General features: G+C 40.8%; 3 protein-coding genes across 4 annotated transcripts; 1 reads left to right on the top strand and 2 right to left on the bottom strand.

Moving 5' to 3' along the window:
- Positions 1–13,162: 13,162 nt before the first annotated feature.
- Positions 13,163–26,469, bottom strand: dedd1 (death effector domain-containing 1). Of its 2 annotated transcripts, none has more exons than XM_062421846.1 (5): positions 26,436–26,469; positions 24,927–25,457; positions 24,633–24,761; positions 24,053–24,190; positions 13,163–15,080 (listed from the first exon to the last, which is right to left on the bottom strand). In XM_062421846.1, exons 2-5 carry the CDS (start codon positions 25,399–25,401, stop codon positions 14,707–14,709), a joined length of 1,116 nt encoding a protein of 371 aa, XP_062277830.1. In that variant the 5' UTR covers positions 25,402–25,457; positions 26,436–26,469; the 3' UTR covers positions 13,163–14,706. The 2 variants fall into 2 exon arrangements, with proteins under 2 accessions (XP_062277830.1, XP_062277832.1); XM_062421848.1 differs by lacking the exon at positions 26,436–26,469 and adding an exon at positions 25,891–25,996 and having other exon boundaries at positions 24,927–25,450.
- A 1,121-nt stretch (positions 26,470–27,590) lies between these two features.
- Positions 27,591–31,554, top strand: rabac1 (Rab acceptor 1 (prenylated)). Its single transcript, XM_062421885.1, has 6 exons — positions 27,591–27,675; positions 28,840–28,975; positions 29,265–29,477; positions 29,771–29,868; positions 30,292–30,393; positions 30,499–31,554. Exons 2-6 carry the CDS (start codon positions 28,854–28,856, stop codon positions 30,585–30,587), a joined length of 624 nt encoding a protein of 207 aa, XP_062277869.1. The 5' UTR covers positions 27,591–27,675; positions 28,840–28,853; the 3' UTR covers positions 30,588–31,554.
- A 3,277-nt stretch (positions 31,555–34,831) lies between these two features.
- On the bottom strand, positions 34,832–53,821 carry atp1a3b (ATPase Na+/K+ transporting subunit alpha 3b). The gene is made up of 22 exons (XM_062421755.1): positions 53,766–53,821; positions 43,075–43,152; positions 42,616–42,675; positions 42,277–42,480; positions 41,907–42,020; positions 41,102–41,236; positions 40,892–41,009; positions 40,402–40,670; positions 39,433–39,631; positions 39,036–39,280; positions 38,754–38,946; positions 38,211–38,386; positions 37,971–38,107; positions 37,704–37,854; positions 36,887–37,055; positions 36,500–36,654; positions 36,239–36,362; positions 35,849–35,994; positions 35,598–35,728; positions 35,346–35,447; positions 35,103–35,194; positions 34,832–34,952 (listed from the first exon to the last, which is right to left on the bottom strand). The coding sequence occupies exons 1-22, from the start codon at positions 53,769–53,771 to the stop codon at positions 34,924–34,926; spliced, it is 3,033 nt and encodes a 1,010-aa protein (XP_062277739.1). The 5' UTR covers positions 53,772–53,821; the 3' UTR covers positions 34,832–34,923.
- Positions 53,822–72,089: the final 18,268 nt, after the last annotated feature.

Raw genomic sequence — 72,089 nt, 5'->3', positions numbered from 1 at the left:
TTGATGTTTTTGAGCCTTTCATTGCTCAGCCAAAATGAAGTCTTTCAGGGCCGGAGCCATTGACAGATTAAGAAAACATATCCTATTTTGTAGGACACGACAGAGGCTCTCTTGTTATCTGAATAATATGACCGGTGCTTAGGTGGCATGGAAAGAGTATTCGTTAAACATTGTGTGGTTAAACTCAAGGATGAAATTATAGCCGAGCCGTGGAAGTAAAAGTTGTTTGTCACTGCGGTTGTGACATCAATTAAGTTTTGTTTTTTTGTTTTTCATTTATCTTCTTGCAAGGAAAAAGGTAATTGTGTTACAGTATATAATCAATCCATGATTATGCTCCAATATCAACAGGCAGAACTTCATATTTCTCGTTCAGCCCTTAGGAAAGGTTGAAAATGTTGAGCTACACAGCAACAGCGCTGAAACTGCACGCAAGAGAGAAACTGACCGGCTGGAAATCACTGAGGCCAAATCACAGAAAATTGATCACATCCAACAAAATGGCCGCAGTGACTAAAATTGGTGTGAGCTCGAGCTGGCTCGGGACAGAAAAAAAAATCACTGGCAAGTGCATTGTGACAGCTGATTGGTAATTGCTTCTACACCTAAAAGGGGAAAAAAAGGTTTGGGAATTTTAATGAATTTATTAAACTGTTAATTCTTATTGTGATATCTGAATGAGTGGACAACTTCATAATAAAATGAGATGCTGGTCAGGTGTTTAGTGGCAAAAAAAAAGGATGTTTGGATGATAACAAAGAAAACAACAGGGGGAAAAACAGAAAAAAAGGTTCAAGGGATGAAGGAGAGAAAATAAGGTGTACTGCAGTCATCTGGAGTGTGTAAAAGGGTTATGCTGAGAGGTGGCATGTTCAGATGCGATAGACAGAAAGGAGAAGAGGGAGGAGGTGGGTAACAGAGAGGTACAGGGAGAACAATTGAAAAGGGCTAGTAGAGAGGGAAGAAGAGATTTAGGATTAAGGAACGAGTGTGGGGTAAAAGGAGGAGGATTAGGGGTTTGGGTGAGAGAAGGACAAAATGAGAGGCGGGTGGGATAGAGGAGGAGAAAACAGCAGAGCTAAAGACACAGAAAGGGGAACTGTACAGGGCTTTTGACGGAGAGAGCAGGGATAAAAAGATGTATTTTTCCTGCTTCCTCTGTTGTCCTCCCTCTCCTCTGGGTAACTTCCCGCTGCTCTCCCCCTCTCTGCTGCCTTCCTCCTCTGTCTGACACAGTGGGAAGATAGGTAGGAAACCTAATCGAGCCAGACACAGCGCCTGCTCTCTGCTGACACTCACAGGTGGAGGGTGGGCACTACAAATTCTGCTGACCAGCTCAGTCCAGATCCCCCTCACCTATCTGACCAGAGCGGCTATCAGTCCGGCACAATAATCTGGAGGAAGCTAGGGGAGATAGGATGAGAGGGAAGGGGATGTGGTCCTGCGACACTCACAGCTTACGCATGCTACTAACACTGTCGAGAATTAGGACTTAGTTTCCTGCTAGTCATGAGAGGAAAATGAATGTGTGCCTGACATCGGAAACATACCAAATATATTCAAAGAATCACCTGGAATCTCGTAATATTAGTTGAAAAGGTCTTAAATGATAAATACACATATGAGTGGTCATGTATTTCCCATTGTCGATTCACTCTGATAACCTTCACCTGCACAATAGGGCTGAAACACGTTGTGGATCATAAAGAAAATTGGTTTGACGAAATAAAAAATTATAAAATCATCTGCGGTAATTTAAATTATTTAACAATAAAAACAACAAATAGTTGCTGGTTTCAGCTTAAAACATTATTTAAGTTTCAGATTTAGTAAAATCTTCATTATCAGAATAAGTAACCAATTGTAATGTCACATTACAGTCTGGCAACTTGTGATGGACATAATTGTTATGTTTGATATTTTGTACACAATATAAAATAATTGATTATGTTTAATTATTACTAAATAAAGAAAATAAACATTACCTGCCAATTTGCAATGATGAAATTTCTGATAAATTAATTGGTGTTGGTACACTTCCAGTGGCAGATTTGAAAAGAAGACTTATGCTGTTGCTGTGAAACTAGTCCTGACTTGTGTAAAGCGGTATATTGGTGTCCTAAATATCAGATACTTACACATGTTATTACTTTGACACAAATGCATTTTTTACGGCCTAATATTTGTGAATTAGTTTCAGTGAATGTACCAGTACATTTCTATTTTTGTTGTTTTAAATTCCTATGATATGATTATGAAAGGAAAGCTCCCACCATCGCCCCCAGCAGCAATGCGACCGTCAACCAGGATTTCTACAATCTGTTACATGTTTGCTTCTCTTGTAAAATTAGAAATACTATCCAGACTCTCGGCCACCTCTGAAACTTCAAATCAAACCTGAAAGGAGAACTCATTCTTTAATTGCCCCCACTGCTCACCGCTCTGCATGTAAGCACACAGGTACATTTAATTTTAACAGTGACAAACCAAAACAGGTTGAGCTGTATAGTTAAAAGCTAGATCATAAGTTGTGTATAGCTGTGAGAGCGAGTCCCGGGTCCAAAGCTGTGGCAGTGGGGCCGACGCTGGGCTACATCCTGCAGGTAAAATGGATGAGGGTCAGTGTGTGGGGGAGAGTCTGCCTCCCTGGTCATTGTGTGGGGGGAGGTAGTCATTACAGACTGACCGTTACGGTGACAAGCAGTGACACATTGAGGCTTCACTCAGGGGAATTAGATGGTGGACAGACGATGGGATGTGCAAAGGTTGTGTGTACATTGTACACGCGCTGCATTGTTCGTTTTTTACTCTTTATACATTAAGTAGCTACGTGTGTATATGTGCGATTGTGATTCTGTGTTGAGGTATATGTGTGTGTGTGTGTGTGTGTGTGTGTGTGTGTGTGTGTGTGTGTGTGTGTGTGTGTGTGTGTGTGTGTGTGTGTGTGTGTGTGTGTGTGTGTGTGTCCAGGCTAGATAGCACATATTTGCTAATCTGGAGGGGGTAGCTGGATGAAGGGGGTAGGGTCAGAAGCCGGGGTCAGGTGTTAATTCACTGCTTCAAACCAGAGCCAAGCACCAAAACCAGGGGAGACCACAGCAGAACAGATTGTTCAAAAACCACTAGGATATATTCAAGGTCCTGCGTGGTAAACACTTCTGTCTCTCCCCCTGCCGATTTCCTCTTTAGATTCCCCTTTAGCTCTTTCTTTCCAACCTTCTGTCCTAAATTTCACTTCCTTTAATTCCATCTTCTCCCCTTTCCCCAACCTCTCCCTGGTCGGTCCAGTATACACAGCATCCTCCCCCAGCTGTTAGACCTCCCTAAAGGTCGGCCAGTCTGTGGGGTCATCAGTCTGGGATGAAGCTGAACTTTGAACCCTGAGCACTTGATGTATTCCAACCACAAACCCGCAGACACACTCACATAATGGACATGTGTGACCTCACAAGAGGCCCGTTTCATTGTGGTCATTTTTGATCAATTTATCACTTCTCTCTTGTCACTTATTGAAGTCCTGTCTGTGTTGGTGAAGCCGCCGATTGTGCTTCTGCTGCACTGGCTGAGTGGTCAGGTTAAGAAAGACAACGCCATCGACAACAGGATCTTTGCGGATGATTAATCCAACCACCATTTATCAGTTAATCGATGCAGCGATGATCGTGAATTGCCCATTGATTATATTCAATAACCACAACTGATACATGACTATGTTGGGGGGGAAAAAACACCTCTTTCATGGGACAGACAGACAAGAAATCCTGCACACACACAAAAACTACAAATTAACACTACATAAAAGTAATGATTTTTGACAATTTCTTTTCATCTTCTTCTACTGCAAACTGGTTCAAATGGGAAAGTGTATTTATTACAAACACCACAGTGATCATATATTTGACTTTATGTTTTCTTTGTAGCAATATGTCTTAAGTGATGTGTTTTTTGTTAAATATATCCATTAAAATAAATTAAAACAATTCATGACATCTGCACTAACCTACATAAAGAAACATGATATATCTAAAATACAATTTAACACACTTTCAGAAATGAATTAAATCCATGTGGAGTACACTTTGCTGGACATTGTGTGATAAAAGTTTTCCATTCAGGCAAATCCCATATTAATATATTCCATATATACAGGCCTACCGGTCACTGCTGACCCCTTCTTGTCACAAAAAAGATGTATCGTGGAACTGCAATTTTTCCACCTTAATTGAGGAACTGACCAAGAGACCTTTGACCTGCAGGTCATTACCGCATTGTGCACCGGGCCGCGGAGAGCTGCCGCACCATTTGGGAAGGGAGTCGTGCGCAGAAAATGGATTAATTTTGGATGGCCTGCAGTGCTTGATACTGTCTGGAAGTAGCCAGTTGCAAAAATGTATAGAAAAACCTACATCAAAGCCTACAGGACCGACCTCGTTTTATAACTGCCAAAACTGAGCCAGTAAACCGTTTATGAAGTGAGCTTTCGGACAGGGTGCATAGATTTTAACATAAACCATAAAATTGAATGTATCGGTTGTGTGGTCTGTTTCAAGTTGATAAGGTGCAGGACAGGGTGTCTGGGTGCCAGTTCTGCAAAAAAAAAAGACAAAGTCCCAGCTCATATGTTGGCTTTCACTGTAAACATCCACCTCAATCCTGTTTGGATAATCTATAAAATATTAATAATCATTTCCCCGGAAAACACTAGCTTTAAAATCCATTCAGAATTATGAGAAGACAATTTTATAAGGACATCGGAATACCAGCTTATAAAACTTTCTTAAATGTGCAGGTTATTAATAACTTATCAACATCCTATGTATTTTATGTGGCTGCATCGTTATTATAAAAGCTTCACGAAGCTGTATTACAGGTGTAATTCTCGTCATTCGAATCAATTTATAAGCAATTCAATTTGCAATTGACATTTTTTCACATCTTCACTTTCCACAATTTTTCTTTCGAAATATAAAATAAAACGTTTTCCACACACCTAAATATTTTTCAAATAGCGTAATCTATATTGTAAAGATTGCCCAACGCTTCACATTTTTATAATGTGCACGTTGGTTAATTTTCAAAGTCTTTTTAGGAAATAAACTGTAACTCTGTCTGCTTTTCCAGTTTAGTGTTTTACAGATTTTTCATGCAGACAAAATTAACTAAATCAAATAGAGGCATTTTAATTTGTAGTAGAACCAGACGCGAATTATGCAATACAGGGCAGTTGAAAAACGGGCCTGCTGTTTAAAATTTGGGAATTGGAGTTTTAATATTCCTGAACTTTCTTGCAAATAATTTCCAACCAAATCTAAATTTATCTCGAAATTTTAAACAATCCTTAAATATAGGCTGTGGATTATTTACCTTCACACTACACTGGAAACTCTGGAAAAATAACAGATCGTCGATGGGTTCTTATTTAAATAATATGCATATTCGTAAATAGGCGTTTAAGCATAAAAGGCCTGCAGAATAAGCAATAAACAGTGAAACACATGCGGAAACGTGTTCTTGAAATGTTTAGCCTATGCAAAAATATGCATTATTATTTACATATTCTCTAACAACATGTAGCCTAACATTACTACCTGTCGATTTAAAAAACTAAATTAAAAGTTAGATGTGATCAATAATCTTGCGTCCAGCTGTGGATGCTCCTATCAAACATTTAATAAGAGTGCGATTTGGGAATATCTTTAATATCTTTTTTCCTTAATATCACAGCACAGCTATGCAGTTTAAATTCAATACGCGTTTAATTCGGTGTGTTTATCTAATTTTCAGACTAATGTTAAACCAGATGCACATATTAGATTAAGGATATTTTCCATAAAATTCAGACACACACACACACACACACACACACACACACACACACACACACACACACACACACACACACACACACACACACACACACACACACACACACACACTTTGACTTTCCTATATGTGAATATGTGATGTGAACGATTGTAAAATGAAGAGTAAAGAATATGAAGAAGTGAAGAAGCTACAATAGCTCATCAATTATTGACAGTATCAAGTTTATTCATATTATTGTCAAACAGTGGCAGCCACTGAAATGTAATCAAATCTTTTCATCGTGTCCACATTAAGAAAATATTTGATCTCATAAAAATGTGTTTAGATTGTATTATTGTTTATTTCATGATGGTAACTTCGGGACACTGCCGCCAACTTGATAAATGTGTTTCTCAGAGCAGCCGCTGTGAATATGCAACCAAGTTCGTACTTTAAATAAAAGTCTAAAAATCTAGTCAACCTAGTTCAAAGTACAAAGTATGGCGAAAAGAATTATTAACCTAAATAAAAGAGCGAACATTTCCATTAAAAACTAAAGTCATCTTGTTTCTTTCTTGACTTCGTGCTGACCAAACGTGTTTCAGTCTCGCGGGGGTTTAAAGTCGTGTGTACTGGTTCATACTTCACATGTTTGAAAGCTGTAGGCTACCAGATATGACGACTTTCAACTTTTGACGCTTATGACTCCATGTATTTATTGCCTAAACATATTCATACAAGGCAGTCATTAATTCATCAAGATAATATAACAACAACCAACATTTACTGTTTCTATACAAACTTTGACGAGCTCAGAACAATCCTGCATATAATCTTTTTTTCTTTTCTTCCAGATTTAATTGAGTGAGTGGAAACATGACTTTGCAGTGTGTCAAGCTTTAATGAAGAGACAATGTAAAGCAGACGTGGACAGAAATAATTTTGGATACCAAATTTGAACCAAACCACGGTAAACACCTGATGTGTGTTTCTGTGTGTGTGTGTGTGTGTGTGTGTGTGTGTGTGTGTGTGTGTGTGTGTGTGTGTGTGTGTGTGTGTGTATACGTGAGTAGGCTATCAGTGCAAGTGTGCAAATCAAACCATCAGATTGATATCTCAGACATCTAGCGACAGACGTGTTTAAGCAGCCTTTTGGTGGCAAATGTTTAGGATGCCACAAGGTTTAGTGGATGTAGCTGCTGCTCATGAGCTGTTAATGATGATCCGGCCGTGTGCAGGCAGCGGACTGTGGGAGCGCAGCGGCCGGCCAGAGAGGTAGGCTAAGCACCGACAGGGAGGTGTCTACTGCCCGCTCTCCTCCTCTCCTCTCCTCTGCCGAATTGAGCTCCCTGCTCGGCCTTATAAAGCCCGCAGATCCCCTCCTTTTAATTGATTTTCTCATAATTAACTCAGTCTGTCCATCGATTTCCCTTCGGCGGCGTATCAGCTCTCACCGTGCTGAGGTGCTATCTGCGGGCATCAGGAAACCGACGAGAAAATATCGACCGCATTGATTAAAAACCTCACAGGGCGAATGAATTTGGCCGTAAAGTGCCAGGTTACAGGTTACATTATGCACACATTAAGACGTAGGTTGCCTATTAAGACACCGGCCTGCCCGCCCACCTGTGCGTAAAGAGCTCTCAAATCGTCCGTGGCCTTTCACAATTACGAATCAAACAACAAAGAAGATAGCGACTGAAGAGGACTCATCGCAACAATACACCCTAAATACTGTAAATCGCTACAGCTGTCTCAATTCAACACCATATCTCCCTTCCATCTTAACCTCAATGCCGCCAGATGTGCATGAATTCAAATTTGAGCGGCATTACGCGCACAATAAAAACACTCCATCCAGCAAGGACCACAACAACCAGACATTCACTCACGTCGTTTAGCTATATGAGGCAAGTAATGTGCATGGTATTCACAGATGATGAAAGAAAGCATTACAGGTGCAGAGCTGCAGCGTGACTCCCGTATATGCATAACACAGAGCATATTCCGAATCAAATATTCCCGCGATAATACAACATGCAGAGCAGGCAAGGAGACACAACGCTATTCGTCCACGGAGCAAAGGAGCAAGGGAGGATAGGAGAGAGAGAGAGAGTGGCCGAGAGAGAGAGAGAGAGAGTGGCCGAGAGAGAGAGAGAGACAGAGAGAGAGAGAGAGTCGGAACACGAGGGTTGCCCCCGTGAATTAATTTCTTTCTAATCAATAAAAAAGAAAAAGCCCAGCCCCGCACAAAAAAAAATCATTAGGGCCAATATTTCTCAACCCCTATCTCCTCTCTCCGCTGCCTTTCCCCTGGACTCTGCCACGGGGAAAGTCGGGCTCCCTTGCGAGTGGACTACAATCGTTCGCCTTTTGAACGATTGTGATTTGAAAAGGGAAGGGAGTGTAGGTATAGCACAGCTGAGGAAAGGAAAGGTGGAAAGACACACATGGAGTAAAAGAAGTTAAGACTGCATGATGCATATCTGAGCCATCACCCCTCACCCCCTCCCCTAGAATCATTTTCTTGTTTTGTTGTTTTGTTTGTGGATGTGAAAATTTACCAGTGCTTCCATCGGTGAACGTCTCCATCCCCGCCATGCGAGCAGCCTGTCTGGACAAGAGAGGGATGGAGAGCAAAAGATGGGGGGAGAGGGTACGGGGGAGGCAGAGGTGCGTGTAAGGGGGGCCAGTGTGTGTGTGTGTGTTGGGGGGTTCAGCATTAAACTGAGGGGTGGGGGGGGGGTTAGAGGTGAGGAGGGGTGGGGAGGGGTGGGGAGGGAGCATATGGTAACACCCTAACCTTTCATGTCCCCCTTCTCTCTCTCTCTCTCTCTCTGTCCATCGTTGTCCCTCCTTCTCTCTCCATCGCTCACCCTCATGTGTCTCTCAGCGGTTTCCATGGCGACCCGGTGGCTGTGGTGCTGCTGCTGAGGACAAGAAAAAAAGCGCGTGCATGAGAGAAGGAAGGAGGGAGTGAAGGGTGAGGCGAGACAGAGGGGATGATGACAGACCTGAAGTAATTAGCAATCAAAAGCATTTAGAGGATTAAATACGCGCTGTACAAACCTCGTGTTATGTCCTCTTAAAGATGCCAGTGTGAAGTTCACGGTGCTGATTTACTTTGCAGGTGCGAGGTGTTTACAGGGCCCAGTGTGCACAAGCAGCTGAGTGGCTTACTTAATAATAACATTAAGTATGTATAAACAACCAGTAAAGCATTTTAAAGTTTAGATTTAAGATCAGTACGTGTTCTGTGGAGGTTTTGCTTCAAGCTCTTTAACCTGACCTGACACGATGTGGAGTGGATATTCAGTAGGGGGTCCACTGTTTTGAATATGAGGCCTCCTCAAATTGGTGATTCATCTAGATGCTGCCATCTGCAGGCCACAGGAAACACAGTCCTCCCTGCTTTACATGAGAGGAGAAAGCAGCTCCTGATCACACACTCGTTGACACATTGACTCCTTTGTAAACTAACTTTGTATAAAATAGGTCTGACTTTATTTCATTAAGCAAGTCGTATCACAACGTGTGCAACAGAAAATAGAATAAAAATACGTAGCCTATATGTATATTCCCATTAAAAAAAACTATTACATTGAACAAACAGGCCTTTATAATTCCACCTCAAATCAAATGATGTGGAAAAATGTTGCCAGTAAAAAAAAGAAAAAAGGCTGTTACCATTGCAGTAACACATTGCACAGGTGCACCAAGAAACACACACCCCCCCCCCCCCCCCCCCCCCCCCCCCCCCCCCTCCCTTTTGGAAGATCGCCTAATTTAATTTTCTCATCTCAATAACAGCTGTTGAATTTCCTCCATCGGGGGGATCTACCATATGCTGCAGGTGATATACTGTAGGCTACATACAATAATGGCAGCCCCAGAGGGCCGGCTGACGGTTATAGTGTCTATCAGCTTTAGATGACACGTTTCGATAGGACACTGATTTAGGCCTGAGATACAACGAGATGACTTGAGTCTCCATCCAATCAACGAGGTGCGAAGAACACCTGCGGACAGTGGAATAAAGTCTACAGGAGGATGATGACCAGTGTTCTGCCACACAACCCAACATTTCATTAGCTTCTGCACCCCAATACAATTTGCACCGCGAAACACAAAACCATGTCTCTATGAACATTCACTCCACCAAATGTTCACAGTGTGCTACGGTGTTAAAAAATAAATAAGGCTTTATATATTTTACTCCAAGTTATTCCCCGCGGCAGATAATGGAAAGTGAAAACACATGTTGAAACTGATCGATTCATTAAAAACAAACAAAAAAACAATACGTTTTTTTTACATGAAATACTGGCTCCATCGTCGGTTCTCTTGTTTGGTCCCCAGCCCACTGCTGTACCACGAGTGCAGCTCATGACTACCACTGTCCTGCCCCAGCCCCGTTGCATCACCATAGCAACGGGATCTTTGACCCCGTCTGTGGAATCTTTGACCTGGATGTAGATCAGTGAGGCATCAGGGGAGCCTATTGGCTGAATGCTGCTGCTGTGCTGAGGCTGCAGAGGAGGGGATGGGGATGTGGGGGGTGATTGGGTATGGGCTCTGAGGGTCAGTAGCAGCTCAGGCCAGGGAGAAAATATTGGCTCCTGGGGTCCGCAGTGACTGAGTGACTCAAAACGACCCTTCAGCTGTGGTTTGTAGACCTTGATCAGTGTAGGCCTGGGCGGTGGGGGTGTTCTTTTAGCATCGAGACTGATGGAGAGATTGTGGAAAAGGGACACTTGATGCATTTTGTAAAAACCATTTCTGGAAGTTGAGAAGAGGTTTAGTGAGAGCCAGACCATTTGGTTTAGTAGCCCTGAAATTATTTTGTTATATTTTACAGCATGATGTAGTTAGAGGGTTGAAGAAACTAACTAGGTCCAGTTGTTGGAGAGGTTTTGTTGCCTGATGGAGACACCTCCATGAACAAGACCTTCAGAGATGTGATTCCTCAGGGAAAGTGTAGCCTGTCTTCAGGAGGGGCTGGACTTTTTGCTGGAACTCTACCTGTTTCTCGTCCTTGGATATTTGTGAATATAATGTTCCTGAGTGCTCTAGATATTCGCCCCACTTTTCTTGACAAACAAATCTCTCACAGTGGCAAGGTCATCCAGGAGGGAGGCATTGTTCGGAGTATGGGAACATGGCAGCATCCTTTGAGTTGGACCTCTGTAGTTTTGCAGACTTTTCAGACAGAGTGCCTGGGTCTCCCTGTGGGCATCACATCACTGGTCTTGCTTTAAGGCTGGGTGTGGTGAAAACGGGGTTTAAAAAAAATCTCAGTTTCCCCCAGGGCAGGCCTGGGGCAGTTTAGCTGGCCATCAAACAATGCATAGTCAGGGCAGGGCAGAAAAAGCCCTATCAGGTTTTTCCCTGAGGGTTGGTCCCCTTTACTGTTCTCCATGACGGCAAGTCAATAATAAAACTTATTTGTACACTCCGCATCACTTTAAAGGGGTGGGGATGAGAGACAAGAACAAGAAAAGGCCCTTAAATAAAAAATTATAATCAAATTAACTTTGTGGCACATCAACAGCTGAAATGGACTGAATAAATTGGTGCATTATGAGATAAATTATGAATGTTTACATTTGTATAACAATAAGCTCAATGTAAATTATGACTCATCTCAGCAGATGACATAATAAGGTAAAGGTGTTCAATATCTGAAAAGCGGTGAGCATCTCTTAATGGATTTTTTTTGGGGACATAATTGTAACATTAGTAAATTACGCATCACTCTAACCCTGAATCACAGCCTGCCGGTCACAGTGCCAGTACAGAGGGTTTGCTTGGATTTATGGGTGATATAAGATGGTTCTTCAAAGTACTCTTTAGCCAACATTTACATTATTTATTAATGTGTGAGAGGACTGTACTGGTCTACATCGGAGGACTTACTTATGTCCAAGGACGCCAAGTGATAAGTGATAACATTTAAATTATTTATTAATGTGTGTGAGACTGTACTGGTCTACATAGGAGGACTTAATTATGTTATGTTATTAAGGTGATAAGTCAAAGACCCAACCCACTATCATTATGGTAAACAAGTGTGATCCTAAGTATATAACCTGAATAAAATGCTTCCTATTTATTTTTTCCCGTCAATTTACAGACTCTGGGAGGTTTGCTATTATCTTTGGACTACAGAGCTACATGAATGAAAGATGTAATGTCATGGATAGAAACAAGATGGAAAAGATATGTTTTTAAATTTCCTTCAGAAGCTAAAAGAGAAATGCAAGAGCACTGTAATGATGTCAATGTAAATTGGAGCAAGGCCATGAAAACAATGAGAGGCACATTTTTAGTAAAGGCATTACACATATAGTCTTTTGTTTCTGGTCCCTACCAGTATTAGTTTTAGGGACCACAATGTGGTGGAGTTTGGGACATTTCATTCAGTTTTTTGTTGATTAAGAATGTCTTTATGTCTAAAATGTTTGTCAAATGTTCAGTTTATGAGATTTTTTAAATTTCATTGTGGATACCATCCAAAAGAAATTAGCTTGCAGAGAGCAAATAACTTTGATAAATGTATAAATTATTTTAATTAAAAATATTTTAGACATCGGTTGTAATAACTATAAAAGCATCTGAAAAGCATCAAAAAGGTAAAACCACTTGACTTGCAAACCAGCGATGCTGTGTCACCATTATGACTGTAATTATTGGGTCTTTAAGCAAGTGACAAAAGACACAAGGAACAAAGACTAGCATGAGAGTGGAGGGTTTGATACAATGTTCAAGACACACATCATTCTTGGCTTTCATCATGTTGACAGCTTAGAGAAAGGAGAAATAATTAAGGATCTGATCCACGGTGACCTGCATTCGATGGACCTCTTCAGACCATTTGTGGGTAGGTAGAGGGTACACTCCCGGTAATACAGGTATGGAGGGTGGAGGAACGGGAAAAAGGACAATTCAGAAAATGGCTCTAAATAACCGAGACAAGCCCCGATAAAGTGTGAGACAAAGAGATGGATTTCCGAATACAAGTGATCCGTTTTAGAGGTTTTGGTTGGATTTATAAAAAAGACTGTTTTCAAAACCTCCAATAACCAAGACAGGTGGAAAATTCACTTACATGCACATTGAACTCCACATCATATTTACATATAATGTTTTAATATTTTCACATTCCTAATAAATATTGAATACCATTTAATTTATGTTTTAAGCTGTTTGGGTATGTTGTAAATTTTAAAGACTAACCTTCACAAGCCTCTTAAATTCTCATGCTAAGTTGTTCTGTAGATTAAAAAAAAAAAAAAAAGATTAAACAATGTGCAAAAACAGCTTTAGGTCATCAAATCTTTAATATTCACCAGAAATCATTTCTAATTTATAAAGATATCCACAAAAAAATTGCCATACCAAAAGCAACATTTCCTTAACAAAAAGAAATCCCCTGAATGAGTTTTTTTTAAACATCTATGAACAATACAAATACATATTAATAAATTTATTTACCAAAAACACACACAAGGAAAGATGGAATATGTCTATAGTCCCTCCTCCTGTCTGGCCCTGCAGAGACCAGCACTTCAGACAGTAGCAAGCCTGCCTGCTTAAGTCGTGCCTGTATGAAGGGACTTAGAGTGAGGGCCCTTATTGATCGTCTTCTATGAGTGAAGTCCAGGCATTAGTTCCAGCAGGGTGGGTAGACAGCTGTCCGTGAGCCACTCTACTGGACCTACATAGCAGGGCTGAGTGGAGCTGGGATGTGCACTTTTGATTTTGATCTCCCCAACATCACTTCTATTGACCGACGCACTGTCCTGTGCTTTACTTGCTGAGAGAAGCACTTGCTGGGGCCTAGCTGGAAGCCCGGACACGAGCCGCCATTGCATTATCCTGGCTGCTGTTGACAAGCTTGTGATGATGAATCTTCCATGGTCTGCTGAGGCCTAGCCCTAATCACTGCTGTCATCTACTGGCAACTGGTGTATCCACTGACCATGGCAATCACAAGTTGGGTTATCGTGGTACACAGGGCTGAGAATCCGAGTGTTTGTTATCTAGGTGTGTGTGTGGACTAGGCTCTCCAAAGTTGGACACAAAGGTCAATCTACACTGAAGGAAGCCCACTTTACAATCTGTGCTCAGTTCTCTCCCAAATTTTGAAAAGGTGAACAACTTTTCTTGGCTGCCCCTTTAATTAGCTTTAATATGAATAAATGGCACTTAACATTAGTCTTCCAAGTACATTTCGATGAAAACAAAGCAATTGTCTCACAAAGAAACTTGATTTGTTCGGTATAATAGTCTGCTTGTATTTGAGAATTTCAAGAGCCCTGGCATCAAATGTTTGTTAGTTTGGTATAATTGTGGCCCATGAAATCTGTTTGTGTATAGTCTAAACCTTTGCCACAAGGATGTGCATCATTTGTGGAAGCCCAGTTGTCTTAACCTTATTGTTTTAAGATTGATGTCATGAGGGGCTTATCACTTGATCTTGTGTCACAGGCTTGGTGCTGCTCTCACTGAGACTAAGAAGAATTATCTTGGTATATCCTGTTTCATCCTGGTGTCCTATAAAGTAGCACCTGTGCATGAATCCAAAGGGACAGCACATTTATTCATTATTATTCATTTTTCATTCACAAATAATGTGAATGTTTCAACTAAAGATGGATCGTTTTGAACGTATTAAGGCCTGTTATGAACACAAACAACCAATGGTAGGTGCTGCTATCTAGTGGTTATTACATGAATTGCAATTACAAGAACAGGCCTTAAAATGCTTCCAAAGTCAACTGTGACCATAACTTTCAATGGCATATCCTTCTATTTCATTCTTCAAAGTAATGATAATATACACCAAGAGTCTTATCAGCCTATATAGCTCAGTAAGTTTCTATGTGCCCACCATTACTGTCAACAGGATATCAGCATTCTCCGAGCTCTCAGAATCTTTCGGCCCTCCTCGTAGTCATCCTGGTCCACACTGATCAGCAGGCGGATACCCTCCGTGCCTGCTGCCATTCTCAGGGAGTCAGTGATGAAGACTCCCTTCAGGGCCTCGAGCAGAGCTCCACTCAGGTAGTCCCCCCAGAAGGCCTCGAGGTTGTCCAGCTCTGTGAACTTGATGTCGCAAACGATGGAGCCTAGATCTCTGGCACGCAGCAGTGAGTTGGCTTGGCTGAATAACTCAAACTGCCGCTCCAGGGGCTGCTGCTTGTCCGAGGAGACACCGTTGCGAAGTGCTGACTCATGCTCCAGGTATTCGGCCCGGACGCGCAGGCGGATATCTGATAATGGAAGAGGGAGGTGGTGATGGAAAATGGGGCAAGGGTGTGGTGGGAGGGGGAGTGAGGAGTGAAATAATGGTAGGGAGAGTAAAGGGGAGAAAGTGAATAATGAGGGCAAAGACACAGCAAGGAAAGGGAAGAGAGAAAAAGTAATAGTAAAGGGTGAGGACAGGGGAGGAAAGGTTTCAGAAAAAGTGAATAGATTGGATAGGTCCACATAACCAACGGAAAAGGGAGGGTCATGAAGTCAAAACAAAGGGAAGAGAAATGGGGACAAGACAAAACTGTTAAAAAACAGCTCATCTACAGTAATGTATCACATTAAGCAGAAATTATTAAGGGGCTTCAAGAGCACAGAGTTCCCTATAGGAAGCGTGACCCAATAAGCTGACCACTGACTGGACTGGAAAGGTACACTTAAATACTTCTGGATACTTCTTTTGATAGAGGCCTGACAGAAGAGAAATACAATGGTGCAGCGGGGCAGAGCAAACTGTTAATTGCGTAGGGCACTGGCGCTTTACCAACCCGACTGTGTGCATTTTGGTACTAAATAATTCATTAAAAATGTGTTTGGGTGAAAATAATTTGACATTTTAAAGTTTACCCCAATAGTGCAGTTCCTTGTTTTTCTCAAGCAATGCCACAATTTGTACGCATTAATTTCAGCTGTTAACTAGATGCCTGCGAATAGAAGAAACTGATGCATGAGAATTTTCATTGACACCTTCCATGGTCTATATACATCGTGGCTATGATACATGTTACCGGTGGGGATAGTTAAGACAATTTAGCAGCTTTAAAACCTGGAGTGTTTGTTTTTTTTGTTCCACCTTCTTTTCTTTCTTTTTTTAAAACACCAGATTCATTGTGATCAACATGTTTAATGCTGAGAACAGATAGCTCCAGGAGTTCCACAGTAACTGGATTGGCGGTCATGCAACAGCACAGTGAGAAAGATCAGAGGATACATACTGTACTGAGCAAGAGCACCGCAGAGATCGTCCCCCATGTCATTATTCCAGAGCTTGGAGTGGAAACCCGCTGCTGATGACTTTTGCTGCAACAGAAACCCATCTCTCCAACTCAAACCCCTTTAGTAGAGGTTAACAGTATCTGCTACCAATTACATCCATTTCACTAGAAACATTCTCCTTAATGTTCCATCCAAAGCTCCACAGAAAGCCATATTATTACCTTTAGATATGCAAACCCCTCCCCAATTAAACCTTTTTTGCTGCTCTCCATGAAACCAATTATTAATTATAATAATAGCACATTTTATTTATACAGTGCTTTTAAAAAGGCACTCAAAGATACTAATTAGGTGACAAGTTATGACATTAGGTGAGGAAACAAAAATCTTGAAGAGTGTGCTCAAAGGAGACAGTCAAATAGAAGATTAAAACAGCTTTAAATGTTAAGAACAGCTGTTTTGGGGAAGTGAGAAGCATGTTTTCACATTATATGACTTCACGTCACTCAGACTCAGAGTTGTGTGTGTGAAGCTCATACTTATGACTCTTATGGGGAGACAATGCCAGGGGTCTTAATTAAGGCACAGAAAGACTTTATCATTACAAGAGAGCACCAAGGACCCAACTTGAATACTAATCAAGGTCTGTGCCTGGTTAACTATACAGTAGCTATCATTCCACTAATACATGGTACATCCTTCAGCTCAAGAGTCACGTTTACCCTTTCTCCATTCATATTTGTTTGGGGCTGTGGGGAATGGCGCAAGACTCGAGAGGGATAAAGTTTGGAAAATGCCAACATTAGAAATGCAAATGTTGAATTAAGGCATTGATTTTGCATCTCTTAACATTTGTAGGAGAGCGATAACCAAACACTGGCTTTTGCATTCATTCTTCATAAGGCTTTAATTAGATTACTACAAAACAGAGGTTTGGATCAAATGGGAAGCTTAATCAATGAAGTTTAACATTTTTAAAATATGCAGGGTCGAAAATAAGATCCAACTAGCAGAAGGACATTGTTCAATTTAATCTAGTTTGCTCATACAAAAAAAATGAAGGCAGAATGTTTTTCTTCATAAAAAGGCATTATGGCACAAGAGTATGAAACACTGACATTTGGCAGGAGTTTATAAAGGAAACATTTAGATAGGCTTTAATAATTTCACTATCACTATCTCATGACAATGTCTTAAATAACTAATGTTAGATTGCAATAACCCTGCTTCAGGTAAATCCATTACAATACAAACAGATAGAAATTTGATACATATTGAAACTTTGTCATACCACAGATCATGATCTTAAATGACTTCAAGTATGTATACAATGTATTCAACCCCCTTAGATCTTTTCATGTTTAATTGTTTTGCAACACTGACTGATGGACTGCTAACATAACCGCTGGTAAGTCTATGTCATGGCAAAAATTGTATTATGAGGACAAAGATACAACATAAACAAAACGGCAAATGTTGCCGATTGGTCATTGGCAAAATGGTCAAGACAACGTTACAAAAACAGTTACAGTACCCATAAGAGAAATGCTGTTATTAATGACAAAAATCTGCTAACTCTGAAAGAGCTGCAGGGTCCCAGGGCTGAAATTGCATTGCTTACATGCTAACGACTCTGTGAGGATGTAGCTTAGCTAAATGCTCACACTTGCATGCTAACGTCATATAATCCAATGATAAAAACAAGCATGCTGATGGTTAGCTAGGTAGTTTATTAAGTTCACCATGTTGGTTTAGCATGTTAGCATGATAACATTTGCTATTTAGCCTTTATATGACCAGTGTGTAAGATTTAGTGGCAGCTAGTGGTGAGACTGCAGAGAGTAACCAACTGAGCACACCTCCCCTCACCTTCCCTTTCCAAGCATGTATGAGAACTTAAAGTGGTCGTGAAACTCAGGAAAAAACTCAAAACTTCCTATCTAGAGCCAGTGTTTTGTTTGTCCTTTCTGTACTACTGTAGACACATGGTCAGTGCAACATGGCGGCCTCCATGGAAGGGGACCCCTTCTCTATGTAGATATAAAGCACTCATTCTAAATAGTAAGAAAAACAAAAATCTTATTTTGATGGGATTATACTCTAGTTAAAACATACTTATGAATATTATATTCCATTTCTGCAAAGTCTGTTCAGCTACATGTCACTAAATTTTACACACTAGTCCTTTAACACACAGTGCATTAGAGGCTGATGGAAATGTCATGGTGTTAGTTTGTTCCCTAACCACATTCACTGAAGACCCGCCCCCTACTCTGCCTCTGATTAGCTCTAATCTTGATATTTTTACCCTAACCATCTCCCATCTCACTCTTCATGCCTCAACCTAACCAAGAAAGGCAACAAGTACTGGCAAAATCAGGGGCGGGGTAGGGCGGGTCTTTGTAGAATGCGGGTGGGGGAACAATGATAAGGTAATGCCATGGGTTCTGCAGGTATTTGGTCATGAGTTATTACAATTCATCCTCAGTGAACTATGAATGCATGTACCAAATTTCACCAATTTCAACAATACATTTCATAGTTGGTTATAGTATCTAAAAAGTCAAACTCATAGTGACACTAGAGGAAAAGCCAAAAGGTAGACATTGAGCTAAATCACAGCGTAAGTGCAGTATTTTAAAATCCTACTAGAGGAAAAGTCAGATGATCACCAAAGTCATTAGAATTTATCCTCTTGAGAACTTGAATATGTCTTGTAAACTTCTTTTGTTTTTTTTCAATTTCAACAGGAAAGGTCAGGGATTCATCAATGTATCCTCTGGTGACTGTGAAAGTTTGTATAAAATAGCTGTTATAATGTAGTTTTTATTGATATTTCATCTTGGACCAAGGTGACGGATGGACGGACAAACACATCTGCCAATCGTTATGACTCTGGGGACAGCAATTACAAGAAATCTCAAAGTGGAAAGAGGTTCTACGGTCTGAAGAGACCAAAATAAGAATTGTCTATCATACTAAATTATTTTTTGGCATAAGCCAGTCACTTCTCACCATTAGAAACAGACTCTCTGTACAATAAAGTGTAGTGGTAGCAGTGTCGTGCTGTGGATTGCTCCCCTGCAGCAGCCCGTGTATTGCTGGTGAATGTAGAGGGTAAATTGAATACCGCAAAATAGAGAGAAATCCTAAAAGGACAAAAAACCTGCAGTCTGCATCAGAACAGTGACACGTTTATTTTTTTCAACACAATAAACTACAAATTTGTGCAGAACTGTTTCCACTTTGACATCTGTTAATCGGTGTCAAAACATTAACCATTGACATCTTTTAATCAGTGTCAAAACATTAACCATCGTGATCAAATATTGCAAAACAATCAAACATAAAAATGTCCAGGTTGGGGGGGTTGAAAACATTTTAAATGATTTGGTTCTTGCAAGCATTTTGACAAATCAGCAGTAAAAGCATTTCAATATTTTGAGGGGAAAATTGTCACAGTATGTCAAGTAGGATGTCTATCTTAAAAAGGGACACAATACTTAGATCAACTTTATAAAATCTTATACAATATTCAATATTGACTTAGTGAAATATTAAGTTTAAGCGATGTTAACAGTTCGACCTTTTGGATCATTACACTGTGTGAGGGCTGTGGCTACGATAAACACCTGCCCTTCATGCAATTACTGTATTTATAGATGGCCTCCATTTGTGCCTTCCAATTTCATACTGAGCAGGATGGAGGTAGAGATAGTGGCACTGAGGAGAAGGCCATTTAAAACCACAGGAACACAGTGATAGTCATTTTGTTAGGGTTACAGAGCACTTCACGCTTCATCAGACACAGAGACATCCACTTAGACAGGACATTAGGAAGCACAGCTTTCATTTTCTCACTTTAAACACCAAGCCCGTTTGGCTTCCTCCATCTCAACCCGCCAAAAAAAAAGAAAAAAAAAAAGTTTAAGTACCCATTTACGAGGAGTCACTTGGCACGGAGAGCTTCAACTCTTTATCGATCCGTTTTTCTGCTGAACGACTGACCAAGAGAGTGGAGAGTTAGGGGAGTACTGAGAGAGAGGCAGACAGAACTCTCTCTTTTCCCCATAGACAAAAATCACTCTGTACCATTTTGCGTAGTTTGAGCATTTAGTGTTCGTTCTCTCCCTCTCATTGTGTGTAAGGATACTGTTTTCCTGACACACACAGGTTGGTCTGTTTAGAACTGCAAACACAAAGGAGAGAAAGAGAGAAAAAGAGACAAGCACAAGTGTGTTGGATATCTGTCAACTGAGTTTTTTTGTTTTTGTTTTTTTTAAACAACAAGCAGGCATGGCACAGAACTCACTTCTATTAGTTGTAAAGAGGATTGATTCAGGCTAATAGCTGGTATTAAAAAGTGAATCAGCTCAGGACTGCTTTTACTGTAGCTCTATAATACAACATGGTAGTGTCTAAGTGGGGTGCTTGGGACTACTCTTACCTTGACCAATTCTCTTACCCTAGCCTTCACCGACCCATTATTTAAGCCTCAACCATAACATTAGTCAGCAAAGTCCATTCTAACATGTAAGGGCATTCACAAGCACCCCATTTAGATAGCACAAACCACTACTGAGTTGAAGGTACAAAAACCTTATAGGCATTTGAACCAGCACTTGTCATTGTCAGAATGTAATTGAGACAATTCAGTGAAAATGATCTGAGAGATGAATCATGACAAGAGAGTATTTGAGGTCTCATTAAATGCTAGGGGCCAGCATTGGACTGAACCACCCTATCTATCTCTGCTCCCTCTTGACAAATGCACACCCAGGGCTCACACGGGGCACAGAGATAAGATACAGCAGGAGCTTCCTTCAGCAGAGCACTGTTGGGTTATTTTCCTCAGAACTGCTTGAGTAAAGGTTACACGGGTGTTAACAGCTGTCTGTTGGCAGCCATTTTAGATTCACTGAAATTAAATACAAGGCCAGTCCTTACAAACGGACAGGTACGCTCACCCAATTGGCATTTGTATAACTTGAGACTCCAGAGGTGACTCATGTGAAGTTTAAGCCAGTATGAGTTGAGTTGTTTGGATCTCAAAGTCGATGTTTATAACTGCTTGTAATGAAGATGTTGTGAGAGGAGAGAATGGCTCCAAATGGTTTCCCACATCAGGAGATGACTGGCACGTTCACAAACATGTCCAACATATTTCTGATTTGTCTTTACAGGTTATAGACCAGGCTTTATTACCCTGAGTAAAGTTTCTAAGATTGTGCATGAACATATTCATGACCACCTATTTTGTGTTTCAATATAGTATACAAAATACAGGTGATGGCATTATTTTTTTTTATTTTTTAAGTGTTTTGATAAAGGGTCCCAAAATGCAAAATGAGTAACTGGGTATTGTTGGGCTATCATAATTTTGTGACCTTCCATCAAATCACTTTTTGTATCAGTCCAACATAAGAAACAGAAACATATGTTAATGGCAGCACCTGTATTGTGTTGTACATTTCTAGCAAAACACAAGTAATCACAACCAGCCCTGCTGAGACAAAGACGCAGTTTGTTGGCCACATTTGTGAAATGTGAGAAGTTAACCTGAATAACAAATAGTTTCCATAAAAATCCTCAGGGAATATTAGTGAATTGAAATCAGGCTTTCATAGCTTAACGTATTCCCATTAGAATGGTCGAATTAACGTTGGATTTTTAGAGAACTTTGTTTTTTGGCATGTTTGCCTTTAAACACCAGCTGAAGACTTTTTGGATATATTTGAGGCTTACTGCAAAGGACTCTGTCAGTTCTGTGAAACACTTGACACCAACAACCCTCATCAGAAATGGATCAATTAAGGAGTCTCAAAAACAGGATATTTTTGTCATCCACAGTGCACAACACTAAAGAACATTACAGGACGGTTTTTGAGAGCAAATTGTGTTTCCTAAGGGGGGTAGGGTAGGGGGTAGCTATATTATGATACACAAGCATCGAATATAGAGCACAGTGGCAGCATCACCCCCTGTGGTAACAAGGGGGGAGAGCCTCTTTTACCTTAGGCATCGGCCCAGACTTGTGAGAGAGCGCATGACTGAGTCGATCACACACACTGCAGTATGTACAGACAGAGTGTAGTGACAGACTTTTTTGTTTTGTTCCTCAGTCTCCCCCTCTGTCTCCATGATCCTTTGTGTCTTAGGTTACTCGTTCTGAGTCACAATCCTGAGTCAACCTGGTGGAATCAAATGTGGAGTCAAGACAGCAACATGTTTACAGTCACATCACTCATCCTGAATATCTAAAAAGGGCTGTCTCCATTGTTAGATGATTTTTATTGAGTCAAAGTCATTGGGCCTTTGTTGTATTAAGGATTTCTGACAACAGGCAATGATGGACGTTCAAAAGGAATGCTTAGAAACGTCTGCATGAATGACTAAGCAAACGTCACAAAAACGGGCAACAGAAGTTAGTGTTATCACAATCTTATATAGGTGAGAGAAACTAGCACTGGTCTTAATTGAAAAGGCAGGCAAGAATGTAGATGGGAATCAGGACATGGGTAATGGATTACAAGTGCAGCTTTCAAGTGGCGTTATTGTTTCGAACAACTGCTCAAAATAATTTTTCACTAGATACTGTATGTGGGTTTGATGGTGAGCTCTTGTGAACGCTTTGTATCTAGCTTGAAGATAAAGCAGAACAAGGGCTGCAGCAGGTGGTGACTGGACAATTTGTATCAAAAGTGTAGACAAAAGGACAGGAGACAACCTACCAGTCTGGGCTCTTATCAACAGCAGCAGCTGAACATAATCAGGTAATAAAGAAGTTAGAGAAAAGGTGAAATGAAGGGGGAAAGAATGCAAGGAAGTACCAAAAGAGAGACATAGATGCTGCATGTTAAATCAGACAGTTAAGGAGATACTGCAAGTTTAAACATATTCATAATGTGAGAATGAAAGTAAAACACGGAACAGCTGAGTTATAAGATAGATGTCATTCAACTGAAGAGGAAGGGCAAGCAATTTTAAATTTCATGATTCATTTCTATGCCCTACAGTTGAATTAATGGTTGTGAACCACTCTGCTAAAGTTGTAAATCAGACAGAGCCCTTGAATTTTTCATGTTTAAGATGTTAAGTCAGCATCTGCTGCACAGACAAGGAATAAGTTGTTTAAAAATTGTGCTGCCAGACAAAAAAAAAAAAAGGTTCTAGCATTGTTAACAAGTAAGTCTGTTGTAAGTTAATGCTCAAATAAATATCTTACTGTATTCAACATGTAAGTGCCACTGTTGTTCCCTATACAGCAGACAAAGATTTTCTTCCCAGGTAATATGTGATATTAACTGGGTAAGTGCGGCACTAATTTTAAGTAGTTTAGGCAATTTTAAGCAAATGCTTCAGTGAATGTGACACTAAGAGCTCAGAGGCTAAATTAAGCATTGGATAAAGGTGTTTTCCATTATAATACTGTGCAGTTCAAGGGCCTTTTGGCATAGATAGTATGCTGACACTTTGCAGCCAAAATCCCTCCATTATATGCTTGTCAGGCACTGAGAGTGCTTGTGTGGCTGGTGTATTACCAGCTGTTAAACAGGATCAACTGGAACATGAGATTCTTTTGAAGTATTTTACTAATGTGTCAAACTTTCTCCCTGCTCTTGACACTTTCCTTTCTCCACCGAGGGGAGAAATCAACACTGCTGAATCACAGCTTTGTAACACAATGAGTTGAAAAATAAATAAATAAAAGTGTATGACTCAGTGTGCAAGGTTTCTGTGCCTTGTGACTTTTTTTTTGAATGACAGTTAAAAAAAATAAAAATAAAAATTCAGCATAGAAGAACATCAACATCAGAACAGAAAATGTTGTAATGCTGGACAAGATGTTGAAATAAATAAAACTGGAGCTGATAGTTAGTACAAAAAAAAAAAGAAGGGGAAATTATCTCTAAAAGAAAATGATAGGAAGATGAAGACAGGAAGGAAAGGGATGACGAAAAAAGAGACAGATTAGAAATGCAGGGGCAGCTCTTACCGCAGGATGCTTTGTGTGGTGGCAGTGGTGGTGGCAGTGGCTGGACCTGCCTGCTTATTTTCCTAGGTTTGCGGCTCCAGCCATGTCCCCTCTTCTTCCTCCTCCTGGGGGGTGGCCCAGGCATTGGAGGGTAAATACCTGACAAAGCAAGCATGGAAGTAGTTTTAGAAATGAGCACTTCTTTGTGTAGAATTGCTGTTGCACTGCTTTAATTCTGTTTTTCATCTCATCACTTTCTGACAAAACTAGCTAAATGTTACCAGTTGTTTTTTTATAAACCAGCCATGTTGTGTATATTTGACCAAAACATCATATATTTTCATTGAAGGTTCACCATGCCATCACCGCGACATTAAAACTACATTTAATTCTATACTGTAGTGCTGACCCTTCAGAGATGTATAGTAGTGTGGTACATGTTTGTAGCACAGAATGGAAGGGATAAAATGTTTGTGTCAAAGAGGGTGCAGTGGCTTTTACTGAAATGTTACATGCTGTAAGGAATGATAAACACTGGTTCTGGACAGTCTCCTTCCTTGACGGACAAAAAGAGCCACATTCTATACTACAGTGCACTTGCCTGTTCTCAATTGCTGTGTGAAAGAAGGAAGAGGTATTTCTGCTTGTCTGGAGCTGTGTCGCATTCCAGAGGTGCACACCGATTCTCTGTCCTCTATGCCATACCTCTGTCCATTTCTTTCTGGAGATACTGAATAACATAAAAACATGGATTTAAACTCATCATTAGGCTATCAAAACTAGGACAGGATTGTGGGTCACACATCCTAGAAGGCCGACATAGACAGAGACAACACCCAAGCACTCAACATAGTCTCACAGTCTGATAATTAACATCCATGTGATTCAACCTCACCTGTTCTCCTTTTCTTGTGGGACACTAAAGGCAGCAGGTCATGACGGGTGAGTACTCTCAGTAGTTCCAGTAGGGGCTCCAGGTTACCATCACTGAGGTATTCTCGCCTCTCCAGCTCCAGCAACAGCTCAAGGCCACTCTTGGGCATATATGAGGCCACCAAGGGATGCTGGGAGCCCTGGGGCTGAAACCGCCTCCAGGCTTTTAGCAGCTCGGGACTCGGAGACACCCCTGAGTCAACTGCTTCGCCTTCACTGGGTTTAACTGTCCAGCCTGCTGGATCAAGTGGGTGTGCTGCAGAGCAGGCTTCATTTAGAAGAAAAGAGAGTACCTCAATGTCAGGCTCTGTGAGCTGAGAACCAACTATTTCAAAGACCTCATGGAGAGACAGCATCCCATAGTAGTTGAGGCACTCTGTTTCATCCCAGTAGAGTGAGTCCCTGATTGGGTACCCTGGGTGAAGCATTACGGCCATGGTCAAAGTTAGCCTACAGCACCTCTCCACCGTCCAACCCGTTTTGACACTGTTCACTGTTCAGGGGAAAAAAAGAAACATGACACACTTTACATTTAAACAGAAATTTAAACAGACATGTAGAGCTAAACTCTCCAGCTGTGAAATTAGGAAATGGCAGTATATGAGTCAACTAACCATCAACATAAATTAAACTGAGCTGTGCTCTTACTGCTATCTAATTAAATTGAGCTTGCTTTTTTTGGTTTGATTAGTAAGGACTATTTCCTGCCATGTTGTACAATTAAAAGTTACTCTTACGAAAATGAATGAATTCGGTAAGCCTGGAAATGTGAGTAAAGTCTACTTTGTCTGTAGGTAGGTTCCTTGACCAGTTGTCTCGACAACAGGCAGACAAAACTAGCAGGTAGGTTAGCAAAAATGAAGAGCAAGCTAACTATGTAACAGCCAATGTTTCTAGGCCCGTATCAGCAAGCTCAGCAGTCCTACCTATTTTTCGCAGTCAGCTCGGCGCTGTCTGCAATGCAAAGTGTCGGCTGTGAATGTGTTATGTTGTCGTCGTTTTTCAAAATATATCTACTAAAGCAGCTGGGCAGCCAGAAGAGACAAGTCGCTCTTCACACGCCAAGCAGAGGCCGGTGGAGTGAGTAAATTACCCCCTTGGCACGTTACGTAACCAGTCACGTTTCTCTGAGAAAAAAAACATAACAAAAACATAATAAGCATCTTAAAAAAAAAACCTCACTTAACCATCTGTTTTGCTACATAACCCAACTCAAATGACCAACTGGGGATACATATTATCTATTATGTCCATATTGGACAAGAATTAGTCTTGCATGTCCGATAACTGATGTTAAGGGATATTACTTGCTAGCAAATAGTTAACGTCGACAGCTGACGTTAGCTACACACAGGCTGGATAAAGACGGGCCCTGCGTGATATCAAGGACACTGTTAAAATAAACGGATATAAACGTGTCCAATGCATTTAAAAAGCGCTATTTGAACATATATTGTACTTTACGACTCACCTTCCTGGTGATTACTGTTTGATGGTGAGGCTACTCCCACAGCGCCGTGCAGCACACAGTTGACAGCAGCACAATAACACAGAGAAACCGACCAATCACAGGCCGCCGCCAGCTCAGCGACGTCAGGTTGAGAGCAACTGTTTACTGATCTGGAGTCAGATCTTCTCCACCATCTTGTTATATAGATGCAGCGTTTTAAACTCTATTGTCTCAACTGTAATGTTGGAAAAATAAAAAGTGTGAAGTTTGTTTCACTACCACTGGAAAATATGAATAGCTAAAAGTGTACATCTGTCAACAATATATAGAATATGCTTTAAACAGTGTTTTAATTACAAAATAAATGTAACTGTTACAGTTACAGAGAAACAATGTGTAATGAAATTACAGTTAGGCTACTTATGAAAATGTTTATGATTACAAAGGGGGATACATCTGAAGTCGTCAGACCTGTACGATTTTGCTCAGGAGGAGGGATTTTTTCCCATTTTATAAATATTTTAATATCATTTAAAATATATATTTTGTAAATAAATCTTGATGTGGATTTATTTGGAGCACAAATGGTCTTAAATGGTGTCACAGTACCAAATAAACCCATGCCAGACTTTTGACTTTTATTCATAACATACATTTATTTGATATCCCAACATCTACATGAACTAATGAATACATTTTCAAATGAGAGATACATCTTGCTTTATAAGAAATGATCTCCCTTATAAATTATGTCAGTATCCATCCAAAACACCTTAATTTAGATTTTGGTGGCTTAATCTAAAATTCGTTAGAAAATCAGAAAAGTAATTAAAAAAATAATCAAATGTATTATGCTACATTACTTTGATTAAGTAATTGAAATAGTTACATTACTAATTACATTCTAAATAAGGTAACTAGTAATCTGTAACCTATAACATTTCCATAGTAACCTTCCCAACCTGGCTTTAAAAACATACAATCTGAAGCTGACAGTGAGACAAAATATCAGGGGAAAGCCATTATAAATAAATACATTAACACATATACAAAAAGTATTATTAAAAACAATTTTAAGACAGTGTGAGGAATTTAAGTGATAGTTTACCGACCAAATGAAAACCTAAACACAGCTGATGGGCCGTCAGTAGGTGGCGCTGTTCTGCACCTAGACAGCAGGAAGTGAAATAACCCTCCACATCACATCCGTCAACCACAACAAAAATATATCTACAGTAAGACAGCCCGAGCAACTTTTGCCGTGAGTATATTTGTTTAATCGGTGACATGTTGTACAGTTCAGGCCGGTCTGGTCTTCTTTCTGTTCGTCTTAATAACATTTATGTGGCGATGTTAAACGTCATCTATCTATCTACCTGAACCACACTGGACATGGACGTTAGCAAGGAAGCTAGCTATAGACGTCTCTGTTTTTGAACAACCAGTAAAAGTTGTATTTGCTTCACATTATTTTATATAACTCAATTGAGCACACATGAAAAAACATAGTAACGTAATCTGTGTTACTACTACTACTTCCAATACTTAATGCTCATATGCTGACCATCGTTTCATGAAGATCCTGTGTGTTCAGTGATGTGGCATTGACCAAGCCCTTTGACTAACAATTTCCACTACTGAAATATTTCCCTGCAGCTAAACTAGCGCCATGTCTCTCTGTCTCTCATAGCCAGAGAAATGACTAAAGACAAGGCATCTAACCGTGGGTTGTTTTTTTTAGCTTAAAATGTTAGTTTTTTTCCTTTAAAACTGTTGTGGTACTTGTGGTATTTTCCATGACATTTTAAATTACAGCTCAAACTAACAACCATTTATTATTGAGTTCAATACCATTACGAAAAGGTTGGTTTAAAAAAAAAAGAAGAATATATCAAATAGCCACAGGTCACAACAGCCCAAATGATGTCTTCATATTGCTTACCTATAGTTATAGGTGAACATGAAAAACAATAAGTTTCTCAGTGTTATAGAATTCATAAAGTTAATTAAGATAACATGTATCTTTATTGATCCCCCTTGGGAGAAATTCAAATTGACCATATGGCCAGTGGACCAAAAAGTTAGTTTTCCACCTAGGAGAGAGATTTGACCTATCAATAAATTCTGTCAGTAGTAGCGCTGGATGTTGTTTGAAATTTATTTGATAACAGTGACAGTATGATGCCTAAGTTTTGATACAATGCAATATTTTGCTGAGAATAAACAGAGTTTAAAAAAAAAAAAAAAAACCTTTGTTGATATGCACCACTAGTCGGCACAGTAATTATCTGGTTATTTTATTGGTGCCTGGTATAAGAATATGCTACATGCCTGCCTGACCTTGTTGACAGAAAATTAATTAACTGTAATATATTGAGAGTGAAAATAGAATTCATTTTATGTTTGTGCACTCACTGTCTTGCAGCTAACAGTCTATAGATGCTGTCTGGTGCTCCAAAGGGGGAGAACTGTCTCGTAGACATGGACAGCAAGGCCGGGGATCTGTTCAGTGCTGACGATGCTCATCCAACTGGCACAGGGGGGGCTGGAATCATGGCAAAGTAAGGGCTTTAATTTTTTTTATTTTTAGTGAGTATGACGTGCACCAAATTCCTCACACCGTAGTAATGATAATATTGTCAACACACTGTGTAGCTCAAATTTGTTCTCTTACACCCTTTTATGTAAGTCTATAATTTAGACAAGTTATGTTAAATAATCCATCTTCCTACAAATGTATAAGGGCCTTTAGAGGTTCTTACAGGGTACAGGCTCAGGTGTTACCAAAGCAGCCAGTTACTTTAGGTCTAGGTGTATGAATTTTCTAATATCTTTGTCTCATTTTTACAGGCTCTGGCTCCCAAAAGGCTTCTCAGTCAGTATGGCCAAAGAGTGGATTGACAAGCGCAGGTTGTCCATTCGCCCATGGGCAAGCTTCGTCGACCAACGCAAGTTTTCAAAACCTCGCAACTTTGGGGAGTTTTGTCAAAGGGCAGTAAAAAATGTGGAAATCTACAACAGCAACTATACCTTCATCTTCCTGGGTCTCATCCTCTACTGCATGTAAGGCCAACTAGGAGTTCATTGTTTGCATATATTTGCACTCCCTGCTGCCTAGATTTTTTCCACACAGTATGCATCAAATATGCATTGGAACTGTATTAAAACTGTTTAAAAGGTTTTTTTTAAGTCTATTTTGGCCACCATGTGTATCAAAAAAAGAGAAATATAATAGAAAATCAATGTGAAATACAAGTTAAAATGTTTTGAAATGCTTTAAACTAAGACTAAACTGAATCTAAATGTTCTATACATTTCAACTAATTGATTGGACTATTGATGCTTCTTCTCCTCAGTATCAGCTCTCCTATGTTACTGATTGCCTTGGCTGTGTTTGCTGGTGCCTTCTACATAATCCACCTCAAATCCCTGGAGTCCAAACTAGTTATTCTTGGTGAGTAAAGCTGCCAAGTATGCTTTGTGATCCTTTCTTAAAATCATCAGGAAACATATTCTTGGTTATATCAACCATTTTGTTTGTGAGACAAAGACAAATCAAGCCTACCCAGATTAGTTTAAATATTTGAAACATTTGATTTGATATTTGTTGGGAAAGTAGATGCTTAATTTTGTTAAATGTCAAGCAGCTGCTATTTTTTAATTTTGTGAATATAACCAATTTTTTTTTGCATTTTTACCTCTTTAAAAAGCAAAGAAACAGGTCAAACAATTAATTCATTAAATATAAATAATTAAATACATGTCTGAGTCTAGTCTAAATATCTGTTTGACATCTTCATATTTTTTCCCAGCTTAATCAGACCTGCAAAAGGGATTATTTTAGTGTTTTCAAATTTGTAATGTGCTTCTTTACCAGGCAAGGAGCTGAATGTCCCCCACCAGATGAGTCTTGCTGGAGCTGTCTCTCTACCGGTGTTCTGGTTGGCTGGAGCTGGCGCTGCAGTCTTTTGGGTTCTGGGTAAGCCAAACCGCATTAGTTGTTCCTGTCAGCCATTATTATTCTAAGCATGCTGGAATATTTGTAACAATACTCGTCTTTTTCATTTGTTATGTCTCCTCTCAGGAGCGACACTGTTTGTGATTGGCTCTCATGCTGCGTTCCGCGAGCTGGAGGGATCCGACATAGAAGAGCTCATGATGGAGCCTGTGTGAAGAGCAAGCTAAACTGCTCATTGACCACCAGTCTATACTTTTTGACCCTGTAATCACGTCAACCCAGTGGGGTTTGGTTCTGCTCTTCGATCTAGTCCTTAGTTACATGTGCTGTATGTATACCCTCATTTTAAACTTAAGCCAGTGTACCAAGAATGCACCTTGTCTTGCCTCAGAAATAATTGTTGTTACAGACTGTGTAGCCTTTTTAGGACTCATCCATACAAACAATTTTTCTTGTAATGCGTATTTAAGCACATTGTCATACACATTATATGCCTCTTTCTACATATTGGGCACCTTGGATGCCTCTGGTCTGTGTCAAATAGCTTCTCGTTCTCTGCATTGTCCTTTAAACAGTGACAGACCTCGCAACTTAAAAGAAACCTGTGCTGAAACCTCTACTGTCTATACAGTATTTTGGGAAATAGTTGCTGGGTCTAAACTGTCTAATGGGAATGCTGATTTCTTATATGAAGATAATGTATACATGTAATGTTCACAATTGTTTAAGAAAAAGGATTCATTTTCCAAAGAAAATTTACCATTTAAAGCTTTAAAGATATGTATCTCTTATTATGATCATGCACAAATAATATTAAATGTTTTATTCAAGACAATGCACAAACTAATTTGTTATTTCAGACAGATAACTTAATATCGACTGGTTGATGAGAAAAAATATTTAGTTGGTTTTGCGTTATTTAATATAGATAGATGGGTGAAAAGACATCTTCAAAGGTCAGTATGTAGTAATGGTATGTTGTATTGGGAACAATGTGGTACTTTGCTTACCGTCTATATCTATATATGCATATTTCTCAGCTGTGCTCACATTTAGATCTGAAGGTCATTCTGTAAATTTCTTCTTTTTTAAAAATTCATTATCCATTTGTTTACATTTAAATGTACAATTTTGTATTTAAATTAGATTTTGGGTGTGCAATAAACCCCTCATGTAAAGATGGTTTGTTTACAGTTTTTTCGTGTCTTTTTATGTTGAGTTCTTTGGTTTTTTTTGCCTCCAATTAATTTAAGCAGTTTGTTCCATTCATTCAAAACTGCTGTTAACTTCTGCGTGTGCATACATGGCAGGAGTTGGCAGTGAACTCAGTGGCCCTAAGCACTTAGTCTATACATTTCCTAATTTTTCTGATCCAGGCTGAACGCACAGGGGAATAGGACAGTTACAACCCTTGTGGTTCCTCTTCTCTATCTCTAGTACGCCAAACACTGCAGCGCTCACCAACCCCCTCTTGTCCCCCTATGGTCCCCCTCTTGTCCCCCTTTTTCATGTGACCTCTGCGACCTGTGCTCTGTGACAGCACAGCGAGAGGACCCCATGCTCAGGTTGCCATGGCGATGACCTTGGAGAGGGCCCCAGTCAGACGCACACTCGTCCACAGACACACTCGCTTACACACTGCGGCAAAGGCGAGCGATCGATATTCTATTATACGGAGGGTGGTGAAGGGGGAGAGAGGAGCGTCGCACTGCAGTGAGCTCACTGCAGAGACACAGGGGAAATTAGAGAGAGGGTGAGAGTGTGAGTGTGTTTGTCAGTGAGAGTGACAGAAAGAGTGTGTGCATGTGTCTTTGTGTGTGTGTGTATGAGTGGGAGACACTGCGTTTGTCATTGGACAGTTGTAAAGCAGGGCCAGAAAGTTTCTTGTTGTTCTCACTCGAAGGGGCATGTCCTAAAATTATACAGGACGTGGCAAAGTGACCCCTCAGTACACCCAATCCTATCTCTCATTTTACAGAACAGTATATTGTGTGTAATTTATTTGATTGATTTGTGTACAAGGTGGGCAATAAGAGGTTCATTTAAAATAGATGACACTTGTAGCACAGAAAGGAAGCACAATTACAGTTTGTTCCCTAAAGATAAAAGACATACAGCCTTGCTTTATTTGCAGGAAGGTGACTTTTTTTTTTTTTTTGTTCTTTCAAGATTTTTTCCTAAATAAGAAAGACTTACTTTTATCACTCATGAAAAATGTGTTTCCTTCCTGAACATTTTTCCTGTAATCTTTAAGATGAGTTGGGGAATAGCAGGATATTGTTCCTGCTATTCCCCAACTCCTGGGCGACTGTGGTCGTGAAGCTAATCTGTGTTAATGTCAGATGAGGCTGACACATTTATTTAGTGGTTTGGTGCATTACCCTGGGCGGCTGCCAACTCTCACTCCTATGGCAGTTTAACATTATGCAGTTTGCAGTGTGTATAAACTCACAACACTAGGTGGCATCCCATCCTCATACTTCGATGTGATAATTTCTGATGTGTTATGCACCACTTAAATTAATATCAGCACATTTGCATAACATGAATTTAGTCTATGGGCATTACTTGAGAAGGGTGATAAAATAAAGTAAGATAGTTTTATCTCATATTTAAATATATTTGTTGGAATAATGGTCTGATATACTTGGGAAGCTCCCTTCCATAAATATAGGATGAAAAGGACACTTTACAATAATTTGGCTTAAAACAATACCACAAATTCAAATTTACTACAGTTTAATCAAGAACTCTTGTGCTCTTATGCAGGCTCAACAAAAACATCAAATCATTAGCTGCACAAAGGCAGGGCTATTGTAAGTGATTGCATTAGATACCTTATATTGTGTTATTATGTGCAACCCTGATGAATCGTGTATATTTTAAGCCAGCTCAAAGAAACAGTGATACAAAGCCAAAGTGTGTGTAAGATAATGAGGGAATTACATAAGAGGGAAGTTTTATTCCACCCAATGAGTCAAAAACAGAGACAGAAAGACACACAGACAGATCTGGGTTGTATTAAATGTTCTAGATGTTTTATTGGTGTTGGTTTCATTTATTTGACACACATGTTCTACTATTTGTGTTTTTTTTTTTTTCTTTCTGGAATTTCAACTCTTGCAGCCATCTGAGTTGGACCCAGCCTGAGACCGCTGGCCCTTCACGGGTCCCCAACACATACATACACACAGACCTGGGTCAGACCAGGCCATAGCAGGACCTGGACTGAACCAGGCGTGGACCTGATCTGGTAATAGACCCCAGGCACATGGGCTCATCATTACCACTCACCAAATCACAGCACACTGCACCACATCATACCAGCACACCTACAGTGACAGGAACCTGAAAGCCTTGGTTGGTGTCTCATGTCTCTTGGTAAAAACACAACCTAAAACCCTGCTCTGCTTTTTTCTGCTCTGAAAAACCAGCAAAAAATAACTGAAAACAAAAAAAACAAAAAAACAAGAGAGACAGATATCCTCACTTTTTCCTATCTCACCAATATTGTAGATGTTCTTCATGAATGTCTCTCTTGAGTTGTTTTTCAACATTTTTTATTGTTTCATTTAAATTCAGTATAGAATTATATAGATTTCCTAGAGCACACAGAAAGATTGAGTTGTATTTATCAACTTGGGGGTGGGGGTGGGGTGGGGTTTACTGTAATAGTTATTAACAAGAACAATGGTTCACACAGTGCACACAAACGGAGACAAGCGGGGCAGGAGGGAGGGGAGGGGAGGGATGTGAGAGACAGAGGGAGGGAGAGGGGGGAAAGGATGCCATGGGGTGTGCTTTGTTAGGCCTAAATGAGGAAAAGCAACTCTCACATACCCCCCCTCCCATCATAGAAATAAAAAAGACAAGTAAAATCATCGAAACCCCCCCTACCCCACATATTAAAAAACAACAACACTGTGGCCGCTGAGAACGGAAAAGAAGGAACATGAACGCAGTGAGAACAGGGAGATGACCACTCCGCTGGTCCTCCACAGACAGGAGACGGGAGGCGACAGGTGGCAGTCGAAGTGGTGTCGGCGGTGGGATCTCTCTGTGTGATCTTTATATCTGTGTGTGATTGGAGGACAAGCAAAGGGTTGGCGAGGAGGGAGAAGAGGGAGGAATGACGGTATAGAGAAAGACGAGAGAAGGGGCGCAGGGGAAGAACAGGGAGGGGAAGGAGCTGGATGGCCCTTTTTTGCCGAGCGTAGACACTCCCTTTGTATCCTTAGCTCATTCAAATCTACATACACAATATGCAGCTGCCGTTTGGTAGATATATTGGTTTATGTACACAGCAGTGAGAGAACACATGCAAAGAGTATCATAGGAGATGGGAAGAAGGGGGGGTGGGACAATGTAGAAAGTTGTAAAGGTGCTTTTGCTGTTTTTAATCTTTGGGGCAGTTGTGATGAAAATTGCTTCAAAGCGGTTTTTGTCTTTAAGGGGGTGGGGCATCTGGAGGTATGTCTTGCCAGGGATGGAGTGACAGGGGGGAGAAATAAGTGGAAGATGTGGGGGGTTTGAGCAAAGATGCTCCATCGATCAATAGTATGTCTCCCTTTCCACCCAACCTGCAGTGCAGATAAAAGAAAGACAAAGAAGAAGAAGTTCAGGTTAATTATGTATTCCAATCATACTTAATGGAGATTTGAACATTTGAATTAAGTACAGTTTGATTAAAAAAAAAAACAAAACAAGAAGCGAAGAAGAAAAACACTCACCTCCAGGGTTCCTGCGGATGAGAAGTTTTCGAATTTCATCATAAACGAAGATGAGAAAACTATAGGGGAATGCACAAAACCACCAGGAAGGTCTGTGGACAAAATGAGAGAGGAGAACAGAAGGATTAAAAATAATGAAATAACCAGATAACAGACATACTGTATATATAGACTATACATCTTAATATAAGAGTGACTACATATGTACTAAGGTGAAAGGAAACACCGGGTAATGGTACTCACTTTAGGGGGTACATCCTGAGTGCCACATCCATGCCTGGGCAGTAGGACAAGAAGGCAGCCAGGGCTGTCTCTTCAAACAGGCCAAAGATCAAGATCTTGTTCCTGGATTGAGAAACACACAACAAATATTGAAGAGGAGAATTTAGATCATATTATGACCCTGATAATGAAACAGTAAATAAAAAAAATTTAATGTCCAGATATGATGCATATACAAGTACATTACTTTTACAGAACAATTGTTGCACTCACCTCATGCCCTGCTGGAACACAGAGTTACGTCGGGTCTTGCAAACAATGACATCAGCCCATTGCACCACCACAATACTGACGAAGAAGGCTGTGTGACATGTGAACTCTACAATCTTCCTCTGCTCATATGTCTGAGGGCAGGAGAGGACAGACAGGGAGTGAGACAAAGTAATATTGTGCAAAACTTGCAAAATGTGGAAAACATCTACTGTGCAAGTTCACTTGCACACTCAGACAAACTACACATTTACCCATTGCTGTCCATAGCTGTCTTCCAGGTCGTTGACTGAGCGGTCATCCCAGTTAAGCCTGATGCCTACAAGTCGAGAGGGCAGGAAACCATTTTCAGCCAAGATCACAAAGTAGGCAAAGAAGCCTCCCAGAGCCTGGATCATACCTGAGGAAAAACAAACACACAGAGAAACTCAGTTACTGATTTTTAAGTTGTCTAACTTCCTAAATCTAATTTCCCCAAATCATTGCAGACATAGCCAAAGATACTATTGTTGTTCGTGAACAATAAAATGAGGTAAAGCTGATTTTAACATAAAAATACTTTGAAGCAACCGAGATCAAACTTCAGTCCAGATCAAAAGCAGTTTACAGCCTGGGTCAGCAATTGCAGTCTGCAGTTCACCTACCAATTTGTCCGTAGGCAATGCTGATAAGCCTCTCATTGACCAGCTTGTCCCTGAATGGGTTCCTGGGCTGACGCTTCATGATGTCGCTCTCAGCTGCTTCATAGGCCAGTGAGATAGCTGGAACCTACGAGAAGAAAAGAAATGTGAGCTTTTAACATTTAAATACTGTGTGACTCATCATATCGACAGCAGCTTGATTCAAGGATGGCTGTGTGTGAGCATATTTTTTGTGACATGACAGTGTGTTCGATGATCTCTCACCATGTCAGTTCCCAAGTCAATACACAGGATGGTGATGGTTCCCAGTGGCAAAGGAATGTTGATCATGATAAACAACAGGAAGGGGGTGATCTCTGGGATGTTGCTGGTCAGGGTGTAGGCAATGGACTTCTTCAGGTTATCAAAGATCAAGCGGCCTGAAGGGAGAAAAGCAGACAGGTCACACAATGCACTAATTATGTGTGAAGGCCCTGGTGGCAAAACATTTATGAGTTGGACCTTTGAATTTTCTGAATTATCTAGAATGTTAGCTTTTTATTTTCTTAAACTCTGCTATTGTGTTAGAATATTTGTTTAGTTAATCTTTATTTTTCATCTATATATCATTTCAGATTTTCTCAATATAATCTCTTTGTCACTTCTTCTCACCTTCTTCCACTCCAGTGACAATAGAGGCAAAGTTGTCATCCAGCAAGATCATGTCAGCGGCCTGTTTGGACACGTCGGAGCCAGAGATTCCCATGGCAACACCAATGTCAGCCTTCTTCAGTGCAGGAGAGTCATTCACACCATCACCTGTCACAGCCACAATGGCGCCCTGGGAGAGAAGAGGGAGATGAGGAGCTTATATGAGTGGCATAGCATAAATACAAGTCATTTATATCACCACTAAGATTTTTTAATAAGTCAATATGTCATGAATATACCATATTGGTCTGAAGAATTATGTTTTAGCAACGTATAATTAATTAGATGAACTACTAACAGGCTAATACATTTTCTTTAAATTTTTTTAATTCAACTCTCACATTTAAATGGCAATCAACAAGTAATTCAAATCTGAATTGAATTTAGCTAAAGCCTTTTGCTGCAAAGCACTTTGAGCTGCATTTCCTGTATGGCAGGTGTTATATAAATAAAGTTTATTATTATTATTATTATTATTATTATTATTAGTAGTAGTAGTAGTAGTAGTATCAGTATTTAATATACAATCTAACCATCGTACAGTGAAGGAAACATGCTATATGTAGGAGACTCTCATTCAACAGATAACTGGCGCCATCTAGTGTTGTAAAAATGTAATGATATCTAACGTCTAATCACTACACTAGCACATTCAAAAGTAGATCTGGTTCATGTAGATGTTGCAGGGATAAAACTGCATGGATTAGAGATCTGATTCCTGTTCTTACAAAACATTTACGAACATCTTTTTTTTTTTGTAATCTAAAAATGTTCGAACCTGTCGCTGGCAACCCTCTACAATGATCAGCTTCTGCTGTGGGGAGGTCCTGGCAAAGACAATTTCCGTGTGATTCCTCAAGATGTCGTCCATCTGATCCTGAGACAGATCCTTCAGGTCTGTACCATGGATCACACAGGCCTTGGCATCCCTGAGAAAAGACATTAAAACGTTGATGTGGGTTACTTATTATTATTATTTTTGCTTATTATTGTGGTTATTTTTTTATTTTTTGTATATCTGTGAGTAGTTGTTTGCATTTCTTACCTGGGATTGACCTGGCTAACAGGGATATTGAGACGAGCTGCAATGTCCTCCACTGTCTCATTGCCCTCAGAGATGATGCCCACACCCTTGGCAATGGCCTTGGCTGTGATTGGGTGATCTCCAGTAACCATAATGACCTATTGCAGCAAGATAAATAAAGATGGCATTTTAATATGTGATCACAAGGCCTTTATAGACCAGAGCCTGTGAGATCAAACAATATCAAGATGTCAAGCTCACCTTGATACCAGCAGATCGGCATTTGCCAACAGCATCAGGCACAGCAGCACGGGGAGGGTCAATCATGGACATGAGGCCAACGAAGCAAAGGTTGTCTGTCTGGAAGTTGACATCATCAGTGTCAAAGGCAAAGCCTTTTGGGTACTGGTCCTCTGGCAGCATCACATGGCAGAAACCTGTAGGGAAAAGAAATGTGTGATTTAGTGTGTGATATTCTGTCCCTACTTCACCTTAGACATTACTTTCAGTATTCAGTCAAGAGATTTAGCATTTGAATTGTTCCTTGCTTCAATAATTCAACAGATCCTAAGTAAAAAACATGTAAATTGTAGTTGTAGTATTTAATTAGTATTTAGTTTAGATTTATAATTTCATAATAGTATCTAATTTAATTTAATTCAATTGTAGTAAATTGTAAGTAAACAAAATACTTTTTTTCCCCTCTTAAACTTTAGGTCTTGGTCATACACATTCTGTCATGCTATCTCCCTCTATGTCCTTGAACATCAATCTTTACATCACTCAATTTCTATCTGTCCTTACCCAAAACTCTCTCTCCCAGTCCTCCCAGCTCCATATAGGCATTCTGGAAAGATTCCTTCAGCTCTTCATCCATAGGCTGCTCTTTGCCCTGCAGCATGATGGTGGTGCAACGGTCTAGGATCCTCTCAGGGGCTCCCTTCATCACCAGCAGGTAGCGGTTGTCATTGGGGTCCTCTGTCTCATGCACTGAAAGCTAGAGGAGGAGAACAGAAATGAAAGTTAAGATTATACCCTGTAAGTGTATTTGGCATTTCATCTCAGCTATATTCAATGTTTACTTACTTGGTATTTGTTGGTGGAGTTGAAGGGGATCTCAGCCACCTTCTTGTTCTTATCCCTCATCGCCCTGACAGAGCCACAGGACAACTCAATACACTTCAGCAGGGCGGACTCTGAGGCATCACCAGCCACGTCACGCTTCAGGATGGGCAATCCATCTTGTCCTCCCTTGAACTGAGCACGGTTACACAGAGCAGCGATACGAGACAGAGAAATCCATGTCACTGAGCTCTTGTCAAATGATGCACCTGGAGAAGGAAGAGAACAGAGTCGACATTATTAACCTTACATTTTAGAATTTGGTCATAACCGTTTTCAGCAAACAATTTGTGTTTCTAGTAATCATTTATCCCTTTTAACAGTGTGGGACATTTTTAGACAGCAGATGTGTCTGACTAACCAGACTGATCCTCGGTGGTGTCAGCCTCGTGGATCTGGTTGTCGAACCACATGTGGGCCACAGTCATCCTGTTCTGGGTCAGGGTGCCTGTCTTGTCGGAGCAGATGGTGGAGGTGGAACCCAGGGTTTCCACAGCCTCCAAGTTCTTCACCAGGCAGTTTTTCTTAGCCATACGTTTGGCAGTCAGGGTCAGACATACCTGTAGGTGTTAAACCATGAACAGATTTGTTCTTAACATGTGGATGTGAGTGATTTAAGAAGATTTGTGGCATTTATTGATTTCCTCTAGAACTTTTTCTTAGGTAGAAATCAAAGTCATGAGTAGACCAGGCCTGTCAATATGTGAAATTAATCAATGCCTTTCTTCACTGGGGAAAAAAACTTGCCTTAAAATTATTATGTCCAAATCTGAATTAATTTTGAGTTTAAATATGATGTCAAAATTAACAAAAAATAATAATAATGGTGGAAACTCCTCCCACTGTGACAGCAGCCTCTGTGTCCCTCTTTAGGTGTTCAGTATCATCTTGTTGCAGCTGACAGTGAAACACCACCTGTAGACTATAATATTCTCTTCTAATATCTCTGTGACTGTCACATCCCATTACCACTTCCCATCATGGACCACTTTGACTTCACGTCAAAGCATTCCCTCTTTATTTTTATCACAGTGCAGAGCTGCTCTGATTGTGTTAGCTTGATTCATAATTTCTAATTTGATCAGGTGTCCTACTGTCACTCCTAAACTGGTTAAACTGTGTTAATGTGTTTGTCCTCTGATTTATGAAAGGCTTGAAGTTGTGCAGCCTTTTTCTTGTTTGGGAACCTTTTGTGAATAAAACTTAATTATCGCATTTCACAAACAGTGACAAACCTTGTAGTACAGTTACATTAGAAGCAGCTAACCTGAAAAAACAACTTGAAACAAATACCAAAGTAAGACCAAACACAACAAGCAATAGTACTTACAGTGACAGTGGCCAGCAGACCCTCAGGCACATTAGCCACAATGATGCCGATAAGGAAGATGACAGCTTCCAGCCAGGAGTAACCCAGGATGATGGCCAAGATGAAAAATGTGACACCCAGGAAGACAGCCACACCTGTGATGATGTGGATGAAGTGCTCAATCTCTTTAGCGATGGGGGTTTTGCCGGTCTCCAGGCCAGAGGTCAGAGTAGCAATGCGACCCATGACTGTGCGGTCTCCGGTGCAGATTACAATGCCGCGTGCTGTGCCTGGTTTGGGGGATGAACAGAAATATAATGTTGTAAAATATAATTTGCACCATAATTACCTGTGTGATTACACCTATAACTACATAGTTACAATCACCCATGCCTTTTACATTATATGTTAAGTACACACACTATTACTCTATTTGTTTTGTGGCTTTAAATCAAACTACAGGCACACAAGCTAATAATAGCATGTAATGCTATTGCCATGGTGATCATACCTTCCACACAGTTGGTGGAGAAGAAAGCAACATTTCGGGTCTCCAAGGGGTTGTCATGGGTACAGTCAGGTGACCTGCTCTGAGGTTCTGACTCGCCTGTTAGGGAGGAGTTATCCACCTATTGGAAAAGAAGGAAAAGTAAAGCATGTAGATGTGTTTAAAAAAAAGAAGCATGAATGTGTGTATGTGTGCGCGTGTGTGTGTGTGTACCTTGCAGCCATGAGCTGAAACCACACGGATATCGGCAGGGATCCTGTCTCCTCCTTTCACTTCAACCAGATCTCCGGCCACCACTTCTTCAGCGTTGATCTGTACCTTCTCACCCTCACGGATCACCAAAGCTTGCTGCAGGGGCACATCAGGGATATTTAGGAAATGCTTACACAAATTGGAAACTATTTAATTATAAGAGGTAGGAAATAACTTTAACATCCTCTGCCTGCAAATATGACTGACTACATATACCATTAGCAAAGAATTTGTCATACCTAGTGCATGGTAAATCCAAACACACAGATACAACTACACACGCAGACTGAATGGCAATCACCAGCTGTTTCACTTCCTTTTACAATATTCAGTATTTACCCTCCAGCATCAAGTAAATAAGTAAAGGTTTGGCAGCTGACAAGCTGTGGCAGATAATGTGGGAGATAATCCAATTTAGATATATATCGAAATATGCCAAGAGGATGGATTCATTGCCAAAACTAGGGCTTCTTGTAGGACAGTATTTTACTATTGGACTGTCTTTGTCTAATCTAAATATTTAATTGTTATTGAAAAGGCAAAGACTGTCTCATAGGACAGTAGTAAGGAAGTGACTGACACTCAGGTGGGCATTAAAGTCACCACAGTGTGAACACTTACATGAATAGAGGCAGAAGTACAGGGTTTTTACAACCTATAATGTCTGGTGTCTGCCAACTGTTTTTAAAATCCTAAATATATTCAATTTCAAGACTATCCAGTTGGTGTCTTCTACCGAAAAAGCGTAACACATAACAAGCATTACCTGAGGCACCATGTTCTTGAAGGACTCCATGATTTTGGAGCTCTTGGCCTCTTGGAAGTATGAGAAGCAACCGGTAATAACGACGACAGCTGTGAGCACGATACCTAGGTACAACTGGAAAGGGAGAGAGAGAGTGAGAGAGAGAGAGAGAGAGAGAGAGAGAGAGAGAGAGAGAGAGAGAGAGAGAGAGAGAGAGAGAGAGAGAGAGAGGGGGAGAGACAAACAAATCAAACATATGTATGGGTGGGTTATGAGGAGGTACTGGGTATGTTGCCGGGTGTTATTTATCTCTGTACTTTATGAGTCAGCTGTGTGATAAAAGTGTTAATGAGGTGCAGATGGTCCAGATGTGATTATGTGTGTTGCTCACATTGTCTCCTGCGGGTTCTTCCTCAGTGGCTGCCTGGATGGCGTAGGCCAGGAAGCAGAGGATGGCGCCAGTCCATAGCAGGACGGAGAATCCACCAAACAGCTGACGACAGAACTTGACCCACTCTGGGGTGGTGGGAGGAGGGGTGAGAGCGTTGGGACCATCCCTGATCAGAAACTCTGCAGCCTTGGCAGTAGTCAATCCCTAGAGGGAAGAGAGAGAGTCGGTAGACAGGTATATTTAGCAGAGAAAGGCAAGTCTGCATTGAAATTCTCTTATGTCTGTAAAAACAGTCTCAAACCATGTTCACGCTGAGAGAAATTAATATCATCAACCCACCTGGACAATATCAGTCTGGAATTTCCTGCATACTTCCTCCACGGACATCTTGTGCTCCGTCTGAAAAGAAACAAGAAACAGAGAAAATCAGTACACTGCATAATTCAATATTTTGAGTAGTTGCCATTTTTTGCATGCCAGAAAAAATGGTAGAAATTACTCCAGTTTAAAACAAGAACTGTGACAACATGAAGTCTGAACTTTGCAGCATTTTAATAACATTATAAATTTACTCCATGCATGCAGTTCACCTGAGAGATAAGAGTATCAGGACAGCCACGTATGTCTGTTTCTTGAGCTGGGATGTGGAATCAAAGTGATGACCTCCTGATAACATGTCTCTTACCAGCAAAAATACATTTTTTGTTGGCCTGTATGAGAAAGATTTCCCTTCTCTCCAACAGAGTTGTTGTCAATTCAGAAATAAATGATTCAGAAATAAGAGAAAGATTGACTTACAATGGGCACTTCCTTCTTCAGGTCATCCATGTCCTTGGTTCCCCCCTTCTTCTTCTTGGGGGATCGGTCATCTTTGTCCTGTGTGGTGGCAACGCGGTAACTGTCTGACCGCCCATACTACAGACATACACATATGTTTTATACATGCCTTTGAACTAGATTTGGTTAATAGTAGCCTGTGCGCGTTTGTGCACTCTGGGCTTGTACATGTACACCAGGTTAACCATAAACTGTAGTTTGTCTCTGAAAATGTATTACATGGCCTACTTGTTCAGAGAACTGTTTGCCTGGCTTTTTTATCGTAGATATAAGTTAAAGATTGCAAAAGAAATAAAGCCAGTGGGCTTTTCTCTCTTTCTCTATACAGTAAATGATGTTGTGTCCTGGTGAAGTGGCCTTGAAAAGTATTACTCAGAAACAAATCACATCAAATCAAATCAAATCAAATCAAAGCGTTAAAACAAAAACCCTATTATCATAAGAATCAATACAGACATGAAAGGAAAATGCATTACCCTGGTTCCTCTGTTCTTCTGAATAAAAACATCACATTACACATTATGAATGCACTATCACCACACATTAAAGTGTGCCCCTGCAGTCTGCTCTGCCATATTCATTTGATCTCCATTGATCAAATAACTGTTGCTCTGATGTCCACAACAGCCTAATGGACACATCAGAACATAATCAAGTACAGATGTTTAACCTGTAGGTTTTTTAAGAATCACTTCCTGGTCTTTTTCATTTATATAGCTGTCAACATAAAAGGTGTGAGAGGAGACAAACTGAATTTATAGACTCATCAAAGGCTTCCTTCAGCTTTGAAGTCAAGATTGCTAAAAGAAATTCAATCGAACATACACACACACGCCACATGTCCTCTTCTGCTTGATTTACTGCAGTGTCTGCTGTTCCAGATACCACCCTGACGAAAATTGTCCCTTCAGAAATGGGTTTTTATTGTAAAACTAGACATGAGTGGTCTATTAATAACCCTGATTTTCTCTAGCATTACACATTCTAGTCAATCTAGATCTAGAACGGTAACTCTAGCCTGTTGTCGGAGAGCAGTCTGAGAGACATCAATACAAAAGTCCCTCATCAAAGGTCAGAAGGTGACATGAAGAGGCAAGAATCCCTCCCAGGAGGTGTGAGTGGGTCTCGGTGACCGGCCCTTCATTGACACAACCTAGTCATCAATGAAACTTGATCAATGTAGTCAGATATACATTGATAACTTGAAACGGGGGTTTGCAAGCATGACAGAGTAACTGTGGCAGAGTCCAGCTGATACGGAAGCCACATAATTACCCTGGATATGACAGGAATTTCAATATACCTGTCAATATAATATATGTGTATCAGAAGACCACAAGATGAGGTTAAAGGTTACCTATCTTAAATTAGATAATATGTGCTGACTGCATCTTTCTTCTAAAAAAAAAAAAAAAAAAGTACAAAAAAAACCAGTGTGCTGAAATTCACAAATAGGTTCAGCACCCTCTAATGGTGAAACCAGGTACTGACATTTAAAGGAGTGCAGATGCTGTAACTGCTGTTTGACTGCTTTGTTTGCATCTGATATTATAATGCAACTACTGAACTACAAAGGAGCTATCAGTTTGGGAATTCAGATCTGATGTTTAACGTATGTTGACTTTTAAACAGTAGAGCACTTAGTTAAAATTTCACAATCCTAACTAATATATTTATAAAGGCACTATAGTGAGTCCTCCACACATGTTGACTGACAAACTCTCACACCCTAACCCCACCAAAACACACACACCTGCAGTGGCAAAAAATGTGACTGACAAAGATCAACATGCCACTTCATTTCCCACATGAGCTGTACTGCTGTTGAGTGAAATGCTTGTTAAATCATGCCTGTACATATTGAATTTGTACATGGTCAAAAAGACCTGTCATTCTGGTTTGTGATCATAAAAATGTCTTCATGAATCTACATGTGGGTAAAACAGCCACTCATTTAATTTAGGAATAGGGCTGCTCAACGACCACTTCTAGATTAAAAGCAAACAATGAAACCATTCGTTCAAGCATGCCAGGGGGAGAGTGGCATGTCAGTGGGAGGGAGCGGTTGAACTGACTCCACAGACACGCACATAACTGCAACCATAAACGCACACACACACAAACTCACACGCACACAATTCTGCAACAAAAGAGCAGGTGAGCAAATCTCTTGCTTGCTGCAAGACCAGGCAGGCCTGGTGAGGCAGAGGCTGCATAGAGCTGTATCTGATGCAGTGGAAAAGTACTGCTGCTGTTCTCCTCTGAGACAGACCCTGCCTGTGTGTGCATGTGTGTATGAGTATAGTGAGAAACAGTGCGTGGGCACATGCATGTATTCATTATCTACACGTGTTTGTCATTTGAGATTAAGTGAATAAATGATGGCTACACATCTCTATTTAGAGTTCAGAGGTGTTAAAGAATATGGAAAATTACAGATTTATCTTCTAATCGGACATAAAATAGTCACTGTAATCTATAAGATGAATGATTGGTAGGTGAGCTACAGATGCAGATATTATTGTGATTGCGACTAGTTTTTCCATGGCCAGTGAATGAATGTAAATACATATTTAGGGAGCATTGTCAGCTCAATAGCGCACCTGCTCTTTCTTAGCATATGCACGCTTAAATTGGTAAAACACACACACACACACACACACACACACACACACACACACACACACACACACACACACACACACACACACACACACACACATATGCTCAGACAATAGAAATGGTTGGTGGGGAGGCAGAGAGGAGTGCCAAACAAAGCGGAATGTGGTGAAAAGTAAAGACACGGGGGTGTGGATGTGAAGGGGTTGTGATGACAGACAGGATTGGGCAAACGGAAAACGGAGACATTAGTGGGAGGTGAGAAGCAGGGACAGATAAAGAGTGAGAGAGGCAGCCGGAGAAAGGGACAGAGAGAGGGAGAGAAGCTGTTGTCACCCTTCCCTCATGCCTCTAATTAGATATTGACCAGCACTCTTTGTCTGCTGGCTATGTATCAGTGTTTGACCCACAGTGACCCCACTCTAATAGATTGCACAACCTCCCTTATGGTGTGTGTATGCGTGTGTGATATGAATGAATAGTTATCAACATGACTCACAGCAAAAAGAGAGATTACTAATTTATCTTTTGTCTATGTTTACAGTATGTTGAGTATGTTAAGTGCATACCATACCTCTATGTGTGTGTGTGTATGTGTGTGTGTGTGTGTGTGTGTGTGTGTGTGTGTGTGTGTATGTGTGTGTCTAAGTGCTTGACACTCAATCATTAATGACAGAAGGGACAACCTACCAAGCCTCTCCTTTCCCCCCAAGAATACACACCCAGTTACCTGATCAAATCTGTCTTCATGTCTCCTTTTAAAAACATGAAACTGGAGACAGACTTCAAATTATGTCTGTCTGCCTTTAACTCTGTTATTATTGTAGTTAGTTGTTACTAATCTTTTGGTCTGTTTCCAAGTCTACAAATCTCTCTCTGTTGTCTCCATCTTGTTTAATTGTTCAGCAGAGAGGGATTGTTTCTATATTTCATATTAAATAGAAGTATCTTTTAATATGCAGGAACATCAAAGTGTGCCTGCCCATGTGTTTCTGTGTGGGTGTCCAGCTGTCTCACACAGCTCTGGGTAATGTAATGAGCCCCTCTGTTCTGAGGAAGGAAACAGAGACTTGTGGCTGGAATTACACACGCTCTTTCTCCCACAGTCACACAGACAGACAGGCTGATGGACAGGCTCTGACATCATCAGGAACTGGGAACATCGGATGCTCCTCTATGGATTACATAGTGTAATCACTTACATGCAGTTACATATCGGCTTATTAAAATGTGCTTAAAATATCAGTCATTCAATAAAACCAATGCTGCATGTATCTGGTTGTGTGTTTGATTTGATCATAAATTATTCTGCAGGCCTGCTCTGATTAACCAAACTAAATCTAGCATTTTATCCTCATGCGAACAACTATGACGAGTATGTTTAGAGGGCCGGTAACCATGGCGACCGGCACGGCCATTGGCATGGTGACGAAGCCCAGCAGTGGCCTAGTACTCCTAGGATTCCCTGATGTGATCCAGGACAAGTAATAATTGATGCATCTGTAACTGGACACTGTATTCACTGCTATATAACACAGACAGGCGATTGATTCAAAGAATTATAATGTGTTTGTGCCTGTGTGCCTGTGAGAGCAGAGGTGAGTCATTGTGTTGGCTACAGTCCGTATTTGCAGCGTATACACGCATTGCGGCAGAGAGAGAGCGACAGAGATGTAGAATGAATGAGGGCGAGACAGACTGTGAAATAATGTGATGTGCCAAAAATGAGAAACAACTTGGAGCTTGTAGTCCTAAGAAGGAAAGGGCTTGTCAAAAATCTTTGAGTAATGTGGAGTGGCAGTTAGCCGTGTATTTTCTAAGTTTAATGAGGTTTTTTTTTTTTACACAACAATGTTGCAGTCTCTTTTGGCAGTTATCTGTGAGTAAACTAAGTGGTATGCTCTACAATGTCATCATGTACCCAGTGGGTAACATGTTCAGATTAGGATTGGCACCTTAGGGGAGAAGTAAAATGTCAAGCATATCGAGGACAACGGGTTAAGACATGCCCAATAATGGTGGGTTTGACTGGGACTAGGATATGGTTCTTTTTATTTCTTCCCCTTTCCACACACGCATAGGGATGACTGCAACAGGAAGAACTGACGTGCATGCACACATTCACAGCTGCAGGGATTGTTGTTGTTAGGCTATTCTGTTTCTCTTTATGTGGAACTCACATAAGGAAGTGGTTTGTAGTTGAAAGAAATACTAGCGTGATTCACATATTGTGCTTCATCTTCTGCACCCACCCAGTATTTGTAATAGCTACACATGCGTCTCAGTTCCTCTTGTAATCAGGTCTAAATCATGGTCTTGTTATATGTTTTTCCACTGTGAGTATTAATGTTAATACCCATTTTAAGAAGGAACTCAAAAAAAAAAAGACATGAACATGAATTCATGCCATGTGTTGTCTCAACATGATCATTTAATTTGTAATATCAAATTTAAAAAACTGGTTGTATGTCCATGTGTCTGTTTGTTAGACACTGTTATAAACGTTTTTTGCTTTGCTTATTAAAGCATCCATGACGATCAGTTTATTAAAACAGCATCTCCACTAACCTTCACCTTTATTTTCTCATTCAATTATTAAATAAAGGCATAAATAACTAAAAAAAAAAAACTACTACCATTTTTTTTAAAAACCTAATTTTGATAGATACATTTGAGCACTGGATATGTATTATTGAATTTCTCAATCAGGTGACATGCTGCTATTTATGTGGTATGTGTATGCGTGTCCTTGCATGCATGGATGTATGCATGTGTGTGACCTTGAAAGGTTGTTGGGCCATCTGCTGTTTCTTGCAGTGGGATGGCAGGGCTCTGGGCCACAGTAGGGGGCTCAGGCTGGGGACAGAGGGACATGGCTGTTGGGATTAGCTAGTCTGATTACTACACTGGATTAGCCCACAGTGCTTCTCTCTCTCTCTCTCTCTCTCTCTCTCTCTCTCTCTCACTCTCTCTCTCTCTCTCTCCCTCTCTTTGTCTTTATCCCACTTTTCTATGCCATTCTCGCAATCACATCAAATGTATAAATGCGCCATCTACATTTAACATTAGGGCCTAGTACCTTGTTGAATGGTTTGTAACAGTACCTCTAAGATGAATAGACACACATTTTTAAACAGATGATTAGGATTTGAAGAAACTATTCAAATATGTGGAGGAAAATCCAGATGTCAGACACGAAGACGAAAGCTGCCATGAAACTCTCTGAAAAACACAGACAATGTCTACAACAGTCCCCATAGATATTCCCTTATTGTTTTGGGACAGTTAAAATTAAAGACTGAACAAGTACAAATAATGAATTGATTCAATTGAATAGTAGAAATAAATAGATAAATGTACAGTAAAATGAATGTAGACGTTTGAAAGCACTAAGAGAAAATCTTAATCTCTAAACCACATGAACCACACAAAGAGACTCACTCTGAAGCTAGCTGGCCTTCAACTCATCTGTATTGTGCTTTCTCCAATAACTAAAAATAAACACAACCAAGCAAAATCTAAACTGAAAATCTCCATCTAAATTGTAACTCCCCCCCTCCATCTGTCCATCCCTTCATCATCTTCATCTGTTAATCCCACGGACATCTGATGTGCTATGCATCCATAGACTGTACTGTCCACCATTACGAGCTGTTAAGGACTTCTGTAGTTTGTGTTACTTGGTGTGTGTGTGTGTGTGTGTGTGTGTGTGTGTGTGTGTGTGTGTGTGTGTGTGTGTGTGTGTGTGTGTGTGTGTGTGTGTGTGTGTGTGTGTGTGTGTGTGTGAATGTGGTCTGTTCTAAATTAGCATTGTAAATCTTGGTTTGCTGGCGCCTGTAGTGAACATGGCATCTCGCCATCGTGTGAGAGAGGCAACTTAGGACTCCACAGCAGGCATATGTGCAGATGTGCCTGCACGCACATCCATATACACAGCTGCTGCCTGCACAACTAAACCAAATATCCTTTAATATTTCAGATTTTCAAACACATGAGTAATTTTCTGATTCCAAACCAGGATCTGTGTATCCAAATGAATGGAAAAATGTAATCAATATTCACTATTCGGGAATATAATTACTGTGTTAATAATTAAGTTTTTCACTGAATACACTGCCTTACATAGTAACAAATACAATTGCAATACAGCAATTTGCTGTAAAATAATCTGTTCTTTAATTTTGACAAGCCTTTGTCCATTGTAGTTGCCCAGTGTTACATTTTGTGCTAATTCACATGGGGACACACACACTCACATTTACACTCACACACACTTCACAAACATACACACATCTCCAGGACAACACCCTGAATTAGTCATGTCATTGTAGTCAGGCAACCTAACCCCTCTGAATTCCTCTCATTATGGGAGACCATCAACACGTTAACAATGTTGAAAAACTTAGCCTTATCAATCACTGTACCTACAGTAACCTTGTTATAAAGCAATGCATGAAGGAGACAGCAGTGACCTTTACATTTTATTAGCATTACCAAGCTGCTGCTCAGTTCACTGCTGCAGCTTTGTCCTGTTAGCATGGAGGCTAACTGCAGGTTTTTTGCTGAGGCACTAGAGAAATCCAGACTGCCCTTCAGCAGCACTCTCACTGAGGACACTGTCCTCATTACAGTGGATATCTATTGATCCGAGACCCTTGAGAGGCTTGAAGGGGACAAAAGGAGAGTGTTTCAAAGTGTCGTAAGATTGACCTTTATTGACCCCTAGGCCAAAGGTTTGAAAAATCCCAACTGGCTATGTGGTCAGCAAGACCATGCGATGTATCATATCCTGTGTGGTTTTGATTTTCTATTGGCTCCTGTGATGTGTGGGACAGATCAGTTGTGGTACAGTGCAGCCTATCAGCATCAGACAGCAGGTGCAGTGGGGAGGGATGTGCAACACTCTGCACCAAACTGAGGGCTGGGCCTCTGCAGGGGCCAGACACATCCAACTCCTAAACCACCTTCCACTAACACCTTCTAACTTTTTCTCTACGTACACACGTCACTAGTGCGACATAAAAGAACATGCTGTTCTAGAAACCTTCATATCATGACATGAGGTAATTAGTTAGGCTAATCAAAGTCTTAGAGAAGACTTGACTCTAATAGGAGCTTCTCCTCTGCCATACTGCACACTCAAAGCGGCTCAACCACACCCCTCGTCACCAGCCATTATGACCTTCTGACAAAGCCTCGGTGCTACTACTACACCTTCATCTCTCCTTAATTCGCCATCTCTCCTGGGGCATCAGCCCACCTACACCACACCTCACCAAGCTCTCCAACCACCACACTCACCCTTCAATCAAGTCCTATAAGGATCATCCCAACCCCATCCCTCCTCTCCCTATACCATCTCTCATCTGTCTCCCTGATAACCAATCCCACAATGCGCAGCAAGAGGAAACAGGAGCCATGGTAATGTGAGCCTCGGGTCATTATCCTGTAACAGGATATACAGCCGGGCAGCCCTCCCCCTCTGTACGCCTCCTCCCTTACTTCAAATCCCTCTCTCTTTCTACACCTGCAGACCAGGCACTACTTATCTGCCCTTCCTCTCTCTCTCTCTCTCTCTGTCTCTCTTGCTCTCTCAGAAGTAGCACCCTCCCCCATCTGTGTCACGTGTCTGAAGGTGAAAACCAGCAGTCGATCCATATGTGCAGCCCTCCATCATCATCTCCTCCCTCCTATGCTCTCAGCATCAGCCACAGCAACACATAACCCATCAATGCAGACAGTAGAACAATATGCCAGAGGAGACGGTGATGTTATGTGTTGGTGTGAAAACACCTCTCAGACCTTTCTTTAGTAGTACTCTACCACATTTCTCTGTGCCTCAGACAAAATGTACTGGTTGTCTCTCTATAGTCTTCCTGATACATGCCCAAGCTTTGCTCTATAGCATCACTTCTGTCTCTTCACCAAGTCCTTTCTGCGTGGTTACTGGTGCCAGCCTATGGCAGCTCTTTACAGGGAATTTCCACACCAGAGGCCCCGCCCACAGTTTGACGCAGGAGGCAAGTCGCAAGCTATGCCCCCTGCGGCCTTGGGAAAGGACAGCTGGCTGTGCCATTGCACAGTGCGCCAGTGCGAAATTCGTGGAAAAAAGACAGAAAGAAAAGGAAGAAAAGAGTGTAAAAGTGTAGATGTCACGTGACATCAAGATAACCGATGCACCTATACATCTATCCATCCATCTCTCCGTCCTTCTATCATCTATCCATCCGTTTTTCCATTCAGGGTCACCTCGGCGCTAACCGTGTAAAAGACAGGGAAACACCCTTCACGGGTCGCCAGGGACCCTCATTTTATCTTTTATAATGTCGTCTTAAGAGCTGCGGCATCATCCGACATGGTACACCGCGTCCACTCAGCATCTCTCCCTCACACTGCTTAATCAAACTTCCACACAGCTGCAGTACATGCGTAAGCACTTTTTGCACCCCCATCCCTTTTGACGCAGTGCCCACTAATGCGGCCGGGTTGGTTGGCTTTTACATCTAAATGAATAGCGCCACCCCGACCGGGGGCTCTCTTCCCCTACATATCGAACGTCTCATCCTGGTAGAAAGATGTCAGATGCTGCAGGGGCCTGGTCGGCTGATTTCACTGCGGTGGCATCGGCTTGCTTTGCCTCTACAGCAGCGGATATCTCTCAGCACCGCATGGACCTCTGTCTGCAGCGTCATGCCACTGCATCAATTCAGCGGACATACTGCAGCCAGAGATTAAACATTACAACTCCTTCCGCAGGATGGTGATGGAGCAGACATTGCGCAATGGCTCACACCAACAGCCGCATCTGCACCTTGGCATTTTGCGGCAGCGCTGTTTTTCCCCCCACCAGCTTCCACTGATTCATCTGCATGGCTAATAAGGTTATCTAGATAACCGGAAACAGATCTGATGCCTCCAATGGTATTAGTTAATTGTGTGCGCATCAAATAATGACTTTCTATAGTCAAATTTAACATAATGGGCACATCTTCGTATTCATGAGAGCACGGAATGCATCGTTTCTTTAATCTGTAGTGTGTGTAAATGTGTTCACTGCTGGTGATTATCAAGTCCCTGTTATGTCACAAATTAAAGGGGAAATAAGCTGGTGAGGCGCTTATTCCCGGTAACCGCATTATGACGCATGGGTCATCGAGGGTACCGAGGATGAGACTCCTCCGCTGGTAGCGTCCACTATGAGGACGCAAATGGAGCTCAGCATCTCTGCGGTTTACCGCCAGATGCTCAGTCTCCTGTATATCAGCAGACCGAAGAGAGGACAGTGCCAGCGGGGTTTAAAGCGGGAGAGGACAGGAGGGGGCATCGAGGGCATGATGGAGGTCACAGTACGCAATGTTCATTCATCACTGGGAAAGACATGCAGCATAACTATGCACTCTAGCACAAAAAATGTAATAAAAATCAGTCTTTTATAATGATGATGATGGGTGAAAAGATGTTTCTAAATCGTGCACCCCCCCCCCCCCTTTCCCCATCCCCCTCTCTCTATGTCCCTCTCTCTGTAAGAATAAACCGATTAGGCCTACCATGGTTGGCAAGGTTATAGCCAGTAAGGCCTATCAGAGACCTAAAATACATATTGGCAACCTCTAAAATACACACACCTAGTCTACTTTTGACACTTTAGTAGGCTATCAATTTTCATTAATATTTCAGCTCGAGTCCTATTTAATTTAATTCACTGAATCCGAGCAAAAAAACATGAGCTAATAATCTCTTATACGCGGGAAAAAAAATCAAGCTACAGTCAAATAACATTGAGCGATGAAATGCCGCTGCTTTCTATAGCTGCATTAGACAGGAGCTACAGGCTACATCAATTTGTCGCAGTCTAGGAGACCAGGGTAAAACACAGTTCCGCATTAGAGTCAATGTCACTCTGTCATACTGACATCACTGTTCAGTTTTGAGGCTCTTCCTCATCAGGAGTGAGATTTGATGCTACACCTCGCTTCTCAGGCCACTTCAAATGGGCTACAACGCAGTTAAAAAGTTGGAATCGTCAGTCTTACCCCCATGTTGGCGGAGTCACTCTTCTCCTCTCAGGTGATGCACGGCTTGAGAGGTGTCAGCCCCTCAGGTTGAATTATATCAAAATGTCTTGCCTTGAAAAATAAAAGAGGACAGGCTCAGTTTTTTTTCGGGGCTGCTTAAATGGAAAAAATGAGGAAGAAAAAGACGTCAGGGATTGTATCTGACGAAATCTAGGTTTTCTGGTTTAAATAAACCGTCTCTCAAACCTTGAAAAGGTAAGGCTTCAATCTTTCCTCCCCGTGAGACGCCTTTCAAATGAAATGTTGCGGTCTCAAGCGGAGCATCACGCAGGGATGCGCTTCCTTCCTTTGCTCTCTGATACTTGCGGTGAAAGACCGGCGAAACTAACGAGCCGCACTGCTGCCTTTTCAGGACTTGGTCTCCCTCCGCAGCTCAGTCAGCTACCGCAGTACTCCGTTTCTCTAGCCCCACCACTCCGCCAGTAGAATAAGCGCCGCCTTAAGCAAATGAAATAAGCGGGGGACAATTGGTCCCGCCCACCGTCCACGAATTGGCCAATCATAATTCGGAGCGTCTCATCGGTGATGGGATCACTAACCAATTGGGTTCATCTCAGCGTTGAAGCGGGCCAATAGAAGGCCAATTCTGCCCCTCCCGCTTTACTGCAGAATTCCGAGGCTTGCAGCCAGCAGCATCGCGAGTGTCTATGCTGAATTTTTTTTATAAATGGACGCACAAGGTTAGATTCTAGTTGTCGTGATTGTGTTTGTTCTTCATGTAATGTATTTATGTAACATAGGATAGTGGATTTGTGTGCATTATTGCATGTTATAAGCACCCTTAGATGTCTCATCGTGGGTCGTGGTGGTCCTGTCATGAGCATGTTGTGCACATCCATATGTCACTTCAGTAACAGGCCTGGGAGCAGCAGACAGATGAGACAGCATTACAGTCATAGTGTGTGTGTGTGTGTGTGTGTGTGTGTGTGTGTGTGTGTGTGTGTGTGTGTGTGTGTGTGTGTGTGTGTGTGTGTGTGTGTGTGTGTGAGAGAGAGTGGGGAATGCAGACAAAAAGAGAAAAAAACAGGGTGTAGTGAGAATCACATATGATTGCTTCAACTCAATCATCAATGTCTCACTGCACATTAGAGGCATGGTGAGCGGCAGAAATCAGCCTGCAACCTGACTGCCTATGCATCAGCAGGTGTGCAGTTTTGACAAAGCAAAGTCAGCACTTTTAGCTGAGGTGGAGAGACTTGCACTCAGTGACAAAGGTAAAATACTGACATGGGCGCACCTGTAGTAAAGTAAAGAATCTGGCTTGTGCAAGACAAGACAGAAAATTCACGGGTCTATGCAGCTGCAGGTCTGCTAGACCTTTTACGAGGACAGTTTTAAGAGGACACTGAACTTGTCTAACCAATCAAACTGCATTCTTAATGCAGGAAAAGAGATGGACAGAAATGTCAGAAATGAGACAGAGGGAGGTAGCCTATGCCAAGGGCAAGGGCAGCTTGGATAGAAAGAACAAAATATGAGAACAGGAAATAAAACGGATAGATGGACAGATTGTGCATTTTTATGTAAGTGTGCCAAAAAGAATCAGAGACAAAAGCATGAAGGAGGAACAGACAGAGGACATGCCAGAGCGAGAGGAAATAGGTCCATATGCAGCAATGAGTGGCTGTTGCAGGCCTTTAGTCACGTTTTTCTTAGTGCTTTTCACTGAAGAGACAATGCAGCAGTAAGAGCACACATGCAAACTCACTGAGTTGCATACCGACACATATGCACACATGCACAGCGATGACTGATTTGCAAGGGAAAGCTGAGAGTCACGCCTGTTGTCCCTGGAGCAGATTGTTGCCATGCCTCACTGGCTTCCTTGCTCTGAGCCCAGACAATGACCACGCAGCACCAAGAGACAGCAGAGCATCAGAACAGGGTTAGCACACGCTTAGAGGGCAGTCAGCTACAAATGTCTTCAAATATTCTGCTATGGTGCAGTTGATTTTGTTATTAAAGCTATCTAGAATACATTTAGGAAACAACAAATTACAGGGACTTAATTTTGGAATGAGTGAATCATGTTAAATGTTTTGGTAACCTTTTTGAACAACCAGATAGGTGGGATAAAGTTTCAAGTACAAAAAATCCCACCCATACAGCATTTACAGTATTTACTGACATTTAGGGCTGGGCAGTATATGGATATTATACACACACATTACTGATATCATCCCTAGCTATATCACAATATTGATATTGTGATATTTGGTCAAAGGTAGCATGATTTGATTTTGTCCACATCACCCTGATCAACTTACATTACTGTTTAGACCCAGGTCTGGTTTCCACAGGACAGTTTCATAATCAACTTTCTTGGCCAAGTATGTTTACGCATACAAGTAATTTGACTCCAGTTTAGTGGCTCTCAATGTATTCACACACAGCACGACACAACAATCTTCAGCTTTACACAGTTTATATGAATGACTGGTTAATACATTAGGATTAGTGTCAGTTGGTAACCTTTTACCACTTACTATGTAAAATTGTCTCTACTCGTGCATGAAAAGCAAAGTAATATGAACGTGTAATGCATTTATCAATCGATCAGACCCTATTCTTTTCAGTTAGTTGGGGTTATTAAAAAATTGAACTGAAACCAGAAAACTATGGTGCTTCCTTTAATTCAAAGCAGTTTGGCAGTACAACAGTGTTATGAAATCTTTAAAACTTAATGTCCACATTCACTGGAAGGTTCTTAATAGTCTATATGTTTCAATTTGTCTCAAAATAGTGTGTTTGGTAATGGTGTAATTAATACATAGAGTGGGTGTACAAAATAGCAGAAACACATTAGAATACAATAGGGTTTTTTGTAGTTTAAACAAATATCCCATTGTATTGCAGTGTATTGTCAATTGGTTATGTAATTTTTTCCATTTTGTTTGTTTTTGACCGTTTTGCTGTCAGTGTCAACTCATTTCTTTAATGTGTGTCCATTTAACTTTACTACATTCCTGCACCATAGCTGTATTGAGACATGTGCACAGTGAGGATAGATAGAAATTGATCCTGAAACCCACTGTGCTGCCTGTGAGTGTGATTTTGTCACTGTGGTGCTGCTAATAAAGTTATTTCCAGTCTCATTTCAACCAAAATGGCTGCCAGTAGTATCCTTTCTTAACCTTTGTCATACCTTCATGTTTCTCCCTCCCTCCTGTTCCACCATCCCAGCCCACCCTACACCTCCTCGCCTTGCAGTACAAGTAAGGAGGGGGAGGGAAAAATCCCCCAATTCTCGGTCTCCACAGCAACAGCAGTCAGATGACCTTGTCTCCGACTTGTTCTGCTGAGTCAGAAATTGAGGGATGGGTGAGGGGGATGTGGGGAGAAAAGAATAGGTTGGAGAAAGAAAGAAAGAAAGAAAGAAAGAAAGAAAGAAAGAAAGAAAGAAAGAAAGAAAGAAGAAGACGGCAAGAGATGACACAGAGAGAAAGCTCTGCTTATTGTTAATTTAACTGATTTTGGCTCGTGGATGTTTATGTAGACAGTGCTGTGTCATACTAATTTACATGAGGCAGGTTTTTTGTTTTGTTTTGAAGAATATCCATCAACACAGGCCAAGTGAGACAGACGGCCACAAGCATGCATGATAATATGCATAGACAGTGATTTTGGAAAGTATGACGCTAAGGTGGACTGTATGCGTCAGGGCTGCAGATGAATACTGTATGTCATGAGGTTTTAATGTCATAAACCATGTGTGAACCATTTAGGAAAATATGTGTGAGCATGACTCAAATAGAGTGAGTGTGTGCGCAGGATGTGTCAGTGTGTCTATATATATACTGCATAGCAAAAAGTCTATAAAAGTCTGAATATTACATCAGAAAAGGGACCAAGGGTGCACACATCCAGACAAATTATTCAGGTGCAAGACAAAAAATATTTAATTGCAGTGTACAAAGGAGTGAGGTCTGCACTCTGTTAAACAATGAGGCAATGTTTCAATCTGTAGGAGCTTCCTCAAGCACTTGAACATTACACCCATATGTGACTGTGGAGCAACTCATTCTAAAATGGGCATTAATATGCTCCTATAACAGCCTCATCTTCTCTGGAAAGGCTTTTCATCAGATATTTTTTGTATTCTAGCCACAAGAGCATTAGTGAAGTCAGGCACCGGCATCCCAGTGGTGCGGGATGTGGTTGAGGTCAGGGCTCTGAGTGAAAACAAACAAGGGGAACCTTTTATTTATGTCACATTAAACAGAAAAGGGCCCACCCCAAACTGTTACTACAATGGAAGCACACAGTTGACCAAAATATCATTATAGACTGTAGCATTAATATTTCCCTAAATTGGAGCTAAGGGTTTTAGATCAAACTGCAAGTTCACAGAAGTATATTAACATTAGTGTAACATACTGTACTTTTGGGCAAATAGTGTAACAGTCAAAATCAGAGTTTGTATGGGGGTGTATGGACTCAATTGTATGTGTATTTGTGCATGTGTGCGTGCGTGTGTGTGCGTGTGTGTGTGTGTGTGTGTGTGTGTGTGTGTGTGTGTGTGTGAAGGTGATCCTAGCTAATCCGGTTTTATAAATGTCTGACATAATCTGTGTTCCACTCACAGTGTCCAGAACAGGGAGACGGGAGGAAAAGAGGTAGAGACAGAGGAGAAGAGAGGAAAAGTGAGAAAAACAAAGAGACGAACAAACAGAGGAGAAGACTGATATTGTAGGGGACAGTTGGGGTGAAGGAGGATGACAGAAATGAGGTGTGAGAAGGGAGGAAACAGGATGAAGAGGGCAAAAAATAAGTAAGACATGAGTTGAAGGAGGAAAGAGCCAGGTGGGAGGTGGAAAATTCCTCTGGGATTTAGTGTGGGAAGAGAGGCACAGGACGGTCAAAGAGAGTTTATTTGTAACAAAGACAAAAGAGGGGGAAATTTGATAAGGAACGCAAAAAAACATAAGATAAAAATGTGTCAGTATATTGGAATGTGCAGAGAAAATGTGGAAGAAAATTCCAGTCAAAGCTACATTGCCCACTACATACACACACTCAGATCTCTGACTGAACCAGCAGGGGTGAAGCCTGATTGTGGGTAATGCAGGCACCAGGTTTGACAAGAAATAAGAATGCTTGGAATAAAAAATACAGTATTTCTGCCTCAGCTGCACGAATTTTGATATTTTTTAAAAAGAGAGCTGTAAATTCTAGGTCTGATCTTGATATAAAAGTGCAATGCTAAATTGGTTGAGTACTTTTTTATGAGACTTCAACTCATAACCTTGGTATTTTAAAATCCTGGCAACAGACCTCAGTTTGAATGGACCTTTGTCACAGCTGACATTTTAACTTGTCATAGCAGGACAAGCACAGGTGTTGCTAATATCATTAATGATGACTGCAGGCCATTTGAGTGTCCCAGTAAGCCAGGACATCAAGACAGCATGCGCAATGCAAGGGCCATGGACCTGAGACACCTAATGACACATGTCATTAATCATGTTATTAATTACACCTGTTTTTTTCCTACAGGGAAAAGTCAAAATGAAGAAATTGAAGCAGGATTGAAGATAAGAACTGAGGAAACATATAAAGGAGTCAGCTAGGATAGCTAGTTGAGGAGGAGCTGAATGACATTGAAAAACTCACAGAACTTAAAGAATACTCTCTGTACATCCAAAATGTGTGCACACATAGATGAACATATCAGCCTATTCACCAATCCAGGAGTTAATCAACCAAAATGCACACATTCTACTATTTGAAATAACTTCCAGTCACCTCCTATTGCTCTCCATCTGTTAAACTGTACATCTGGTTACAAAGCATTTTCTCCTTCTTTCTCTCTGTCCCCACTGACCCCTCCTTTCCTTTCTCTGGTAGCTGTCCTTTCAGCACCACCGCCACTGCAGCAAAACCCTGCTCCACTCTACCTTTAACACTATGGGGGTTTTATGACTTATTACATTCACATCTTTGCCATACAGTACAAAATGCCACATACATGCCCGTTTTAGACATCTCTGAAAACAGCAGATAAAAAAATTGCTGCTAATGTGAAGTTGCTGTTTATAAAATCCACCATTGAATTGTCTGTCTTTCATTACCATCCATATCAACGGATGTGGGTGGATTTAATTGTTGAAATCATCATTGCTTGCAGGTGGTTTTACTAATGCATTTCCCTCGAATATCATCAGCTGCTAATATCTTTTACTCCTGTCAGTGGTTTCAATGTAACATCATTTTATGAGCACAGAATAATGATTGAAAGACCTAGGAGTAAATCTAAAGAGTGTTTAATGAAGTCTTTCAGTCTGCAAGGCCAGTAGAAAGCAAACATCCATTTTCACAGGGGATTTCAGAAATAACTTTAAGGCTTCTGTTTCCACTGAGGCATTTCAGTCAGGGAATGAGCATTTGAGTAAATCCTCAAGGTTATTAGTAAAATGTTGGGTGTTCATTTTTTTCTAAGAAGCTGAAATAAAATGTTTTGGAGGAGGTTTTCGTCCAATGGACTGTGTGAGGATTTTTCAATATTTGTTCACTTGCTGCCTTTTCAACACCTTATTTTCACAGTAAAATCTTCTGATGAATTAATTAAAGGCCTACTTCACATGATGTCATCAAACTGTACTAACATAACTTATGTATGGTGGTAAGTTTTCCTGCCATTAACAGGTGAAACATAACCAACACACAATACAGAAACGGGTCTAATGAGGAAAACATGGGTGAAAACATTTGTATGGGTGCACAAATGTAAATGCTTATTTGTTTTCTCGCTGAGAGTTAGACAAGAAGACAGATACCACCAGCAACCGGTTAGCTTAGCTTAGCATAAACACTGGAAACAGGATGAAACTGCTAACTTGGCTCAGTATGAAGGTGACACAATCTGTCTACAACACCTCTAAAACTCACTAATTGACAGGTTAAAAATAAATAAATTGTGATTTCACAAGGAAGCAGAACAGCCTCACTGTGGTGACACGACTCTTGAAAGTCACTGCATGCAACCAGAAACTAATGTGACACATAAAACCACAACATACTGCTTTTAAACCTCTATTTGTGTATGAATTCAACAAATGAAATGGAATGCGTTTGGGTTGACCTTGGGCAAGACACCAAACCCCAAATTGTTGTAATTAGTTTATGAGTGTGTGTGTGTGTGTGTGTGGACACATGAATGAGAAATAAAAACTGTAAAGTGCTTTAGACAAAGGCACTACATAAACCTTTGGACAAAGCTAGCTGTTTCCACTGTAGCTGTATATTTACTGAACAGATCATTCTCATCTATTTCTCTGAAAGAAAGCTATTTAGCTTTTTTCCCATAATGCTGAGCTATTGCTCTAAAAGATTAATTCTGGAGCTGCTGTATTGTGACAGTTATCAGGGTGTCTTTGTAGACACAATAGCATAAATTAAACATATATGTCAAATAAACAGTCCAAATTTCAAGGTTTCGTTAATCATCAGGCTGTCACTGTAAATAATAAAGTGTTCTTAATGTCTTGCTTGGTAAAATAATGGTAAAATAACATTTTAAAAATAAATAAAAATCAGTATTACAGCTACAGGAGTCGTTTAGCTGCATACACATTCGAGGTATTTTCTAGTGAGATTTCTGTGTTTGGCTAAGTTGTTCTTCAACACATTTTGCTCATAATGAGATGAGATTCTTGAACAAAGCACAGTCATTCATATTTAATGCTCAAATGTCAAATTGCTTTGTAAATGAGGTCACTAGCACGAGGGAAAATGGCTTTCGGGTGCTATTATTATTCAGCAGATTAACACATGAGCATTTCACCTAAGATGGGAGCTGATGGACTGTAAAACCTCTTAAATGGTGCACTCAGATTTTAGAAATATTTCAGAATACTCTTATGTTTTATCCGCCTCCTTTAAATCCTCTCTCCCTCCCAGACAGCAAGTTAGGCTAAATTTGTTCACTGTGGTGGCCATTTTGCTGACTATCTATCTGCTTGAGCTGCTTTGAAGCTGTTTGCTTTTTGCTTTTCAGGTCTGCTGAGCTTGTAGTGTGTCACGCTCACTTATCGTAAAGAAAAAAAGGTGTGCTTGCTTCAGATTATGCTGGTTGTCTGTAAGCATGGGTAAAGTGCTTTCTTTTCCTAGCCTGTGAGCCTCGCCAGATTTTGCAGGCAAGCATCTTTTGTCTCTCTGATAAGTGACCTGTCATATGTGGAGAACAGCAAGCAGCAGCCCCCAACCTAGTTTAACAGACAAGGCAGTCTATGTATGTGAGTGTGTCAGATATTTTGTCAGCATCGTGTGTTGGCTGAGTGTGTCTTTGTATTTGCTGCTGCATGTACATGTGAGCCGGTATTTGCGTGTATGTGTGTGTGGCAAGTACAGCAAGCAGCTTCAGGAGTGATGGGAAAGATGACAGTGTCGTAGCCGAGCTGGAGCCGGGCCATTCGCTCGGCAGGGGGAACTGGCCCTTTAATACCTATCAGCCAATCACGCAGGGGATGCTGGGAGCAGGCTGTCCTTGGGAACGACCTTGCAGGGGGGCCGAGGGATGGAGAGGGACGGAAGTGCACAGAGAAGGGGCAGATAAAGGAGGAGGAAAAAAGGGGTTGGTACAGAGAGTGCAGGGAGTATGGAGGGTGTATGAAGCAGGGAAGGGGAGACAATTCACAGCAAGAAAGGGGTAAAAATGCAGCAACCTCTACCATAATGGTACTTTATTACTACATGAAACAGACATGAAATAGATAAAATAAATAGATAGAACAGACACAGATAGAAGGCAGATGAATGTGAGACATAGATAGTTGAGGACACTAAGAGGATTAAAAGTTCAGCTGCGTAGTTCTGCCTCACTCCACCTCTCTGTCTCTTTCCCTCAGTGAGAGACATGGACGTCATCCCCATCCAGATTAAATTGACAGCATGCCACACTCTTACATTGCATAAGAATTTATCCGAAATGGACGAAAGAGAGATAAGAATGGGACTAAGATTTAGAAGTAGTAATAATGTGAGCAGAAATTGCGGCTTAACCCCTGCATTTAGATTTTTAAAATTCTGTTTTGGGGGTCCCACACACCCCACTTATGTATGTGTAAAAAATGAAATGAAATGTTTAAAAAAATTATAGGTATTGAAGTGATGACCTTTCTCTTTTCAACAAACTGGGTTTGCACATTTGATGAAGATTATGTTACTTATCACATCACTATATTTGTTTTGACATTTCATGAACAAACTGTTATAAAACTCCAAAGACATAAACCCTGATACTGTAGACTAACTTGGGATATGGGAGGGGTACTGACACATGTCACCAGTCCAAAATCATGTCTATAAACAATTCTCATAAAATTAGGAAAAGCGATGGAGTGTCAAGGTGAGAGAAACAGATTGAGTGTGTTTTTGACCTGTTTGTCCTTCAGTGTTTAACTCTAGTTGATTATAAACTAGTTACTCTCGACAAAAACCTAATGATACGTTCACTTGCTGAGTGCCATGTGAGGTTTCCAGGACTTCTCCATATGTGGTTTCAGCAGCAGGCACAGCAGAGGTGTGGCCCCACCAGATGCGTTGCCTTGTGTGTGGCCCCATTCTGTTCCAGATGATAGAGTGAGTATATGTTTGTGTGTTTGCATGTGTGGATGTGTGTGTGAGAGAGAGAGTAAGAGAGAGATGATACCAAAGAAACACGGACTGCAGCGTGTTTGAATATTTTTCTTTCCTGTGTGCATCAGCATATCCATGCATGCGCTATGTGCGTCAGTATGTGTTCCCTAGCCTTGGGACTAGTAGTGTGCATGTGTGTTTGTATGTCTCTCTCCCTCTCTCTCTCTCTCTCTCTCTCTCTCTCTCTCTCTCTCTCTCTCTCTCTCTCTCTCTCTCTCTCTCTGTATATGTGTGTATGTGTGTGTGTGTGTGTGTGTGTGTGCGTGCCTGACTTGGGGCATGCTGCTGTGCCCAATGAGTCATTGTGATGGAGTGCTAGCCTGGTGCTATGCTAGCTAGGCAACCTCAGCAATGTTTTCATTATCGCTGCACCCAGTCACCTCAGACATGGGACCCCACCCTGTTCCAGAGCATTACAGTCTGTCTCTATTTTACCACAGAGGTGACAAACACAACACACCCACACACACACACTCACAAACACAAACACATACTGCATAACTAAAAATCAAACAATGCAAGATTCAAATATGCGTTTACATCACTAATTTCGGCAGTCAATTTATCTTCTGAGTGCGTGCATAAATTGCTTGTGTGTCCATAGTGTGCATGTGTGTGCGCAGATTTCTATGTCTCTTGTCCCCTAGGCTAGTCCGCTGGATGTGTATTTGTGCCCTTATCCTTAGCTCTGTTCTGACAGAAGGAGGCTGCTGTGTGCTCGTTATTGTAAGACTCTCGCAGACATTGTTCCCTCAGTGGGAGGAGTGGAGTGTGTGTAAGTGACTGGGTAATTGGCTCTCCACTGGCTTGCGCTTTGTCCCCTATGTGTGCACTCACACATACAGTTATAGGCTGCAGCCCAAATGTAAGCTGATGGTCTGTGAGAGCTGTGTCATCTGTATGACAGGTGCTGTACATACGACATTGATGGTGACCGAAACACTCGACATTCAACAGATACAGAAGGTGTTGTATTGAATAGTAAAGGGAATACTGGCTGTCAGAGTCACCCAAGTCAAATAACCCTAGAGACTGGAGGAAGTCGCCCTGGCAACTACCAGCCCTGCTCCTTCCCATCCCCCTTTCAATTCACTCCTCATCACATTACTCATCTGTCATGTAGGCTGCACACACACACACACACTCACACACACACACACACACACACACACACACACACACACACACACACACACACACACACACACACACACACACACACACACACACACACACACACACACACACACACACACACACACACAAAGATGTTAAGTGTGCAGTGACATAACATACAGTAATATAAGATACAAAATAAATAATATAAATTGAGTGAAACGGACATCTTAGAGCCAAAATTAGACTCCATGATGAAACCAATTACAAGAGAGAAAGATAGGAAGAAGTTGAATGTGATCATGCATGCAAACTTCAAACGTTTCTGTACAACCTTGTTCTTTCATCTCAAGAACATTCCCAAACTACATCGCATTTTATTCCTTCCTGATGCAGCAAAGCTGTTCCATTCATCTCCTCAAGGCTGGACTACTGCAATGTACTATACCTTTCCTGGATTCCTGCCAGAAGCCTCCAGTCTGCTGCTCGGATACTAATGAGAGTGTGGTTGCAACACCAATTCACACCGGCTATCTGTCTCCTTCAGGACAGGAGAGTGTAATTCTTCTCTGACCAATGACTATATCTATAGAAATACACGTGCCTGAAACCTTCGAGAGATGAAATTACCTTTTTCACCCAATTGATTACGCTCTGTAATCACCCCTTAAGCTGCATCCCAGCCTCTGAAATGTACTTCATCACATCTAGCATTTGTTTTTAAAAACAGGGCTTAAGACCATTTCTTTAGCAAAGCATTTATGTATGTTATTGCTTCTTAAGCAATTTAAATTCATTCTGCATACTTCAAGAATGTATTATATTAACTGACTTTGTATTGAATGTGCCTTTATTATTATTATTGTCATTATAGGCAGTCAAAATGACAACTGGTCAGAATGGTTCAAAGACTAGAAATGCTATTGAAAAAAGCTTGAGTTGCAACTCTGCATTTCTCTCCCCTATGTGTCACCCCATCTTGTGTCCTCTACAGGCTTCTGTTGCCTCTCTCACTCCTCACCTCTCCCACACTCACTCTTCCACTCTTCTTCCCTTTCCTTCTTTCTTTCGTCCTCCCTTGTGAGTGGACTCATGGTGAATCTAATTTTAGCTCAGTTGCACTCCACTTTTATTGCTCTAGATATTTGCTTCTTACATTTACATTTTCACATTGAACATCTTGAGCGGATGTGTGTGTGTGCCTGCCGCATGTGTGAACAGATGAGTAATGTGATGAAGAGAGAGATGAAAGGGGTGGGATTGGAAGCAGCGAATCTCCGGGGTTATTTGACTGGGGTGACCCTAACGGCTGATTGGCTAATTCCCTGTCCTCTGAGCCATCCCATGATGCTTAGAGGAAGTATAGCTCCCAAGGTTATGTATGCTAACACATGGGGGAACATACAGCATGCAACACAACTGCACACACACAAGCACAGATGAGTGAAGCAGAACCTTATCATTGACAAAGCCTGGGGGATTGTCACATTTCCATTTAAAGCGGTACAGACATGTTATAGCAGTAAATCACAGGTCATTCAGTTCCTCAGTAAAGCAAGGTGAGAGACGGAGGACGGTGTGGCTAAACTATAAACAGATTCTCTTTGAAGCAATCCTGGTGATAAAACCTGCTGTTTCTTCTTCTCTTTCTCTTTGTTTGTTGTTAACAAAAATAGCACTGAAAGATGAGTTGGTTGACTGAATTAAATAAGTAATGGCTGTTATTTATCAGTAAAAAATTGGCTGTTTGTGTTTTATATCATTGTAACTGACATACACTTCTTTGGGTTTCAGAGTCTTTTGCACATTTTATGCTTTATAGGAATTTGTGATTAATGAACCAGCTTCTGATATTTTGTACATTCATCTATTAACTGATTTTTTTTAAAGGATAGTGTAACATGCTGGATAATTGTAAGATTCACCTCTAAACAAAAATAAGTGCATTAGATTACATTTGTATGTCTAAGCTACAGTTTAATGTTCAAATAAAATTAAAAAGAACTATAATAATCGTTACAATTCTGTCTTGAGCTTTGAAATAATAGTTTGACAAACTGTTTTTAAACAAATAATCTGTGGAGCTTTCAGCAGCACCTCACAACCTTAATTTTGCTTGGTTGTCATGGAAATGGGTCAGTGTCATCACATGGCAGCTGAGACAACTGACAACAGAAGCCACCTCCATAACAACTAAGCAAACTCCCTCCACTGATAATCATGGAAGGACATTGAAAGCACTGGGCAAGAAGGCAAGTAAATGTACCTTCAGTTGCATTGTCAAAGATTAGTTGATATTTTCATCTATGGACGAATTCATTCAGTTCTTAATGCCTCGCAAAAACTTCCTTCAGCCAGGCAATCCAACACTACTTGTTAGCTGCATCCAGCTGTTTAACTAACACTAATGTATTAGCCACATTATTCAGCCTGAGGACACTGGCAGTGGCAGAGGTCAATTAGGATTAAGGTCTGCCATATTACATAGACCTACAGTGGACCACTAATGTTAAAAGGTTAAACTCAATCTGCCTGACAATAGAACTGAGGAGCAGACATGAATATAATTAGGACGGATGTCTTTGTGTCCTTGTGACATCTGCTGACTGTGCGTGTAGATTTCATTCATAGATTCAAACCTTGTCAGGCTGTCTTCTTGAGGATTATGGAGAACTGTGATTGTGGCTGCAGGCCTGATCAAATTGAAACCAACATCTGGACACAGCGTAGCATCCTTACAGGCAGGGACACACACATACACATAAGCACACACACACCTCATTAACTTGAGTAGCTCTAACCCACAAAATAAGTCATGACTCATTAAATTATGCCATGTTCGCTAGCACATGCAAACATGTCTTAAATCAAGGCTTGTTTACTCTGACTGAATGATCAGTTGGGCCATTCATCACTCAGCGAAAACATCTTGTTATTCGAGTGTTTCACTGGCAGCCATTTGAATGTATTGGTATGTTTGTGTCAGTGCGTGTTTATGTGCGAAATAGCAAGGTTGCACGTGTGCCCAGAAATGTGATTTTGGATTGAATGAAATGAGGGATGATGAAGGGGAGGGAGATTGGATGAGTACCCAAGAGGCACTCAGTCGTTCAAATGTTGTGTCATCACTGGGGAATAAAACATCTGGCACTGCAGCGGTGTGTTGGCCTTGACTGGCTGGTGTTGCTCATTTACTCAGTCAGTCACACACACTTGAAGTCTTTCACTCTTAGTGCAGGGGTAGTTCTACTCGAAATAGTCCTAATTAGACAAATGCTCAACTACTGGGACAATCCACATGTTTGTGTTATTCTAGTTGAATGAAAAAAGGCTTTTCTATGAGTGTTTGTTTATCAACTGAACCAACAGACAGGTGACATATTAAAGGATGAATTAATCATTAGAGAAACAACACATGCAGTCACTTCTATGCATTAATAATGATGTGAATTATACAGTGCATTCAGAAAGTATTCAGACTCCTTCACATTTTCACATTTTGTTACATTGCAAACCTAATGCTAAAATCATTTAAATGACATTTGTTCCTATAATCTACACTTAGTACCCCAAAATGACAAAGCTAAGACAGAATTTAAGAAAGTTTTGCAAATGTATTAAAAAGGAAAAAATGCAATATCACATTGAGTCTTCAGCCTTGAGTGTTCTTGGTTATGATGCGACAAGCTTTGCACACTTGGATTTGGGGATTTTCTTCCATTCCTCTCTGCAGATCCTCTCAAACTCAGGTTGGAAGTGGATTGTCCGTGGACAGACATTTTCAGGTAGCTCCAGAGATGTTCAATTGGGTTCAACTCCTGTCTGTGTAGGGTCATTGCCCTGTTGGAAGGTGAACCTTGGGCCCAGTCTGAGGTCCTGGTGCTCGCCACCAGGTTGTCATTAAGGCTATCTTTGTACTTTGCTTTGTTCAGCTTTCCCTGACCAATCTCCCAGGATCTGCTGCCACCACCAATACTGAGATGGTATTGGGCCGGTGATGAGTCGTGCCTAGTTTCTTCCAGGCATGTTCCTAAGAAACGAGACCAAACATTTTAAACTTTGTGTCATCAGACGAGAGAATCTTATTTCTCACAGTCTGAGAGACCTTAAGTTGCTTTTTTCCTTCACTGAGGAGAGGCCTCTGTCTGGACATTCTGCCATGAAGCCCAGCTTGGTGGAGTGTGGCAAACAGGACCTCAGGATCTCAGCCAGAGTGACCATCTGGTTCATGGTCACCTCTATTACCGAGGTCCTTCTCCCACAAGTTATCAGTGTGGTCGAGCAGCCAGCTCTAGGAAGAGTTCTAAACTTCTTCCATTTAAGAATTATGGAGGCCACTGTGCTCTGGGGAACGTTCAATGCATTTTTGTAGCCTTCCCCAGATCTGTGCCTTGAAACAATCCTGTCTCTGAGCTCTACAGGCAGTTCCTTCGCCCTCAATGTTTGGTTTTTACTCTGATATGCATTGTGAGACCTTGTATAGACAGGTGTGTGCCTTTCCAAATCCTGTCCAATCAATCGACCACATGTGGACTCAAATCAAGGTGTAGAAACATCTCAAAATGATCAAGGGAGATGGAAGGGGTCTGAAAACTTATGCCAATATGATATTTCAGTTTTTCCTTTTAAATAAATTGACACATTTTTCGAAAATTCTGTTTTTGCTTTGTCGTTATGGTATATTGAGTGTAGATTGGTAAAGAAAAAATGAATATACATGATTTTTGTATTAAACTGCAACATAACAAAATGTGAAAAAAGTCATGGGGTCCTAATACTTTCTGAATGGACTGTAAGCAATGGCCCTCACAGTCACTAGGTCTCAAACCAGCCGAACACTTATGGGAGATTTTGAACCAACAAGTTTTTACTCTATAACATCATTAAAACTTCAAATGAAAGGGTGTCGTTTGTAAGAATGATGTTCATTCCTCCAGTAGCGATCCAGACATTTGGCTAATCTATGTTAAGGAACACTGAGGCTTTTCTGGCAACTTATGGTGGTTGCAACATCTTAGTAAGACACTAAGAAACTCATCTGTTTGTCTCTCACCCAAATAATAAATATTGTTGTTTGCAGAGGCCTAACTATAAGAATAGTGTATACTAATTGAGGGAAACTGACCACTAAACTGAATGTCCCAGTAAATGGGACCAGTAAATGTTGAGAAACAGAGATGAAACTGCTTTTATAATCTAAATTTAACCTGTTTTGCACTGAGGCTGAGCACTTTAAGAATGTGTAAAATGAACAACCAGAAATTTGATGGATTATTGTACAGTTATTATCGGCTGTAGACTTGATGGCTGAGAAAAAAAGTGAGAAATACACGAGCATTTATTAATGGATTACCAACATTTATAACTTCATTGCTACCAAATAAAGCATTATTAAATTGGTTATTAACCATTTATAAGGCCATTAGCTACATATAAACCCTTTATAAAGGGTGCCATATATGAAAGTGGCACCTTTTTTAAAAACACTTTGATTCATACTGGATGCTATGATTCATGCTAGATCAGTGCTGCAGTGTTTATTGCGTGTTTGACAGATTTTATGGCATATGACTTAACATCATCACACAAGGATAACTTACTACCAAGAATAATGTGAAATACTAAAGGCCAGTTTTATGACACCATCATTTGCCACCACATCCTGCTGATTGAAGCATATTTCTCTTTTGCTGTTAACAAATTCATGTGTGCTGTGAGTGACCCTCTCTCCTTTCTGCCTCTGCCTCATCCTGTCCAGGTGGAGCACCTGCTTAACAAAGTAACGAGAACATCCACATCTGTGCACACCATCCCACTGACAGCATCTGCAGTGCAGGCCTAATGGCTGTGATTGGAGGAGAGAGGAGATGCACCACTGTTTGATTGGACAAGAGCAGAGGCTCAGCATAACGTGACTGGAGTAAGAGGACTCTCATGTTGCTGGGCTTGTTGAAAATTACCACTGCTTCTGTTCACAAAAGCTTGAGAAAATGAAGAGAAAATAAAGATGAAAAAGCGAGAAAGGAAGAAAAGAAATATATTTTGCAAGAGGTGGAATAAAAGAAGAGAGAGCAGGTACAGGATATTGCAGATCGGCAGAGGAGTGTGTTGAAGAATGTCTCTCTCGCTGTCACACTATCTTCTCACACACTTACATTTCAACACATAAAGAATCATGTCCTGCACAAGTCAACAGCCCACTGCTGATAAATCTAAGCGGTTGCGATTGAGGATTAGTTCATTTTTGAGTAAGTGGTGAGCACAGGGAGATTTGAGCTCAGCCAGGAAGACATTTAAAGGGCATGTTGGACATCCCATCCCTTTAAATGAGAAAATGTGGAGATAGTTAAAGGGGGTCACTCAGCAGGTACGGAGGAATGATGTAACCTGAGCTGATAGCATTAAATATTAACAATCATTTTAAACCAGCTGGCATCACGACTGCCCTGGGGAAATAAATGGCAAATGTCACACACACACACACACACACACACACACACACACACACACACACACACACACACACACACACACACACACACACACACACACACACACACACACACACACACACACACACACACACACACTCACACACCATTGACTTACAATAGAAAAATACAGTGCATTACTTTTTCTCCTCACTATATGTAGTGTATATCTATTTCAGTGAATCTCACAGCATTGATACCTGGGATCAAGTGTTATTCTTTTACACTACATCTTTTACTTTATATTATAATATATTTATGAAGAATTTCAGCATCCAGCACGTTTTATTTCTTTTAATTGAAAATAAATTTGATTTTAAAGCATTACTAATTAATGTTTTAAAAGAAGAAATATCACATTCTTTCTCTCTCATAAGAAATAAAATACACCATTGCTCATTTCAATATGTTCAGGGATTTTGCTGCTACATTCTGACTGGGTCTAGTATGAGCAGTAGCTTAGGATGTTAATGTTAGCAAACTTTAGATAGATATGGATGTCACTGACATCAGTGATTATTGACAGTATGAGTCCTCTCTACTTGTGCTACTATTACACTGCATTTTGGCATTTACTATTATCTCAGTTGTTTCAGCAAGTGCTCCAAAAGACGTCTTTAAGTTCACGTGACAGACACCCTCTATCTATTTAATCTAGTAGCTGTAGTAATTATGACGTGAGCGAAGGAGGAAATGAGGTGATGTTATTATAGAGCATCAGAAGGACGTTGAAGTTGTAAGGATGGATCAACTCAACACTGCGCTGCAGTTTGTTTCCTGTTTTCAAACTTGAGCCAACATTGGTTCTGTGAAACCTTGACCATGATCATCCCTTAACCCTAACCACATGGATTACATTATTGTAACTATAATGATGATCAAATCCCACAATGTTTTCTAAATCTTAATTGAGTATGATTTTTTTTCTTTAACCTAACCAAGTCTTTTTTGTGCCTTACACCTAACCAGACCTTAGTGTCATCAAAGTTTTGTCACATCATAAAACATACGCATTTCCAAAAGTTATTTGTAGCTGTAC

The sequence above is a fragment of the Scomber scombrus genome, chromosome 7 (assembly GCF_963691925.1).
Source record: "Scomber scombrus chromosome 7, fScoSco1.1, whole genome shotgun sequence".
In the NCBI taxonomy this organism is placed as follows: Eukaryota; Metazoa; Chordata; class Actinopteri; order Scombriformes; family Scombridae; genus Scomber; species Scomber scombrus.
Note: the sequence above shows the minus strand (reverse complement) of the source record. Positions and strands in the feature narration are given on the sequence as shown.

What these genes read in the sequence shown, in the direction of transcription:
- dedd1 (XM_062421846.1), bottom strand. Translation starts at nt 25,401, where the DNA reads ATGGCCGTAATGCTTCACCCAGGGTACCCAATCAGGGACTCACTCTAC. An exon ending in CACACAGCAATTGAGAACAG is followed by an intron (nt 24,191 to 24,632) that starts GCAAGTGCACTG and finishes TTGCTTTGTCAG; the next exon opens with GTATTTACCCTCCAATGCCT. An exon ending in ACCACACAAAGCATCCTGCG is followed by an intron (nt 15,081 to 24,052) that starts GTAAGAGCTGCC and finishes TTCCATTATCAG; the next exon opens with ATATCCGCCTGCGCGTCCGG.
- rabac1 (XM_062421885.1), top strand. Translation starts at nt 28,854, where the DNA reads ATGCTGTCTGGTGCTCCAAAGGGGGAGAACTGTCTCGTAGACATGGAC. An exon ending in GGGGCTGGAATCATGGCAAA is followed by an intron (nt 28,976 to 29,264) that starts GTAAGGGCTTTA and finishes TCATTTTTACAG; the next exon opens with GCTCTGGCTCCCAAAAGGCT. An exon ending in TGCAGTCTTTTGGGTTCTGG is followed by an intron (nt 30,394 to 30,498) that starts GTAAGCCAAACC and finishes GTCTCCTCTCAG; the next exon opens with GAGCGACACTGTTTGTGATT.
- atp1a3b (XM_062421755.1), bottom strand. An exon ending in TGAAGAAGGAAGTGCCCATT is followed by an intron (nt 42,676 to 43,074) that starts GTAAGTCAATCT and finishes GTTTCTTTTCAG; the next exon opens with ACGGAGCACAAGATGTCCGT. An exon ending in GTCTGCTGGCCACTGTCACT is followed by an intron (nt 39,632 to 40,401) that starts GTAAGTACTATT and finishes TAACACCTACAG; the next exon opens with GTATGTCTGACCCTGACTGC.